At 39.3% G+C, this 72,089-nt stretch overlaps 2 protein-coding genes across 2 annotated transcripts in view; one reads left to right on the top strand and one right to left on the bottom strand.

Annotated features, from left to right (window-relative positions):
• Positions 1 to 21,794, bottom strand: part of DNAH8 (dynein axonemal heavy chain 8) — a 429,487-nt gene extending 407,693 nt beyond the window's left edge. Inside the window, exons 1-4 of the mRNA XM_060190815.1 lie at positions 21,738 to 21,794; positions 10,165 to 10,625; positions 9,919 to 10,053; positions 4,721 to 4,805 (exon numbers count right to left, since the gene is read on the bottom strand). Coding sequence (XP_060046798.1) covers positions 4,721 to 4,805; positions 9,919 to 10,053; positions 10,165 to 10,581 — 637 coding nt within the window. The 5' untranslated portion in view covers positions 10,582 to 10,625; positions 21,738 to 21,794. The remainder of the gene's footprint in view (positions 1 to 4,720; positions 4,806 to 9,918; positions 10,054 to 10,164; positions 10,626 to 21,737) is intronic.
• A 15,880-nt stretch (positions 21,795 to 37,674) lies between these two features.
• GLO1 (glyoxalase I) lies at positions 37,675 to 65,085 on the top strand. Its single transcript, XM_007517808.3, has 6 exons — positions 37,675 to 37,860; positions 50,185 to 50,267; positions 54,646 to 54,786; positions 57,294 to 57,361; positions 59,195 to 59,284; positions 62,976 to 65,085. The coding sequence occupies exons 1-6, from the start codon at positions 37,777 to 37,779 to the stop codon at positions 63,062 to 63,064; spliced, it is 555 nt and encodes a 184-aa protein (XP_007517870.1). The 5' UTR covers positions 37,675 to 37,776; the 3' UTR covers positions 63,065 to 65,085.
• Positions 65,086 to 72,089: the final 7,004 nt, after the last annotated feature.

Raw genomic sequence — 72,089 nt, 5'->3', positions numbered from 1 at the left:
CCATAAGATCAAAGAAACAGGACATTCCCTTCCACCTTCTATGAAGTCAGTATCACCCTGATACCAAAAGCAGATAGAGACACAACAAAAAAGGAAAACTACAGACCAATATCTCTGGTGAACAGAGATGACAAAATATTAAACAAGATCTTGGCCAACTGGATACAGCAGTATATCAAAAAGATTGTTCATCACGACCAAATGGGATTCATCCCAGGAATGCAAGGCTGGTTCAACATATGTAAGTCAATCAATGTTATTCACCACATCAATAAAAGCAAAGCCAAAAACCACATGATTATTTCAACAGATGCAGAGAAAGCCTTTGACAAAATCCAACACCCATTCATGCTCAAAACTCTACAAAAAATGGGAATAGATGGGAAATTCCTCAAGATAGTGGAATCCATATATAGCAAACCTACAGCCAACATCATCTTCAATGGACAGAAGCCAAAAGCATTTCCGATCAGGGACTAGATAGGGCTGTCCACTATCACCATTACTCTTCCACATAGTATTGGAAGTTCTTGCTATAGCGATCAGGCAAGAGAAAGAAATCAAAGGAATACAGATTGGAAGGGAAGAAGTCAAGCTCTCACTATTTGCAGATGATATGATAGTATACATAAAAAACCTAAAGAATCCAGCATAAAACTACTGGAAATTATTAGGCAATATAGCAAGGTGTCAGGCTACAAAATCAATGTACAAAAATCAGTGGCATTTCTCTATGTAAACACTAAATCTGAAGAAGAAGACATCCAGAAATCACTCCCATTCACTGTTGCAACAAAATCTATAAAATACCTAGGAGTAAAGCTGACCAAAGAAGTGAAAGACTTGTATACTGAAAACTATGAGTCACTATTCAAGGAAATAGAAACTGATACCAAGAAATGGAAAGACATCCCATGCTCATGGAGCGGAAGAATAAATATCATCAAAATGATTATTCTCCCCAGAGCCATATACAAATTTAATGTGATACCCATCAAAGTTCCACCAAGCTTCTTTAAGAGAATAGAACAAAAACTACAATCATTTATCTGGAACCAGAAAACACCTAGAATTGCTAAAACCATCTTGAGGAAAAGAAACAGAAATGGAGGCACCACACTCCCAGATCTCAAACTATATTATAAGGCCATCATCATCATCAAAACAGCCTGGTACTAGAACAAAAATAGGCACACAGATCAGTGGAACAGAATTGAAAGCCCAGAACTAAACCCCCACACCTATGGACATCTAATCTTTGATAAGGGGGCCCAAAGTATTAAATGGAAGAAGGAGGCTCTCTTCAATAAATGGTGCTGGGAAAACTGGGTTGTAACATGCAGAAGAATGAAAATGAACCACCATATCTTACCAGAAACAAAAATCAACTCCAAATGGATCAAGGACCTGGATGTTAGACCAAAAACTATCAAATACCTAGAGGAAAACATTGGTGGAACACTTTCCCACCTACACCTCAAGGGCATCTTTGATGAAAAAACCCAATTGCAAGAAAGACTAAAGCAGAAACAAACTAATGGACTACATCAAATTGAAAAGCTTCTGCACAGCCAAAGAAACTATCACACAAACAAAGAGACCCCTCACAGAATGGGAGAATATCTTCACATGTCACACATCAGACAAGATACTACTCACCAAAATATACAAAGAGCTCAGCAAACTTAGCAACAAAAAAGGGATGCATTGGATCGACTTTCTTGTGGTGCATCCCGTGAGTACCCATTCATTGGGGAAACTGATGATCCTTCTTAGCCGACTGAATCCACATGGATCCCAGTCACTTTCAAAGCCAGCAACAAGCAGCTCCTGACAGCTTTCAACCTGACGCTGTTGACTGGCTACGAAGAAGGGCAAACGCTAGAAGAAGCAACAAAAAAGCAAATGACCCCATTCAAACATGGGCAGAGGATATGAACAAAACATTCATTTCAGAGGAGATCCAAAGGGAGCAGTCTGGAGAACTCTCACAAGGCTAGACATGGACCTTCCATATGACCCAGTAATTCCTCTCCTGGGGATATACCCCAAAGATTCCATAACACCCAACCAAAAAGAGGTGTGTACTCCTATGTTCATAGCAGCACAATTCATAATAGCTAAATCCTGGAAGGAACCCAGGTGCCCATCAACAGATGAGTGGCTGAGAAAGCTGTGGTATATATACACAGTGGAATACTATGCAGCTATTAAGAACAATGAACCCACTTTATCTGCCCATCTTGAACAGAGCTAGAAGGAATTATGTTAAGTGAGCTAAGTCAGAAAGACAAAGATGAGTATGGGATGATCCCACTCATCAACAGAAGTTGAGTAAGAACAACAGAAAGGGAAACTAAAACAGGATCTGATTAAATCAAGAGTAGGGCACCAAAGTAAAAACCCTGTGGTGAGGGGGAGGGTAGACATTCAGCTTCCCAGGGCGGCGGGGGGTGGGGGGGGTGGGAGGTGGGCGAGTGAGATGGGATACAGTCTTTTGGTGGTGGGAATGGTGTTTATGTACACTCCTATTAAAGTGTAGTCATATAAACCACTATTCAATTAATATGAGAGGGGAAAAATTGATTGTATGTCTAGAACTTCTTAAAACACAGACTGAGTCTTCTTAATACATAGGCTGAGTCTTTGATATGTTGACTCTCTCAAAAGCCTAGACAAGCGAGAACAGAAGCAACCAGCAGCACCGCTATATACAAGATGCTGGGTATTATACAACAAACCCTAACAAAGGGACTTTTCAAAGTTTACCCAATTACGAAATAATTTGATGATAACAATAACTATCCATTATCTTCTTGAACCCTAAGATAGCAGGAACCTCACTTTCCCACTATAGAGCCATATTTCCCCCAGTTCTGGAACCTTAGGGTGGGTCCCACTTTACTGCATGCTCTCTCAATTCATATCAAATAATATTGCATCCCCTGATCGCAACCTAATCAACGCAAAGAGTGCCACCCCAGCATGCTTCACTTCAGACTGTGTCCAGAGACTTTAGGAGTGGAATGACAACCCTTCAGCTTCATCACTCAGGTGAGACCTTTCCTTTCATAGTATTCTCTAATTCCATTCCAGGTGGTCCACTCCCCAATAAAGTCCCCAAACCTAGATATAGACCAGGTCCCCTGAGAAAGAGCATATGTTCATACATGTCCATAAACCAGGGAAAAACATATACATGAAAGCAGAAGTATACAAGAGTCTGCAGAGATTACCCCCCAAAACTTCATCTGCACTATTCCAGCCTTTAGGTCCATGATTGCTGAACAATTTGTTTGGCTTTGTACGTTAACTCTCTTTTCAGCCACCAGGTCCTGGATGCCAGCATGATGCCGAACAGATTTCCCTGGATTGACGACCCCACCAATATGTCCTGGAGCTCCACTTCCCCAGAGACCCACCCTACTAGGGAAAGAGAGAGGCAGACTGGGAGTATGGATTGACCAGTCAACGCCCATGGTCAGTGGGGAAGCAATTACAGCAGCCAGATCTTCCACCTTCTACAACCCACAACGACCCTGGGTCCATACTCCCAGAGGGATAGAGAATGGGAAAGCTATCAGTGGAGGGGAGAGGATATGGAGATAGGGTGATATTGTGTGGAGTTGTACCCCTCCTATCCTATGGTTTTGTTAATGTCTCCTTTCTTAAATAATAAATAAATAAATAAATAAAGGCAGGTATTATTTATATATCACAAGCAAGTGCATGTTCTTTCTCTCTCTATTCTCTCTACATATACCAAAGAAGTTATAAAGGAATAATTATCAAGGGCTTAATCACATTCCAAGTAAGTGGGGTTAGGAGTAGTTCTCTAACTGTAATTTGCCATTTAAAATTTTCAGCTATTGTCCAATTTTTAATGAGTTATACATGGATCTTATCTTCAGGATAAGAATTGTAAGAGACAGAAAATCTATAGAGCAAAGCTAGTCACAGAATGTGAGTTAGCACATTTTTTGAGCCCAGTCCAGTTAGGAGTAAGATAATAATGGATTTACTTGGCAGGAGTAAGTAGTATGAATTTCTGAGAAAGAATTTGATAATATAAATATTGGTTTTCAATGAAATACTAGAAATGAATGGTCATAACTACAGCAGCTGGGGAAGAAAGTGAGAAAGACAGTGAGAAAGAAAAGTGAGAAAGAAAGTGAGAAAGAAAAGTGAGAAAGAAAGTGAGGAAGAACATACTGAAGCTAAAATCCACAGAACTTAGAATACTTAAGTGCGCTTAAGACAAAAGGATGGTCCATGTGCCTGGTTACTAGGACAAAAGACCAACAACTTGTTTAAGTGTTAGTTAATTCTTTCATGAATAATTCAAACAGCAAAGAAAGCTAAGTATCTCAACTGATAGCAGCAATAGACACGAGGTGCAGCGCCAAAACCACAGAGACCAGTTGCTGAGTTCTCAGGTGGTTTCAAGATTATTACATTAGTCATCTGAAACCTGGTACAAAATGACTCCACCTCTATCAGGGAGCTAGCGATTAAATTCTAGGGACAATGTGTACATTCTCAGGAGAGATCAATGACATTATGGATATTTTTCTCCTTTATTCATTATAGTAGTGCTGTGAACATCTAGTAATTTTCCTTAAAAGTATAGGATTATCCAGGCTAAGAGAAGAGATGTGTTGTACATTAATAGTCATTAACTACTTGTTAACATATTAAACTTGTAAAAAAAAATCCTTACCAATACCAGGTACATCTCCTTCTTGGTACAAAAATTTCAGTGTCTTACAACCGTCTTTCATGAAAAAACGATTAAATGGTTCCAGCTGTTAAGTGAAAGAAAAAATTATCAGTCAAATGATTATGTCACCACAATTATATCAACCAAGTCCTGTGCTAGGCCATTTTATATAACTTAATTTTTTATCATGTGTTAGATAAAGAAAATGAGGCTTAAAACACAGAGGCAGGAGTCAGATCTGAACTAACAACAGCTCCAAAACTGCCAGGTTATGTAGGGTGAAGTATCTATCTGAACCTACATTGATGATAGTCATATCTATATCGTAACAAACACTAACATGTTCTGCCTCACAGAAACTAGGGGGAAAAGAGTGAGTCTAACTGGAGATATGTATAAAGAACTACCTCAAAGAGAAACTAACATCTGAGTAGGCAGGAGAGGGGGGCACAGAAAATATACCTTATAAACTACTTTGATCAAGAATTTAAGTAATTATGCTTTCAGCCTTCGTATTTTGACCTGTAAAGGTCAAACTAATGTGACAAAAATGGATTATAATAGCTTTCATATTCGTGAAAATGAAGTTCTTACTCATTTTTAAGTAAAACCTTTAAAAGTCACATTAAAAAAGACTAACATAGCATCATTTGGGAAATACAGTTATTATGGCACCTTCATCTAATCCCATTGATTCCATATAGAAATCTTACTCTTGGGCTGGCAAAGAGCTCACTTGGATCATGTGCTGCTTTGCCATGTGGGCAACCCAGGTTTGAGCCCAGCCCCCACTGCATTTCAGCAAGTTTCAGTGCTGTGATCTATTTTAAAAAATGAAAATGAAAAATAAACTGTCTTGGGGAATGCTTTTTCTTCTTCAATTACTGACCAGGTAGAGAAGGTCTGGCAAAGCTTTTCTTGAGCACAGTAGATCTTAAACTTTAGTATACATCAGAGAAGCACCTATGGTATTTTTGTTTTAAATATACAACCTGGGTCTGAGAATTTGCAATTCTAAACAATTCCAAGTAATACAGGTGTACTGATTTGGGAACCATATTTGAGAACCACCACTCTAGGTAATGAAACAGAGTCACAGAGATAGACATAATAGTTCTTGATTTTTAACCCTCTCATCTTAAGCATAAGTTTGACTCTTTCACATACTTAAAACCTGAAAGATTAAGGGTTGGGGGAAGAGCCAGCAGTGTGTCTAGCAGGTAGCTCACCTGCTAGAACACATCCATTACCACGAGCAAGAACCCAGGTTCATTGGTGCCCCATGCCACTTACTACATGAGTCCCTGCACAGGGGGAAGTTTCTTAAATTGTGGAGTGTTGCTGTAGCTTTTCTCCTTCTGTCTCTTATTTCTCACTCCCTTTCTGTCTTTTCGCCCTCTATTTACAGGAAAGAAAAAAATAATGGCCGCTGCTAAAAGTGAAAGTGTCCAGGGACCAAACCTTAGGGATAATTTTGGTAAAATAAATAAATAAATAAATAAATAAATAAATAAATAAATAAATAAATAATCTGGGGTCGGGCGGTGGCGCAGTGGGTTAAGTGCACGTGGCGCAAAGCACAAAGACCGGCGTAAGGATCCCGGTTTGAGCCCCAGCTCTCCACCTGCAGGGGAGTCACTTCACAGGCGGTGAAGCAGGTCTGCAGGTGTCTGTCTTTCTCTCCTCCTCTCTGTCTTCCCCTCCTCTCTCCATTTCTCTCTGTCCTATCCAACAACGAACATCAACAGTGGTAATAATAATAACCACAACGAGGCTACAACAACAAGGGCAACAAAAGGGGGAAAAAATGGCCTCCAGGAGCCGTGGATTCCTGGTGCAGGCACCGAGTCCAGCAATAACCCTGGAGGGAAAAAAAAATCTATCAATACAACTTCACAAATACTTTCTTGTAGTATCTGACTTGTATGACCTATACACTGAAAGTATACAAAGTCTTATAAGGCACATGTTCATAATAAAAAAATTTAAAAAACAAAAAAAAATTAAAAACCACAATAGCAGTGCAACAGAGTCTTCTTTTTAAACACAAAAGAGTTTGCAGGTATATGTCACCCCACTCTCTTGGCCAGCAGATTAGCCACTAAAAAAAGGCTTACCCCAAGAAGAAAATACCAATTCAGAAAGTCATTTTGCATATATTTTAAGAGTGTAGTTATCGGGAGTCTGGCGGTAGCTCAGCGGGTTAAGTGCACGTGGCGCAAAGCACAAAGTCCCCCGGCTTAAGGATCCTGGTTTGAGCCCTGGGCTCCCCACCTGCAGGGAAGTCGCTTCACAGGCAGTGAAGCCTGTCTACAGGTGTCTACCTTTCTCTCGCCCTCTCTGTCTTCCCCTCCTCCTCTCTCCATTTCTCTCTGTCCTATCTAACAATGATGACATCAACAACAATTTAAAAAAAGGGTAGTTATCATTTCTGCAGACACCCATTTTTCCCACCCCGTCCTAACAACTACCTCTTCTGATGGCTTAGCCAGGTCCCACATCTATACCTTTAACTTTGAAGAACTGCTGGGATTCCAATTAGAGTTAGCCAACCCATGGCTGCCAATTCTTAGGTGAAATATGGTTAATTGTCCATCTGCTTTACCCCTAGCCAAGTACAAGATAGGTACTATGGACAGGCTTGAATCTGGGTTTTCTGAAAGACACATTTTTAGAAACTGGCCTTTCCTTCATCTCACAGTCATCGACTCAGGGATGTGTACAGGGTTGTCCACTTACTTGCTAAAGAGACAAATAGCTAAGGGGGACTATGTTTCTCTTCAGAGAAGAGCCAAATAGTAGGCAAGAAAAGCCAATTGAGTATGGAAACAAAGTAATAAAAAAATAATCCAAAACAGCTTAGGAATGGCAAAGAGAATCTTCTCACTATTTGAGTGGTGTCATCCACACTTAGGCTACAGAACTTGTCAGTTCCAGAGAAAAATGAAAATGAAGAACCACTTGTTTAAAAAGTATTAAGTATTACAAGATATTAAGAACTTCAAGATGGTAGCAAGAGATCGTTAAAGTAAATTCATATTCATTCAATGATATACATAACCCACATGCCCATGAAGCCAGACTTAGCCACACCTTTACATTCTCACAGGGAGCCATACCCTGCCTTCTAGTTGCTTCTCCACCTTATTTTATGTACATATCTCTATGCATTTTTCTATCCTTTTCTATAAAAATAGTAAAGAGTCAGTGATCTCTCTGCATTGATCATACTACCCATAACACTGTAATAAGCTAAGGGAACGAGGGGGGGGGTGAAGGGCAACCCGTCCTATATAACAAAAACTATGCTGTGAGCCATTAACTCTCCAAATAAAATGATTTTAAAAATTAACATTCCTCTTCATAACATTGGAAGATACCAAGTTCTAAACTTGTACGAAGTCATGAAAGAAATGACGGGCTGACAATTTTCTAGAACAACACACTGCACCAAGCCAGAGAGTTGCTCTTCTACAAATCATTCTATAGAATATTGGCTCCTCAAGCAAGCTAAAAGGTTTTGTTCAAGTGTATTGGTCTCTATAAAATCAAGAGGTAAAGACAAAGATAATGATAATTTCCTCACAAAAATCACTCCACCCAATTTTCTCACCAGTGCATTCAGTGGGACAACTGACTCACCACCAGGAGGAATCTGCTCACTGACCTTACTACAGCTTCAACAAATTCCTACAGCTCATAACAAGCTTGAGAATTTTACTGAATGGTAAATTTATTAAAATTATTTTTTTAATGATATATTGATTGAAAAGTTCAAACTGGGACTAGTAGGAAGGAAGCTATGACACTACTTCTGAGAGCTACTAGGAAAGTCACAGCTTATCATTACTGTTAGGGTGAGCATATAAATTGACCATCCAAAACTGGGCCATTCTTAGAAGTAAGTAAAAGGACTTTCAATGAGTGTGCCTGGAAATAGACATAATTCGGGACTGTCTTTGGCACTCTTAAGACATATGGTTAGTTCTTTGTTCATTTCTGCTATATGTATACAACTGTCACTGAACCCCGACTTACATTTGTGAAGTCTGTTTTTCTATCCAGATGATGTGCATATGTAGTTCATCTAACCTTTATTTTCAAAATTTTAGAGTGGGGGAGCTAGCATAGTAGTTATACAAAAAAAAATTCATGCCTAAGGTTCTGAAGTCCCAGGTTCAATCCCCTACCTCACTATAAGTCAGGGCTCTGGTGAAAATACATATATTTTTTTCAAAATATTACTTTTCCTGTGCTTAACTCTCACTGTAACTTTAGAAATCATCTTGAGCTGCTAGCATTATGCCAACCAGACTTCCCTGGGCAGACAACCCCACCAATATGTCCTGGAGCCCCATTTTCCCAGAGCCCCACTGACTAGGGAAAGAGGCTAGGAGTATGGATCAACCTGTCAATGCCCATGTTCAGTGGGGAAGCAATTACAGAAGCCAGACCTTCCACCTTCTGCATCCCACAATGACCTAGGGTCCATACTCCCAGAGGGATAAAGAATAGGAAAGCTATCAGGGGAGGGGAAGGGATAGTGGTGAGAATCGTGTGGAATTGTACCCCTCTTATCCTATGGTCTTGTCAGTGAGTGTTTACATTTTATAAATTAAAAAAATAGTAATCTATGTAAAATTTTTAAAAATCACCGTAAGCTAGAATTTGTCTAATTCTAATTGTTAATTCTTTTCTTCCCTTCCTTCCCTAAGCAAACCTAACTAGAAGAGTCACTGACTACAACTATGTAAAATAAAATTTCTCCCTTCAGTAAAAGCCCAACCTCTTGGGGGAGGGGGTGCGTGGCTGAGCATTGGCGCAGCGGGTTAAGCGCACATGGCACCAAGCAAGGACCGGAATAAGGCACGGGGTTCGAGGCCCAGGCTCCCTACCTGCAGGGAGGTTGCTTCACAAGAAGTGAAGCAGGTCTGCAGGTGTCTGTCTTCCCCTCCTCTCTCGATTTCTCTCTATCCTATCCAACAACAACAATAGGAATAACAACAACGATAGACAACAAGGGCGACAAAAGGGGGAAAAAATAGCCTCCAGAAGCAATGGATTCATATCGCAGGCGATAACAGACAAAAAAAAAAAAAAAAAAAAAGCCCAACCTCTTCTTCCTAAATGTTGACAACAACTCATGTTTCATCATCATCTCAGAGAGTAATTGTTAAAAACTGATGACTTAAACTTACAGACGGACAATCCAAGATTAATTCTTCCACAGTTGCCAAGTCCAGGCCAAGCTGTTCTGATAGAATCTCAAATATATATTTGTAAGAAGGGTCGATTTTCATTTTGCGGTTTTCTCTTGCATCTCTAAATCTTGCCTGAAGAAAGAAAAATCACACGTAGAAACTGCGACCATAAGGAAAACCTAGCACAACATTTCATTTGAGACAAAAGTGAGGAGTATGGAAAAAAAAAAATTATAACAAAACCTGTTTTTCTTTCAGGGTCTCCTGGAGATTTGGAATGCCACTCATGCTCCGACGATATTTGGACGATTTACGGGAAGACTGAGAAAGGACATCGGAAACTGTTGACTGAGCTAGACGGAGACCAGGTCTGGTCCGAGATTTATGTGATCCATCCTCCTCTGAAACACTCAACTTTTCTTCAGAAGGGAGGAGATTCAGATAATCAGTAATAGAAGCACGAGGGCTCTTTTTAGGGGAATCTTGCGTGTCCCCTGGAGGAGGAGGAGCCCCATCCTCCGAAGAGGTTGGCAATTCAACCTCAGGGCGTGGGACCTCATCTCCAGGAAGCTCAGCCTCAGCTCCCCGAGGAGGGGGAGGGGCCTCTTCGGAAGAAAGAACATCTTTCTCCGAAGCAGTTGTAGTCTCTTCTTGGCTCATGTTATCCACTCTCTCCTGCAACCGACCACCTTACACTGTAAAACCTAGAATTATAAAATGTGTCTTTTAATACTGTACAATAAACTGTTAAAAGTTCATTCACTCCTCCCCTCAAAGCTGGATAAGTGGCTAAGTCTTCTATTTCTACTACACCATATTATCTAAAGAAACTAAGTTTGGGGGCTTTGCCACACATTACACCCTGGGTTCCTTTCCAGGCACCACATGATAACGCCACAGATAAGCACCAAGGGAACTTCATGGATGATGGAGCTGTGCTTTGGTGTCTTTCCCTCTCTATTATGCCACCCCCTAAAAAATACAGGCGAAAAATTGGCCTGGGAGGCAGCTCAGCAGAATTGTGCATGGATGAGGCCCTGGATTCATACTATAGCACCACATTAAAATTAAAATTTTATGGTGCTTTAGAGGGAGTTATTTGTGTTTTATAAGCCACTTTTATTTGTGATTGATAGTGGTTTTACAAGATTGTAACATTGCAGGATATAGTTCCATACCACATCTAGCATCAACAAACACACACACACACACACACACACACACACACACACCACCCTGGGTGCTTTTTCAAATGATTAATGCTCCACCTGATTATAACTGTAGAAGAATGCAGCTTTATGTATGCCCTATCCCATCATAATAACTACTGCAACTAATACCTGCCACATTCAGAAATGCAAAGGCTGGAAAACAGGTTGAGAATCACTGTACTAAAAGTCTGATGATCACTGCCATGATACTGACTCATTCAAGGGACCAAGAAAAGTCCTTTGGGATACCTTACAATTTACCAATCAAACTTGACTATTTCACCATCTCACCTACAAGAACATAACCCTAACCCTGCAAAACCATAAAGACCTGCTTGGCAGCCAAAATGAATATTCCAACTCCAAACTTGTGCTACAATGTGAATGTGATTATTTACTGAAGCAGTGGTAGCATATGAAATATAAAACAATCCAACCTGCCCAATCATAACAGTTCTAATCATAAAGAAGGGTTCTAGTTATCAAGAGCATATAACCATGAAATTAGCTGGCACCGATAGCACAAGATGTCTGCTACAGAAGTCAGAAATAGAAAAAAAAAAAACAAATTGTGAGATAATAATGAAGCCTCCATCAAAAGAAATAAGTTTTCAGGTGACTCAGCCAGTTGAGTACACATCTTACCAGGTTCAAGCCTCAAGGCACCCACCATATGAGAGGACCTTCAGGAGGGAAGCTCCTCAAGTGGTGTAGCAATACTGTGGCATCTCCCCTTCTCTCTGTGTGTATCTCTTTCTCTCACCCTCTATCTAGAATAGAGACAGGGAATTTTTTTCTGCTAAGGGTCATTTAGATATTTATAACATCATTTGGGCCATACAAACTAGCAACTTAAAAAATCAGAACTTATGAAATTTGAGTTCCACTTGCGGTTGCCCTGGCAGTGCCAGACGACATGATTTCATGACCTTTATCTGGCTCATGGGTTGGATGTTCTCTCTTCCCACTCTCCAGCCCCTGATTTAGAGAAAAAGAAAAAAATAAATACATAAAGTCCTCGAGAACAGTGGAGTCATGATGCAGTCACTCAGCCCCAGCAATAACAATGATGACAACAACAACAACAAAAAAAGTTTTTCAGGATATGACTAGATCCAGAAACCAGAATAAGAGCAAATACTTGAAGAACAATAACAACAAAATCTAAGGCAACTAATTTAAAGGAAGGAGAAGAAAAGATTTTCTAGTTAGAAATTCTGAGGACATTCTGGCACATACTGGACCCAAATAACTATTTATTTCTTATGGAGGGACATTAATAGTCCTGCATAAGACAGAGAGACAATTTGTCATCAAAAACTTACAGTTTCCCTAGATAACTGAAATGTTTTTCTTTGATATCCCAAGTTGGCCTAGTAAACAATAAAAATACCAAAGCAAATCTTTTTGTAAAGGTTCCTAATTTCCAAATTAAAGTCAAAAAAATTTTTTTCTACTAGAGCATTGCTCAGCTCTGGCTTATGGTTTTACTGAGGATTGAACCTGTAACCTCTTGAGCCTCAGGCACTAATACCTGTTTGCATAGTCATTATGCTATTTCCCCTACCCTACCAAATCTATTTTTAAACTACCAGCTAACCGGTTTACCCACACACCCTTAAGATGTGCATATAAGAACTACAGTTCCCAAATTGTAGGGAGTTTTTTTTCACTCCCTCTCTTCTCTCCTCTATAAATCCTGTTTTGTTTTTGTTTTGTTGTGTTTCTTCTTGATTCTGGGTCACAATCTATGTCTACCTTCTTCATATGCGAGTAAATCTGCTCAAGAAATAGCTAAAAATCTCCGTTATTACTTGAAATCACAAAGATCTGCGACACCTAGGAGTTGTGTGTGCATCTTGTCTTTTCACTTGAAATTGCACCAGAGGAGTTAATCATGCTATCTGTCAATATAATAACTCAAATACAAGTATGAGGATACATACTACTGAAGTAATTTCTATTGCCTGCTTATCAATCAGCTAAATCTCGTGTTTTGGAATTCTACAAATCAATTCAAGTTACTCGAAGTCAATCTGTATGATTTTTCTCAAAGGATATTAATAGACATGGTTGTCTTGGTTTCTGAAATAAAAGCAAAATTTACTTTAATTTAAAGATAATGGTAAAATACATATACTGGTTCAAGCCCCAGCTCCACACCTGCAGGGGAGTCGCTTCACAGGCGGTGAAGAAGGTCTGCAGGTAGGTCTTTCTCTCCCCCTCTCTGTCTTCCCCCCCTCTCTCCATTTCTCTCTGTCCTATCCAACAATGATGACATCAATAACAATAACTACAACAATAATGAAAACAAGGACAACAAAAGGGAAAATAAATATTTTTTAAAAAAATTTTAAATACATATACTGATTGAGCCCAGTAGGGCTAGAAAGTTTCTCTGTAGGCAACCAGTGCTCTTTTTACAGCTGCAGTTTTTTAAGACACTGAAATATCAGTTATTTATATCAGTAATGAAAGTTGAAAACTGAATCATGATATTTTGCTTAAGAAAACTGGGAATTATGCAATCAACCTTTTTTAAATAGAAATAGCATTCTATACAACAAATCTTAACAAGTTTGCCATAAAAAAAATAGCTATTTCCTGATCCTAATGGTTACTATTTTTTATGTGGTAACACAGATTAAATGTACTGAAAATAGTATTAACCAACACACATCATTCCCTCTAGAGTCCAGATAGTTGAGATTCTTATGGCACATAACTTCAGAAGTAGAAAAACTTAGACATCACTGAGGGCCAGAAAGTAGCTTACCCAGTACAGTATACACTTTACCCTGCATGAGGATGTAGAGTCAAGCTCCGTGCTCAAGGGGAAGCTTCACAAGTAGTGAAGCATTACTATAATATCTCCCTCCTCTATATATCTCATACCCATTCTCCCTCCCTGTTCCTAACTACCTGTGATTGAAAGGAAAAAGAAAAATATGTGAGGAGTCAGGCAAGTGCAGACCCAAACTCTTTCAAAACCCCCAGCATAAAAAAATGAATCCACAGATTATAGGTCTTACTCAATTACACAGATCACACATATTGCTGCCCTACTTTAAACCCTCCTCCAGCACCATGTACAAACTCCTGTGTCCTTCAGGGAATCTCCTGACTGGTTCCAATCTCTTTCTCCATTTTTTGTTTGTTTGTTTGTTTTTTTCTACCACCTATAGTCACAGAAGCTTTAGCAATTAATTTCTGAAACAAGCACTGTTCTATTACAACTGGGAGATACTTTACTGGTTCTCTATGCCCCGGCTTTTGGGAGTGCCATCAGTTACTGGACAGTTTGTGCGACTGCCGACACACTTGTTGAAGTCACAAACTGGCTTCTGTGTTATATAAGATATGTTTCACTTCTACCTAGAGCTATCACTGGGATTACAGTTACTTAAAGTGCTTAGTGCATCAAGTCAGAAGCTAATATAAGTAGGTACTAAGAGCAGACACTTACACTTCCAGAAGCAAGTTCTGTTACTGGAAGTTGCTAGGAATGGAACCCTCTTGGAGTTCCACTATCCAGACATTGACTGTATCCTGAAACTACAACCTCAGAAAGAGAATTTAGAATGGTCTGTAAGAGAGGCAATCTTTCACAGACTAGATCTATAGACCTTGAGAAAATGCCTTGTTCTTATCCTTTTGAGACCTCTATTGAGACTTCAACCTGACTGCAGCCCAAGCTTAAAGTTTTCAGATGTGTGACCTCTTGTCTGCACCTTATAAAAGATTTGGGCTATAGAATCTATAGATAGAGCTGGGCCACAGATGAGGGGTCAGAGATGAGACTTTCAGGGAAAACTTAAGTATGGAACATTCTCAGAACAGAAGGCAACTACTGAAGATCTCCCCCTCAGTTCAAATACCAACAGCCCCTACAGAGGCTCAAATTAGTAGCAGTAAACAATGGTCCTCATGGCCTTGGCCTCTATTCTGCGCTGGCACTACAGTTCTGGTCATCAAAACAGGTGCAGGGAAGTCAGTCTAGAAAAAATCAGACACCAATGTATCATAGATAAGCAATTTAGCATTATGCCCTGCAACTTTCTGTGCAAGGTCTATATATCAAAGTTTTGGGGAAAACTATTTAGTTCAACCCACAAAAATAATTATATTATTTCAAACCAATTGAAGAGGAAGAAAGATATACCACAAACAATGAAACAAAACATAAGTCCAGGGAAAAATTCAAGTGCAACAAAATTAGATAACATACTCGAAGAGTTCAAAACAATAGTTTTGACAATGTTTTCCAAATAAAAATAACCAATAACAAAAAACAATAATCACAAAAGGGGACAGAAATGACCTACAGGGATGTGGAGGTTACACAGGCTCCTACGCTGAATATTGGCCCCAGATCAAATCGATGGGGCTTACAGTCAACAATATTTATATAATTTTCCCATATTTGGGAGCTACTTTCTTCCCTTATCCAGCTTTCTAGCCCTTTTTCCAGCTATGACATCATCTCCCCGAACAATAACTTAGGTCCACATGCATATCAGATATCAGGCTCAGGCAAAAACTAATAAAATCATGGGCCCTTTGGAATATACCTAAAATAGACTTTCTAGCTATTTCCAAAACAGAAACCCCAAATATTCATCTGCAATATTCCAGCCTTTAGGTTCATGATTAATCAACAATTTGTATGGCTTTATATCTTAACTCTTTTTCAGCCACCAGGTTCCAGATGCTACCATGATGCCAACTTGACTTCCCTGAGCAGACAACCCCACCAACATGTCCTGGAGCTCTGCTTCCTCTGAGCCCTGCCGAGAGACAGGCTAGGAGTATGGATCAACCAGTCAATGCCCATGTTCATCAGGGAAACAATTACAGAAACCAGACCTTCTACCTTCTGCACCCATAGTGACCCAGGGTCTACACTTCCCGGGGGTTAAAAATAGGAAAGATATCAAGGGAGGGGATGGGATACGAAGCTCTGGTGGTGGGAATTGTACCCCTCTTATGCTATGGTCTTGTCAGTATTTCCATTTTATAAATAAATACATTTAAAAAAAATAATCACAAAAGGGGATAGAAATGTTAAAAAAAAAAAACTCTCAACAAAATAACACAGCTGGGGCTGGGCAGTGGTACAACCAGTTAAGCACACAAATTACCAAGTACAAGGACCCATGCAAGAATCCAGCCCCCAGCTTCCCACCTGCAGGGGGGATGCTTCACAAGCAGTGAAGCAGATCTGTAAGTGTCTGTCTTTCTATCTCCCTCACCTCTCTCAGTTTCCCTCTATCCTATTCAATAAAATGAAAAAAAAAAATGGCCATAAGAAGCAATGGATTTCTTTTTAATATTTATTTTTTATTTATTCCTTTTTATTGCCCTTGTTGTTTTATTGTTGTAGTTATTATTGTTGTTGTTGATGATGCCATTATTGTTGGATAGGACAGAGAGAAATGGAGAGAGGAGGGAAAGAGAGAGGGGGAGAGAAAGATAGACACCTGCAGACCTGCTTCATGGCTTGTGAAGCGACTCCCCTGCAGGTGGGGAGCCAAGGGCTGGAACCGGGATCCTTACACCACCTTTGCACCACCTGCACTTAACCCACTGCGTTACCGCCCAACTCCCAGAGTAGTGGATTCTTAGTGTCATCTCAGAACCCCATATGATAAGCCTGAAGGCAAAAAAAATTGGTCCATAGTCCCAGAGGGCTAAATGTTATGGAATGATAACCAAAGGGCTCTGAAAAATAAAGTACATAATAGTTCCATAGCTTTAATTGAAAATATAATAATAGAGAAATATAGATATGTAGATATAGATCTATGGTGATAGATATAAAGTTAACCCATTATCTGTAACCTACTGCAGTTTCCAATGGAGGGACTGGGGACACAGAACTCTGGAGATGGGAAATTGTGTGTACTTAAATCCCTATTATAATCTTGTAAATCAGTATTAAATCACTAATATTTTTTAATTTAAAAATAAGCTGTTGGGAGTCGTGCGTAGCACAGCGTGTTAAGCACACCCGGCGCAAAGAGCAAGGATAAACTTAAGGATCCCTGTTCGAGCCCCAGCTCCCCACCTGCAAGGGAGTCGCTTCACAGGCGGTGAAGCAGATCTGCAGGTGTCTCTCTTTCTCTCCCCCTCTCTGTATTCCCCTCCTCTCTCCATTTATCTCTGTACTATCCAACAACAATGATAGCAACAACAATAAACAAGGGCAGCAAAAGGGAAAATAAATAAATATATAAAAAATAATAAGCTGTTAACATAACTATTAAAAAAATCTCCTATGTATATGAATTTTGAGTCTCACCTGCAATTGCCTTGTCAGGGCCAGACCAAATGATTTGTCAACTTATAGGGCTCCTGGGATGGATGCTCCCTAACCCAAGTTAAGAGAAAATTGAAACCTGTATAAGATAGCTCTTACAAAATTATCCTCAAATTTTTCAGCAGAAAATTTGAATAAAGGAATGACATAATATATTTAAATAACTGAAAGAAAAATTCTTTCAACCTAGAGTACTCTACCCTGTCAGCTTAACACTCAGAATTGAAGAAGGGAAAAAGAACTTTATAGGTAAACAAAAAAATAAAGCATTATAATCAAGCTGAATTTTCAAAAAAAATATTAAAGAGAGTCATATAAAATAAAAACTAACCCACCACTTCAAATAAGAAAGACATCAAAAAGATCCAGCATTTAAAAGGAGAAAAGTAAAGATGTTCAAGATAAACACGCAAAGATAAAACTTTACACATAAAGCTCAGGGTATTCTTAAAACAAAAAACTACAGAAGAAAAACATGAAATTGAAACATATCACAAAAAGAAGATGTCATGGCACAAGAAAAATTTAAGGGGAAAAAAAAACTAAGGGGAAGAACTAAGAGAAAACTAAGGGATATAGACTAAAAAAAAAGTCCCTAGTAAAACTGCAGTTAATGTTCATATTTTAGTAATCACCCTAAATGTTAGTGGTCTAAATTCATCTATTAGAAGGTATAAAGTAGGGGCTATGGAGATAGCATAATGATTATGTACAAAGACCTTCATGCGTGAAGCACCAAAGGTCCCAGGTTCAATCCCCAGCACCACCATAGGCCAGAATTGAGAAGAGCACTGGTAAAACAGACAAACAAGATGAAGAAAAAGGCATATAGTTACTCAGTGGATCATAATCCAACATTTTATAGTCTACAGGAAATTAATCTTAGTTCTCAAGACAAAACAGATTCAAAGTTAGGTTGGATAATGATTTTACAAGCAAATAGAAACAAACAAAAAAAGACAAGTGTACCATACTTCTAATCAGATAAGACAGAGTTATAGTAAAAAAAAAAAAGTTAATAGAAATGGATATTATATGATTAAGTGCTTAAAGTAATAAGAAGATATTATACCTATTAATATATGCATACTAAATAATGGAGCACCTAAACACATAAAGCAGTAATTAATAGGATAATAATATAATATGGCCTCATCGATGTGTCCTAGAACCCAGCCTTCCCAGAGCCCTGGGGGCAACTAGGGGGCAGCAGGAAAGACAGCCTGGGACTGTGGATCAGCCTGCCAGCGCCAATGTTCAGCAGAGAGGCAATTGCAGAGGTTGGACCTTCCACCTTCTGCACCCCATAATGATCCTGGGTCCATGCTCCCAAAGGGATGAAGGGGGGGATTTCTGGAAAGGAGGTGGGATACAGAGCTCTGATGGAGGGAAATTGTGTGGAATTGTACCCTTCTTATCCTATAGTCTTGTCAATATTTCCATTTTATAGGTAGATTGATAAAGAACAAAAAGAATAATGATATAACAAGAGCAGGGGATTTTAACACCCCATTCACAACCACAGGTGCCCTAATAACAAATTAAACCACATGGGCTTAGTAGACATTTATAGAAGATTTCATCCAAAAAACAAATAAATTTACTTTTTTTTCCAAATACACATGAAACATTCTCAAAGACAGACCATATATTGAAACATAAACCAATGGTCCATAAACTTGTAAGACTGAAAAATTGATCTATAAGGAAACTGAAGTGCCAACAGTTACTGTGACTGACCTTTTCCAGATATAAAGAGAGATACAGAGCATAGGGGTAGATAGCATAATAGTTATGCAAAGAGACTCTCATGTCTGAGGCTCCCAAGTTCCAGGTTCAATCCCCACACCACCATATGCAAGAGCAGAGTAGTGCTCTGGTGAAAGAAAAAAAAAAAGTGCAGAAAGAAAGACACCACAGCATAGAAGCTTCCTCCAAAGTAAGCACACTATTCAGGTGAGCTAGTTTGCCAATCCTAAAATTCACATTTTAAAATGTTTAGTTAGGGTGCAAGGACATAGCATAATGGTTATGCAGAACTTTCCTATCTGAGGCTCTGAGGTCCCAGGTTTTATCCCTGGCACCACCATAAGCCAGAGTAGTGCACTGGTAAAATAATAAACAAAAATAAAAATGTTTAATAACATTTTCTGATTGTTTCTTATAATATGCAATTACATTTTTTTAAATAATTGTTTTTTTTAAGATATTATTTATTTATTAATGAGAAAGATAGGAGGAGAGAGAGAGAAAGAACCAGACATCACTCTGGTACATGCGCTGCCAGGGATTGAACTCAGGACCTCATGCTTGAGAGTCCGATGCTTTATCCACTGCACCACCTCCTGGACCACAATATGCAATTATATTTAACTGCATAAATTATAATCAATAGTTCAGATTTAATAAAACATGTTTCCCAGAAAAAAATACAATGAACTATTAATAATTATCACCTTGTGTGAGAAAGCCTAGAGAAAGGAAGTAAAGGAAAAATTGTATTTTTCTTTTTTTTAAATTATCTTTATTTATTTTTTGGATAGAAACAGCCAGAAATCAAGAAGAAAGGGGGAGATAGAGAAGGAGAGAGACAGAGAGACACCTGCAGCCCTGCTCCACCACTTGTGAAGCTTTCCCCCTGCAGGTGAGGACTGGGGGCTTGAACCCAGGTCCTTGCCCACTGTAACATGTGCACTCAAACCCGGCCCAGAATTGTATTATTCAATGTTATGATTTTCTGTATAGTTCTTTTAAAATGTAATTATGTATTATGTACATATTGTATTTGTTTTTACATGTGTGTATAAAGTATTGTATTTATATTTTCTCCTTTATTTCTTTTATATGCTATCTATAGTATTCTAATCAGAGAGAGAGAGAAAATACAGAGAAAGAGACCAAAGCACAGCTCAGCTCTACCCTATGACATGCCAAAGACTGAACCTGAGATTTCAAAGCCTTAGGCACGAAAGTCTTTTACATAAACACTGTGTATTTCATCCTCTCCTCTATATCTTAGGATATAAAATTTAGAATTTAAATATGACCCCTACCCCCACTTCTCCACCTCTTGAATTTTAGGATTTAACAAAACTATCTCTTGAACAGTTACTCCAAGAATTTTTCTGGCTATAAAATCTCAGGGTGAATGTGGTATGAACCTTTGTTCATAGGATCTGTAGGGTGACACACCAGGTAGAATGCACACTCTGGTTCAATCTATGTGTCTTCAAATGCAGGGAGAAAGCTCTAGGAGTGGTGAAGTAGTGTTACAGGTCTCTCTCTCTTTCTCCCTCTGTTTTCTCCTCCCTTCATCCTCAAATTGTCCCAAATAAATAAGTGGCCACCTCGAGCAGTAAAGCCTCTGCCATAATATTGGTGGCCCTAGAAATAACTTTTCAAAATCACTTATGCAATACTTCCCTTCTCTCCAATACCATTATCACAACTTGCTGCTGCCTGCAATAATTTTAAATAAGCACACATACCTTCTCCTTAAATTCATTTTTGCAGGTTCATTGGACAGCTCACAAAGTCAATCCTAGTCATTTTCAAAAGCAATAGGCCCTAACTCTTCTCCGTGTGTATAAATCCCAAAGTGTGCAAATTGCATACCTATGTGCTAAGCATACAACCACTTCATTCACACCGCTTCTTCTTGTGCCCATTCAGGTAGCCTGACGCTACATGGATGTACTAGTTCATTCATGATGACATGTTTGGCCTCTGTGGATTCTTATACAAATAAGTTCCTCTAATTAACACGTACAGATGGGAAGAAACAGACTGTTAAAATACACAGTATTGTACATCCTCCATTCTTTCCGTACCCCGTAAGTGAATTAATAGAGAGTTAAAAGTAACCTGAAGAAAGAGGTGCTTATGGAAAAAAAAAACTGACAGAGAAAATGCATTTGAATGGGAGTGAAGAAAAGTTGCGGGATGGAAGGAGAGAGGAGCAATCTTGACAGAAGGTAGGAGAGTGGGATACAAAGTAGAGAGTGCTTGAATAAAAATGGTGAAGTCCATGCTTGAGACTTCCTGAGTGTTTTACTTGTAATTTTTTTTTAAAGTGAGTGTGGGGTACAAAATTACAGGTTGCCCCAGTGAAAAGACTGGGAATACTAAGAGCTGAGTTTTTGTAGCCGGTTGCCAGGATGAGTTGATGATATCTGAATACTGGCACCTACTCAAGTCCTCCCCCCCCAAAAAAAGAAAGGAAAACGGGCTCTGGGGCTGGAGCCAGAGGCCTGGTGCCCCCAATTTGTCCTTGACCGCGCACTCACCCAGCGGGGGCGGCAGCTCACCCTGCCCGGCTCTGAGCTGCTGCTGCCAGCAGAGCTGCTCAGGGTCTCTGCGGTCACCGAGGCTCGGCCGTTGGGGGGTCGGAGGGTTAGCTCTGGATGCCCCGCGCGGATGCTCTGGACGCTGGTCCCCGAAGGGTGTGGGCTGCAAACTGCGGGGTGCGAGGTTTCTGCTGGAGGTGTTTGGGCCTGTAGCCCGGCCCCACCTCACCCCACCCAAAATCCCCACCCAGCCCAAGATCAGGGCATCTAGGGGTCACAGGGTTACAAGGACCTAAGAAGTTTAAGTATTGGGGTCAACTGAAGGCAAATCTCTCTCTCTCCACCATCTCTCTCTCTCTCTCCCTCTCTCTCTCTCTCTCTCTCCCTCTCTCTCTCTCCCTCTCCCCTTCCCCTTCTTTATCTCCCCCCCTCCAATCTTATTGAAGGGCTAATGGTATATACGTTTACACATGGTTATGATTTCTCATTTCCCATAAGCAGGTGTCTGTAAAACACTTTTACCTCCAGTTAGGTCCTTGTCCATCATCATATGCCAGGGCAGTTTTCTAGAGAAGGAAGGGCATTTTAAAAGGACATTTAAAAGGATTGGGTGGTTGGGAAGATTCTAAAGTATGTTTTAGGGGAATGTGTAAATATCTAAAATAACATTTTCTGTGGCATTTGCAACCTGAAAATAGTGTTTCACTTAAGAACATAAAAAATGCTTTCTGTTTACTTAAAAAGCTGTGTTCAGTTAGGGATCAACCTGCCAATGCCCATATCCAGTGGAGAAGCAATTACAGAAACCAAATCCCCCACCTTCTGCACCCCAAAAATAATTGTGATCCATACTCCCAGTGGGGGAGAAGAGATAGGAGGAAGATGGCCAGAGGAGTCTGAACTCCAACTCCATCAGGACCCAGAGAGAGAAGAGGAAAAAGAGAGGGACATTTGGAGGTAGTAATAGGTTTATGTGTGACTTGGAAAGGAAAAGAAAATAAGAACTTTAAAGGGGGGGGGATTATATACAAATATAGACAGATAGTTGTAATAATAGTTAACCCATATCTGCAACCTTAGGAGAACTGCTGCAGCTTACAATGGAGGGATTGGGGATTCAGAACTCTGGCGGTGGAAACACTGTGGAATTATACCCCTGTTGTCTTGTAATTTTGTAAATCATTATTAAATCACTAATAAAGAATAAGAAAGTAATAATAAATCTTAAACAAAAAAACTGTGGAGCTGGGTGGTGGTGCACCTGGTTGAATACACATTACAGAGCACAGGTTCAAGTCCCAGCTCCCCACCTGCAGGGGGTAAGCTTCCCAAGTGGTGAAGCAGTGTTGCAGGTGTCTCTCTGTCTCTCTCCCTCTCTATCACACCCTTCCCTCTTGATTTCTGGCTGTCTATCCAATTGATAAATAAAGGTAATAAAAATTAAAAATATTTTTAAAACTGTTTGCTTAGAAACCTAGTATTCAAAAATACCCTGAAATAGTATGTATAGACATATGTTTATGTCTCTAAATACATACTATGAAGAAAACTGACTTCTTTTTCAACTCCACCTTCTTCCCCTTTTCAGTTATTTCTGTGTTTCCAGTAATTCCCTGGTATGATGTGATGGCTGTCTGATTTAATTCAATATTAAACTTCCTTAAACACCCCAAAAAGAATTTTGGTCCATTCTCCCAGAGGGAGGGCATGGTAGGGGAATATGACCAGAGGGCTCTGAATTCCAGCTCCACCAGAACCTGAAACATCTGTCACCAGAAATTTTTTTATTTATTTATTTAAAAAAGGAGACAATAACAAAACCATAGGATAAGAAGGGCACAACTCCACAAAATTCCCACCACCAGATCTCTGTATCCTAGCCCCTCCCCTGATAAGCTTTCCTATTCTTTATCCCTCTGGGAGTATGGAGCCAAGGTCACTGTGGGATGCAGAAGGTGGAAGGTCTGGCCGTTGTAATTGCTTCCCTGCTGAACATGGGCATTGACTGGTTGATCCATTACTCCCAGCCTGCCTCTCTCTTTCCCTAGTGGGGTGGGTCTCTGGGGAATCGGTGCTCCAGGACACATTAGTGGGGTTGTCTGTCCAGGGAAGTCTGGTCGGCATCATGCTAGCATCTGAAACCTGGTAGCTGAAAAGAGAGTTAACATACAAAGCCAAACAAACTGTTGAACAATCATGGATCTAGAGGCTGGAATAGTGCAGATGAAGTGTTGGAGGGGGTCCTCCATTTTGTAGATAGCTAGTAGGCATATTTTAGTTATATTTCAAAGGGCCTGTAGCTATACTAGTTTCTTCTCTGAGCCTGAAATCTGATATGCAGGTGGATCCAAGTTATTATTTGGGGAGGTGATGTCACGGCTGGAAAAGGGACAGAAAGCTGGGTCAGGGAAGAGAGTAGCTCCCTAATATGGGGAAGGGGTATAAATATTGTTGAATGCAAACCCCATCAATTTGATGTGGTCTGGGGCCCATATTCAGCTTAGGAGCCTATGTGTGTCAGGCAGCCCCCCTGCTCCATCCTCCATTGCTGACACTATGGTCTATTAACATGGTCTATTAACATGGTCTATTAACTATGGTCTATTGTCATTAACATTGTCATTGTTTTGCCTGAAAGATCTCCACCATGTTATCCACTCAGGGTATTGCTAATTCCCACCAGTTAAAACCATCACAACAGTTGCTAAGGAAGCTTCCACCTTCCCAGCATACCTTTTGCCTAGCTCCACCCCCTTTCCTAGCCATTTCCATTCCTGACTTGCCACTTCCGGTTTTTATCCCATAAAACCCACTTCTGTTCCTGGTTTCGTTCTCTTTTTCTCTCCAGCATCCTGACCTGGAGAAGGGCAGGCGTGCAGAGTGGGAGGTGGCCATTGCAGTCCACATGGCTTAATCCCCTGCACTCACACCCGAATCTGGGGCTCCTGCATCAATAAAGAATTGTATTACCACACTGCCACGAGTTCCTGGATCCTCTCTCCTGCCCGCAATGCTAGCCCAGCATTCATGACCTCTGCATCCCTGTAGATCTGAATTCACATTCTGTGGTCATTGTTAAAGAGCGAAATCAAACCACCATCCACTGCAAGGAAGCAAAAGATGTTTATTCACGAATTGCAATCCAGGCTGAGATGGTGACTGGTGTTAGTCTACCAAGCTCGACCCTGAACAAAGCTCAAGCCATACAATTTATAGGAATTCAGACTCCACTCAGGGAGGGGGAACACATCACCTTATCTGCCTATATCCAATCATTTCAAACTTAGCAAAAGCCTGATCTATTCAGAGCAAAGCATGGGCTAGTTTTAGACATCATACCAGACCAATAGGTCCCAGCCAAAGTGGGGGTCACCACATTTTTTTTGTTCTTTATTGGGACCACCGACCATCTGTTTGCAATCTATCAGGTCATCATTTGTCAGGCCATTTTTAACTGTCTGGTAACAGTATTCTGTTGCAGAGGTCATGATGAGTCCTGCTCGCTGCAGGGTCTGTCAAAATAATTGATGGCCTCTTAGGTTCTGTCGTGGGGAAAAGGGCAAGGAATTTTCCACCTCACTGGGCAGGAGGGCAAAAAGCAACTATATTTAAACTATTCTTAAAACTCAAACTCAAAAAGCAACTATACTTATAACTATTCTAGAGTTACTGCCTCTCACAGTCATGAGTAGGAACATTCCAAGCTGCACCAGTATTGAACCCATCTTCCACAGGTGTAGCATAGAGTACGTTGTCCATCCTCCTTTCAGTGGATGGAACATTCTCTACCGTGGTTGATCCAAGTTGAGGGCAAGTTCATATGGGGAATCCACAAAGGGGTCTATTGTGTTGTTCCTGATGGAGATGACTGGTAACAATGGAGAGAGGAATTTATTTGAGATCTAGGCCCATATGTCTGTTTGGGAATCTCAGGACTCCCCGAATAGGGCCCTAGCTGATGGGCAGCCTGATATTAACTAAACAGTCATCATTAAAGTATGCCAGTCTCTTGCCCTTATTCAGGTTTTGCAGTCCTTGCTTTGCTAAGGTTAGCTTTGGAGTGAGTGAGAGAACTGTAATAGGAAGTAGATCAGGAGGGTATCTAAGTCTAATTAGATACTATTTCATTAGGAACTTTATACTGACTCACTGCAGACTATTGTGTACTTTTGCTTCCAGGTATATATTTTGCCCTAGTTTATATACATGCCCTAGTTTAGATACATGTGAACATATGCTGTATCTTACAGGACCTGGTCGATATCTAGGCTTTAGTACTCGATTAGGAAGTGAGCCGCCTGGAAGGAATTACAGAATCCTATGAAAGGAAAGGTCTCACCCGAGTAATGAAGCTGAAGGGCTGTCATTCCACACTTGAAGTCTATGGACACAGTCTGAAGTGAAGTATGCTGAGGTGGTACTCATTGCATTGATTAGGCTGGGATCGGCAGATGAAATATTATTTGGTATGAACTGAGAGAAGCATGCAGGAAAGTGAGCCCCACACTAGAGGTTCCAGGACTGGGGGAAATATAGGCTCTATAGAGGAAGCAGGAGGTTCCTGCTGTCTTAGGGTTCAAGAAGACAATAGATAGTTGTTGTTATAATCACATTATTTGGTAATTGGGTTAACTTTGAAAAATCCCTTTGTTAGGATTTGCTGTATAATACCCAACATCACCATAACTTATGTCCTTTGATATTATTTGTATATAGCTGTGCCACTGGTTGCTTTTGTTCTCCCTGGTCTAGGCTTTTGAGAGAGTCAACATATCAAAGACTTAGCCTATGTAATGAAAGGCCTCAGCCTGTGCTTTAAAAAGTTTGAGACATATAATCAATTTTCCCCTCTCATATTAATTAAATACTGATTTATGTGACTACGAATTAATAGGAGTGTAAATAAACACCATTCCCACCACCAAAAGACTGTTTTCCATCCCACCTACCCCTCACCCCCCGCTGCCCCAGGAAGCCGAATATCCACCCTCACCCCAGGGTTTTTACTTTGGTGCCCTACTCCAGAAATTTTTGTTTTTATACCATCACTGGAAGGAAAGAAAATCTGGGAAACAGCAGAGGAAGTCAAGCACTGTTTTTCTTATTAGAGAGTAGAGAAAAAAGGAAGGATACTCATGAGTACTAACAGGTGTGGGTGTGACTTAGAAAGAAAGTAAAGGCAGGACCACCAAAGTGAATAAAAATGGACAAAAAGTAGAGACAGAGATAAATAGATTGATACAGATATGTAGTCAGCCCATATCTGTGACCTACAGCAGTTTCCTCTGGAGGGGGATGGGTACACCGAACTCTGATGGAGGGAACGTGAAATTATATCCCTATTATCTTACAATTTTTTAAATCACTATTAAATCAACAATAATAATAATACAAATAATAATTAAAATAGTTAAGTATTAAAGTAAATCTTGGGCCAGTGAAATATCTAACTTAAATAGTATACTACTTTGCCAGATGCACAACCCAGGTTCAAGCCTGACCCCCACAGCATTGAAGGAAGTTTTACAGTGCTGTGGTCTGTCTCTCTCTCTGCCTCTCTACCTCTCTGTCTCTATTTAAAATAATAAATAAATAAACAACCTTTGCCAGGTCAGTAGAGAGCACACCCAGTAGTAGCTCTCTACTTTGCTCACCCAGAAGAGAGCCAGATATGGATTCAAAGGCTCAACCCCCACATAAAGGGGGGAGCTTCACAAGTTTCTGGGTCTCTCTGGTTTTTTTCTTTTGTGAGAGAGAGAGAGGCCAAAGTACCACTAATCTCTGGCTTCTTTTTTATGTTTATTTATTTATTTTATCTTTTGTTGCCCTTGTTTTTTATTGTTATTGTAGTTATTATTGTTGTTGTTAATGATGTCATCATTGTTAGGACAGAAAGAAATTGAGAGAGGAGGGGAAGACAGAGATGGAGAGAGAAAGATAGACACCTGCAGACCTGCTTCACCGCCTGTGAAGTGACTCCCCTGCAGGTGGGAAGCCAGGGGCTCAAACCAGCGTCCTTACTTTGGTCCTTGCACTTCACACCATGTGTACTTAACCTGCTGCACTACAACACAACTCCCCATCTCTGCCTTCTGGTGGTGCTGGAAACTTGGACCTTGGAGCCTCAGGAAAAAGCCCTTTGCGTAACCACTATGCTGTCTCCCCAGCAATGTTTCTTTCTATCTGAAGAAAGTTAGCTCAGAGTGGTGAAGTCTCAATGACAATAGGAAAAAAAAAAGTCAAAAACTTTGAAAAATAAGTCTTGGAGGGCCAAATGGTGGTGCAGCTGGTTGAGTGCACATGTTATTGTGTGCAAAGACCCAGATTCAAGCCACAATCCTCACCTACAAGGGGGAAGCTTTGCAAGGAGTGAAGCAGTGCTGCAGGTGTCTCTCTCCCTCTCCATCTTCTCTTTCTCTCTTGATTTCTGGCTATCTCTATCCAATAAATAAAGATAATTCAAAAAATGTTAATGAGTCTTATCTCAAGGATATGTTTTCTGAGAGTTTTGGGGAGCAGAAAAGGCAAACATACATTCCAAGTACAAGTGAGGGAGCAAGGAGCTCCAAATTGCCCAGATCCAGCTCAGGGGTCAATAAGCAATTAGTTCTCTTGACTGTTTTCCTCCACATTATGCAATGGTTTCATTAACTCCAACAGAGAACTCAGTTCATGGAATACAGCCAAATGACAACACTCCTGAGGATGCCTGAGATATGGGAAAACTACTCCTTCCATAGAGTTCTCTTGAGGTCTAATAAAAAGAAAACAACATGCAGCATCTATAAAACTTTAAGTAGTTAGACTGCTCAAGAGGAGTCTGAAAATTAAATGTACCTGAAAATACAACTAGGGAATGTATGTACAAACACTTAGCACAGTGAGTGGTATGTGGTAATGACTTGATCAATACTAATTGTCATTAACTGCACAAGTATTAGTGTATACAGTAAATGGGGAAAACTAAACTGGTGATCAGGGGACCTGAGTTTTGGTCCTAACTGCTAATTCAACAACCAATTGGCTCTGACACTCAGTGAAACTGTTCTGGTCCTAGGGTGTCTTCATTTGTAAAAGGAAGTGTGAAGTATGAGATGATCTCTAAGCTCTTTTGCTGTTTAAAAAAATCTATAATACCATAATGTTTGATTTCAAACCTCATCAACTCAGAGAAAGATGACACTATTGACAGAAATAAAAATTCAAGACAGTCAACTGGAAATTTCTAGATGTTGTTGGAAACATGCAATTAAAGTATACAGATCATCAATATTTGTTATATCTGTCCTAACAGAGCCACATGATTATATTGTCAAGTAACAATTTAAATAGCCAGTCATTTCAGTAAACATATTGATTAACTATCCACAGTCCATTCTCTTACAGCTTTTCTTCAGGACTATTAACAGCACAGCTGCTCCCTATTTAGTTGTGTATTAGTCTTGATAATAGAAAGAAAAAGAAAAAACAGGACAGAATAGAAAAACAACTTCAAATGCAGTTATCTAAAACACCTGGCAACAAGGAAAACTAGGAAGTGAATAAAATAGATGGATGTTAAGGAAAATTAAATAAAAATAGTAAGGAAAATGCAATGACTACCCATTTACCCAACATCTAACTTGAGTTATAAAACAATAAACAATATCAAAGTAGATTATCACTCAACATAACCCTTCCTTATTGCTTCCTTCACCACTCCTTAGAGGAAACTATTCCTGAGTTTGGACTTGCATATTCTCAGGCACTTCCTGATAGCTATTATAAGATATGTATTTCCTCCTAAGCAATACAATATATTGTTGCACAATATAAAACTTTGCAAAAATGGTAATGTGTCATATAGATTCTCCTGAAACTTCTACTTAATTTTTGTTTATAATGTTCATCCATGTTGAAATATGTACCTCTGATTCATTTATTTTCATTTATATGATATTCTACTGGATAGAAATAATGTAATCTATGTTTTTGCTGTTGCATACTTAATCTTTTTAAATTATCTTTATTTATTTGATAGAGACAGACAGAAATTGAGAGGAGAGGGGAGATAAAGAGGAAGAGAGACAAAGAGACACCTGCAGCCCAGCTTCACCACTTGTGAAGCTTTCCCCTTGTAGGTGGGGACTGAGGGCTTGAACCTGGGTCCTTGCACATTGTAACATATGATCTCAACTAGGTGTACCACCACCTGGCCCCACATTTAATCTTTTAAAAAAATTTTTTGTAAATATTTATTTATTTATAAGAGGTAAGGAAGAGAATCAGAGCATCACCCTGGTGCATGTCATGCCTGGACTCAAACTCAGAATCTCATGCTTGAGAATCAGTGCCCCATCTACCACACCACCTCCTGGGCCATGATATTTAAGTTTTATACAAATTTAATTTTGTTATTTTTTAAATATTTCACTTTAAAAATGTTTTGATGAATGAGAGACAGAGAGATTAAGAGAGAAAGATAAAGAAACAAAAACCAGAGCAATGCTCAGCTCTGATTTATGGTGGTGTTGAAGATTGATCCTGGGACCTCATAGCCTCAGGTATGAAAGTCTTTTGTATGCAATCAGTGTCACCATGCCACATTATGCTGCCACTACCTTTTTGCTTCAGATTATATCCAGAGAGGCCAAGCCTGAGATGTCAGCCTTCCAGCTCCAATAATTTGGTGAGAACTTTTCTAGCATATGTGACTACCTAGTTCCATTTCAGACGGCACGCTCTCTAACAAGTTACAGAACCTAGATATAGGCTAGGGCCTAGGGCACTGGGTACATGTATACACATATCCATAAGTTAGAGGCAACTATATATCCCAAAGTAAACGTGCTTAATAGTCCTCTGTGATTAGACTTAGACCTAATAAACTGGGCAATCTGGTAGAAAGACCTAAAGAAAGCACCATGAATTTTCTAATAAAATATTTATTATTTAGACCTAGACACCCTCCTCTTCTACCTTATATTTTTCACTTCCCTCAATCACTTTATCTACTCAACTAATTACCAAAAGAAAGGGGAGTCGGGCAGTAGCACAGCAGGTTAAGCACACATGGCACAAATCACAAGGACTGGCATAAGGATCCCGGTTCGGTCCCCAGGCTCCCCACCTGCAGGGGAGTCACTTCACGAGTGATGAAGCAGGTCTGCAGGACCCCTCTATCTTTCTCTCACCTTCTCTGTCTTCCCCTCCTCTCTCCATTTCTCTCTGGCTTATCTAACAATGATGACCTCATCAATAACAACAGTAATAATAACTATAACAATGAAAAACAGCAAGGGCAACAAAAAAAGGGAAAATAAATAAATATTTTTTAAAAAAGAAAGTAAGCAGGATACATTTCCTAATCTCTTCTGATAGCATCAACATTATTGTCATCCCTTGATAAACTTTAGAAGAAACACGGTATACAATTGACCAAGAGATATACTGATTAATATATATATTAAAGGATAATTATTGTCCTTAGGGCAACCTTTATTAGTATCTTCAGCTAGTAAACACAGTAAAACTTGAGGTTAACTTAGACCCCAGGAAAATCCTAGGTGTATTTCTTCCCCAACTGTCAGGAAATTGTGAGGATGTGGTTGAGTTTGGCAGGGCTTGAACCTGAGGAGTGCATCTATCCTGTTTGTCTCTCTCTGTACCAAGAGGTTGAGCAAGGAGGAAGAACAGTAGTAACCCCAAAGGTATGCTTTATCCTATCAGACTCCCTACCTCACAACGCACCTCATAATCCTGATATTATGGCCTCTAGATAAAAAGAAAGGGGGAGATGTTGGACATTAAGCCAGCTCCCCCTGCTCCACCCTGCATTGCTGATAGTATGGCCTATTTACATAGTCACTGTTTTGCCTGAAAGATCCCCACCCATTCCATTCCTTTGATCTGTCTTCTTCAAGACCCACCCTGCCTGCAGGGTAACATTAATCCCACCAGTTAAAACCATCGCAACAGTTGCTAAGGAAGTTTATACCTTCCCAGCCCACTTTTGCCTTTCTCCACCCCCTTTCCTAGCCATTTCCATTTCCGACTTGCCACTTCAGGTTCTATCCTATAAAATCATTGTCTCTCTAATAAATAAAGAACATTGCATTACCTCATACCACATGTTTGGTTCCTGAGTTATCTATCTCCTGTGTCGCTGAGTGAGTAGCAGCCCAGGCTGCTCCGGTCCAGTTCTCTCCAACCCAGAGAGGACACACCCAGGAAGAAGCACCTCCACGCTAGCCCAGCAGTGTGGGCCTCTCCAGAACCTTTCCCTCACTATAAAGTAGCAGTAGTAGGAACTGCCCCACTCTCTGAAGGGAGGCTGGTTCATCGTACTCTGCACTGGAGGAAGACTGATCCTGAAATGAGTCAGCCTAGAATGTTCCCAGCCATAACCATGGACTGCAAGCTCAGACTGAAAGGAACTCAAAGATTATATGGGCTCCTGTGCTAAATATGAATATATATGGGTCTTGGGTCAGATTGATGTGGTAAGCAGTTAATTATATTTATATATTCTCTTCAAGTTTGGGAGTTACTCTCTGCCATAATCCAGTTTTTAAATTCTATTATTAATCTAATTACATCTCCCCAGACAATATTGTTACTCCACCTCCACGTTAACTGTCAAGTTCAAGCAAAAATTACTGAAGTCATGGAGCCCTGATAATATACCTAAAATAGATTTCCTAGCTTCTTTTCACCCTAATATCCATATTCTCACCTGCTCTAGTCCTAGTTTCTGGTTCCTGTTTGTTAAACATTTTGTCCTGCTCCATATCTTTATTTTTATATTTACTTATTTATTTTCCCTTTTATTGCTCTTGTTTTTTTTATTATTGTTGTTGTAGTTATTATTGATGCTGTTGTTGTTAGGTAGGACAGAGAGAAATGGAGAGAAGAGGGGAAGATGGGGAGAGAAAGATAGACACCTGCAACCTGCTTCACCACCTGTGAAGTGACTCCCTTGCTGCTTCATATCTTAACTGCCTTTCAGACACCAAGTTGCAGGTGCCACTATGACTCCATCCTGAACTCTCTGGGTAGATAGATGACTTTACCAATGTGTTCCAGAACCTCACCTCTCCAGAGCCCTACCCCATTAGGGAAAGACAAAAACAAACTGAGGGTATGGATGAACCTACTAATGCCCATGTGCAGCAGAAAAGCAATTACAGAAGCCAGGACTCCTACCTTCTACATCCCCAAAAAGAATTTTGGTCCATACTCCCAGAGAGAGAAATAGAAATGTTAGAGGAAGATGGCTGGGAGCTCTGGAACCCAATTTCATCAGGACATGAAGAGAGAAGAGTTAAAAAAAAAAAAAAGAAAAAGAAGAAGAAGGAGGAGGAGGACAAGGAGAAGAAGAAGAAGAAGGAGAAGAAGAAAGAGGAGGAGAAGAAGAAGAAGAAGAAGAAGAAGAAGAAGAAGAAGAAGAAGAAGAAGAAGAAGAAGAAGAAGAAGAAGAAGAAGAAAAGAAGAAGAAGGAGAAGAAGGAGAAGAAGAAGAAGAAGGAGAAGGAGAAGGAGAAGGAGAAGGAGAAGGAGAAGAAGAAGAAGTAGAAGAAGAAGGAGAAGAAGAAGAAGAAGAAGGAGGAGGAGGAGGAGGAGGACAAGGAGAAGAAGAAGAAGAAGGAGAAGAAGGAGGAGAAGAAGAAGAAGAAGAAGAAGAAGAAGAAGTAGAAGGAGAAGAAGAAGAAGTAGAAGAAGAAGGAGAAGAAGAAGAAGAAGAAGGAGGAGGAGGAGGAGGAGGACAAGGAGAAGAAGAAGAAGAAGGAGAAGAAGAAGGAGGAGGAGGAGAAGAAGAAGAAGAAGAAGAAGAAGAAGAAGAAGAAGAAGAAGAAGGAGAAGGAGAAGGAGAAGGAGAAGGAGAAGAAGAAGAAGAAGGAGAAGAAGAAGAAGAGGAGGAGACATTTGGAAGTAGTAATAGGTGTAGGCATGACTCAGAAGGAGAAGACAGGATTATAGAAAAATGGGCAAAAATATAGAAAGATAGTTATGGAAAAATAGTCAACCCATATCTATGACCTTGAAAGAACCACTGCAATTTACAGTAGGAAAAGAAGGAATGGGGGCATAGAACTCTGGTGGTCCCAACAGTGTAGAGTTGTAGCCCTGTTATCTTGTAATTTTGTGAACCAATATTAAATCACTAATAAAAAAATCTTTTGAATAATCATTATGCTACTTCTCTAATCTTATTTTACTATTGAAACCAAGTTCCTTACACCCACTATCTAGTGTATAGGTACATTAATATTCTAAAGTACATACCTAGAAGTAGCTCTGAGGGCTGGGTGGTGGCACACCTAGTTGAATGCACATGTTACAATGCACAAGGACTTGAGGTCCTGGTCCCCACATGTGGGGGGAAAGCTTTGAAAGGGGTGAAGCAGTGTTGCAGGTGTCTTTCTGCCTCTCTCTATATCACGTTTCCTCTGGCATTTCTGACATTCTCTTTTCTTTTCTTCTTTTTTTTTTTTTTGCCTCCAGTTATTTCTGGGGCTCAGTGCCTGCACTATTAATCCACTGCTCCTGGAGGCTATTTTTTCCCTTTTTTGTTGCCCTTGTTGTTTATCGTTGTTATTATTGTTGTTGTTACTGCTGTCATTGTTGTTGGACAGGACAGAGAGAAATTGAGAGAGGAAGGGAAGACAGAGAAGGGGAAAGCTAGACACCTGCAGACCTGTTTCACCACTTATGAAGCGACCCCCCTGTAGGTGGGGAGCCAGGGACTCGAAACTGGATTTTTATGCCAGTCCTTGTGCTTATGCCCATGTACGCTTAAGCCGCTATGCTACCACCCGGCCCCCATTGATTTCTGGCATTCTCTATCCAATAAATAAATAAAGATAATAAAAAAGAAAAGAAGTAGCTCCTAGGATATGCTATCTTTAATTTCACTAGGTATCAATTTTTGCCCATAACATTTATGATTACGGTTTCCACAAGCAAGTGGATATGAATTTCACTTGCTCTATGTCTGCATTAACACTTGATTTTTAATTTTTTTTTTTTTTGCCAATCTGAAGGTCATGGAAAATATTGGAGGGCCTCAGGTCCTCACTGGTTATTGACTAAGGAGACCAATTCTCTGTCACAAGTACCTCTCTAGCTTGCTTACCCTGGGTAAAACTGTAGAAAAAGAAAGTATGATTGTGTGTCCAAGAATCAGTCTCTATATAATCTAACCTCAAAAGTGACTTCTCATTACTTTTAACATGTTCTGTTCCTTAGAAGATGGCTGCCACTGTTCCCGTCTGTTGTTCTGTACCAATGCCATTACCACATTGTGTTACTGCCACTTTGTAATCTGGAAGAATATGCTCCCATTTTTAATTCATCAAATGTGTCTTGCTTATTGGGGGTTCTAAAAATAGAAATCTAGGTGGGCTAAGTAGAGTCCTTAATGGTTAGGCAAAAAGACTTTCATGCCTGAGGCTCTGAGGTGTCAAATTCATTCCCCAGCAGCACCTTAAACCCGAGCTAAGCAGTGTTCTGCTTTTTCTCCCTATATCTCTCATTAATAGAAATAAATAAAATATTTTTTAAAACATAGAAATATAGAATCAGCTTGTTTATTTCAATAAAAAATCAGACTTCTATTGGCATTGTACTATTATTAATGGACTAATCATAAATAAATCAGTATGTATTAAACTGTATTGTATTGTATTTTCCTATGTACATGATTTAACTCACACATTTTCTGGGAAGTTCACCAGAGGAATTAAAAGAAAGATAGCTTGGGACACCTTTTCAATAAAATGTCCCCTATCCATTTTTTAAATGTTTTGTTTATTTTTTAATGAGAGATACACAGGGAAATATACAGAGTGAAAAAAATAGCACTGCTCAGCTCTGGTTTATGGTGGCGCTGGAAATTGAAGCTGGGGTTTTGGAGCCTTAGGCATGAAAGTCTTTTACATAACCATTATGCTGTCTCCCTAGGCCCCTACAACAATTTCTTTTGTTTGAGTTTCTTATGCAAAATTCAGTGCTAATACACAGTATGTGAAGGGTTTGTGCACTGCCTCAGTTCCTGGGTTTTGCAGCCTTAAGGTTATCTCCATGTCCACATTCTGTAGTTTGGGAACATGGCATTTTGATAAAATACTGTGTGACTGACACACTCTCTCTATTCAGAGTCTATCTGTGGTTCAGTTTGATCAGTAACTCTACTTCTTTTTTTTTTTTTTTTTTTAATTTATTAATGAGAAACCTAGGAAGAGAGAGAAAGAGCCAGACATCACTCTGATACATGTGCTGCCGGGGACTGAACTCAGGACCTCATGCTTGAGAGTCCACTGCTTTATCCACTGCGCCACCTCCCGGACCACCAGTAACTCTACTTCTAAAAGTAGAACTACTTGACTTTTGTTTTCTTCTTCTTCTTTTACACAGAGAAAGGCAGAGGCAGAGAGAAGGAAAGACACAACAGCACAGCCCCTAAGATTTCTCCTATGTGGAGGAAACTAAGCTTGAATTTGAGTGGAGTGTACGGAGAAACAGGCACACTATCCAAGTGAGCTATCTTGCCAGCCTTATTCCTCTTCATTTGTGAAAGGTTATTTTAATTCAGGCTTTCAATCACTGTGCCTTTACTACAGAAATAAGCATAGATTTTAGGTGAGACTTATCATAACTACTTCCCTAGACTTTAAAAATCAAATTGGAATTCAGGGAAGTTGTCCCCTATTTCTCTGGTAAGCCTGAAAGCTGCAAGCATCTAGACTTTTGGAGCAAATGTATATGACAAAATGAAGCTGAGATGCAAAAAGCAGCTGTCGTGACTGATGGGAACATCATTGTGGTGGCCAGGTGATTAGTGCCAGATGCACGTCTCCCTTACGTCAGTTTAAGTGATCCAGTAAATTCTCTCTTTCCCCATCCCTTTCTGAGTAACATTTCCAATATCTATTTTTTGACAATTTACATCAATTGTCTCATTTACTTAGCAATTGTAAATTCTTGCCTCATTAATATATTGATTTGAATCCTTTCCTAAATTATGTTTATTCCAATCATTACCACTTAAGTCTTTAAATAACAGGAAATGTTTAATGAGCATTCACTAAATGCCAGTCATCAAAGAACACATAGATAACTAAATTTTTTTCTGTATATGTGTTTCCCATTCCATTCTTCTTGCTCAATTCTGTTTATAAGTGGGATCATCCCATACTTGTGAGATGACTAAATTTTTTTAAATTTTCCTTTTTGTTGCCATTATTCTTCTTCTTATTGTTGTGGTTGTTATTATTGTTATTGATGTTGTCGTTGTTAGATAGGACAGAAAGAAATGGAGAGAGGAGGGGAAGACAGAGAGGGGGAGAGAAAGACACCTGTAGACCTGCTTCACCGCCTGTGAAGCGACTCCCCTGCAGGTGGGGAGCCGGGGGCTCGAACCGGGATCCTTATGCGGGTCCTTGTGCTTCGCGCCATGTGCGCTTAACCCGCTGCGCAACCGCCCGACTCCCAAGATGACTAAAATTTTAAATAAACAGTTAAAATAGCCTGAGCAAAATTAACACAATATACACTATAAGTTATGGACATTTGGGTTCTAAATAGTAAAATTACTAATTAGATCGCATATACTTCTCTCACCGAAATCCTTAAAAGAAGTTCAGAGAATAACTCATAATTCTTTTTCCATCAGATTAAAATTCCCTCCCAGTGTGCAGACCTGAGGTAACACTTGCTGCTGAACTTTCACACTTAAAACAGAAACAAAAGCAAGTCATCAAGCAACGCATTCAATCGTTCCAGTCCACAGGCCCCATCTTCCCTCTCTGGCGCGCCTCTGCTGTTGGCAAGGCACTTTGGGAGTTGTAGTCTCTGAACCCAGAGTCCTGTAGCCGGAGGCGCTGACCCATCCGGACCCAATCAACTTGTTCTCCGGGCTGTGATTGGCTAAAAGTCAGAGACTGCCCGCCCCGCGACGCCGTAGTGCTCTCGCCTAGTCTACTGGATCCGGACTGCAACGAGTGTATTGAGTTGCCTTGTTCGCGGGGTCAGTCGTCCATCCGTGATACGGCAGTGCAGTCATGGCAGAACCTAAGCCCGCATCTAGCGGCCTCACGGACGAGTCCGCCCTCGCTTGCTGCTCTGACCCGGACCCCAGCACCAAGGTGGGCCTGGAATCTACTTCTCCCGTGGCGGGCCCCCGCGTAGTGTTGTTACGGGCCCTTGGAGGTAGCAGACATCTGGCTCTTCCAAGCCGGGCTCAGGCTGCATTCGAACTGCTGCAGCTCTGTCCTCTGTGGGCAGACCAGGGCGGCCGGGGAAAGAGGGCTCTTCATGTGCAACGGGGAATTGCGGAGAGGCTGCCGATTCGGGTTGTTTCAAAATCACAACTTGCATTGACTTATTGGGGGACTGTGGACTCTCTAGAAGCCAGGGTCACCCCAGGGTCCCAGCGCTCGTCCGAGGGTGCACGTGTTGCCCCAGTGAATAGCCATGGCGGGTCGGAGCGATTTCAGAACTCCCAGTCCGGGTTCGAAGGTCCATGTCCTGGCCCACCACTACCCGCCTGCTTCATTTTACTGTAACTGCCCTGGCTCCAGGCTGAACACCTCCTAACTAATTACTTCTCCATGAGTTTAACCGCACCCAGAATTTCGCTTATGTTTGACTTTTAAGGTTGCTCACGGTGATTTCTGCCCTCCCTGTGCGCTTTAGTCCCCAGGAGAGATTAGAGTCGTGAAGCTTAGATGCGAAGGGGATCTTAGAAATTCTTGCGCAGACTCTCTCATTGCAGCCAAGACCCAGTTTAAAGGAATGAATGATGTGTCACATATGAACATAAAAGGTTTTAGCCCTCCATCTCGCTTAACGTGCCTGTACCTTGCGTAATGTGTCAGTGTACTAGTCATTCAGGTGTGGTGTCTCTGTGCTTTGTCAGGATTGGATACTACAGTCTCTTAGGAGATTCTATTGTGATCATGTGTATGTGCCTTCATTAGACTAGAGGTTACTTAAATTCCTTGTTTGACTTGTCCTTTCTGAGACCTCTCTAAGAAGTTTCAGTGACTTTTATCTCTGTTTGCCCTTTCAGAACTAAGAGTCAGCTACCTCTTTTTGCTAAACCTAGCCTAATGATTAGTACTCAACTTTGGGAAAATGTTATTCACTGCAAAATTAAAGATATATATATATATATATATCCCTCTCTTTTTATTGTTTATATTTATTTATTGGACAGAGACAGCCAGAATTTGAGAAGGAAGGTAGTGATAGAGAGGAAGAGACAGAGAGACATCTGCAACACTGCTTCACCACTCACAAAGCTTTTCCCCTGCAGGTGGGGACCAGGAGCTTGAACCCTGTTCCTTGAGCATTATAACATGTGTGCTCAACCAGGTGCACCAGCACCTAGCCCTGATATTTTTCTCTCACACACTCATTTGTATCCCTCCAATAATAAAGCATCCTAGTTTCACAAACTATAAATTGACTAATTAAGCATAAACCAGTTTCCCAGGTGATTTGGAGTTTTTTTTTTTAATTTATTAATACTTACTTCCTCTTGTTGCCCTTTTTTATTGTTGTAGTTATTATTATGGTTGTTACTGATGTCGTTTTTGGACAGGACAAAGAGAAATGGAGAGAGGAGGGGAAGACAGAGAGGGGGAGAGAAAGACAGACACCTGCAGACCTGCTTCACCGCCTGTGAAGCGACTCCCCTGCAGGTGGGGAGCCCGGGCTGAACCCGGGTCCTTCCGCAGGTCGTGGCGCTTAACCCGCTGTGCTACCGTCCGACTCCCTGGAGTTTTTAATATACTGGACTAGTAGAAAGATTTCAGGGAAGTATTTGTAAAATGTATTGAGTGATATCCTTACGTTCTCTCCTTTTTAATTTTAAAAATATTTATTTATTTATTTATTTATTGGATAGAGAGAGAAATCGAGAGAAAGGAAAAACAGGAAGAGAAAGAGACACATGTAGCACTGCTTCACCAGTGAAGCTTCCCCTCTGCAGGTAGATACCAGGAGGCTTGCATCCCTGTCCTTTCGCATGGTAATGTGTGCCTTCAACCAGGTTCACCACCCACCTGTCCCCCTACCCCCTAGTTCTTAACATACATATGTCACATAATCTGTTTTTCTTTTTTGTCTCCAGAGTTATCTATGGGGCTCTGTGCCAAGTACTACGAGAATCCATTGCTCTTAGTCATTTTTTTACATTTTATTGGATAGGACAGAGAGAAATTGAGAGGAAAGGGGGAGAGAAAGATAGAGACCTACAGACCTCCTTCACAACTTGGGGAGCAAACCCCCCCCCCGGAAGTGGAGAGCTGGGGGTTTGATGTGCTTCATGCTATGTATACTATACCCATGCGCTAAGCCCAGCCAGCCCCCATAATCTAAATTTTTCTTGATTTGTAGTTATTATTTTTTGAGTTTAGTAATTTTTGGCCCTTGAAGTATCATTTGTAGGACATAAAATGGAGTATGTAACAGCAGGTGGTATACACTGAATGCATGAGGCCCTGAGTTATTTTAAGTATTTAATATAACAGCAAGCCATGAGAAAAGCATAATTTTTATCTCTATTGAATAAATAAGGAGAATCTAGCACAAGTTTTGAGTAACTGACCCAGGAAGGAGCCCATATTCATACTCTCTATCCAACTCTGCTTCTGGAAGACTGACTCTTAGAACATGAAATGAAGGAAAGTAGAAAATCTAAATGAATTAAGTTTTTCCCTGGGTCAGGGAGGTGGCTCATCTCCTAGAGCACACTCCTTCCAAGCTTGAGACTCAGGGTTTGGGTTATCAAACCCTGATAACCCAGCAGCATACAGACCAGAGCAGTGCTCTGATCACTTTCATTTAAATAAATTAAATAAATAAATATATCTTAATTTTTGCCTGATTGTTGATTGGCTGATGTATACAAAGAACACAACATATTTAGGAGAGTGGAACCTGCAAGGTGAGGTTCCTTCATCAAAATATCACTTCTAAAATGAGGTTGAAACTAGAAATTACATGCTATTGAAATCATAATGCATTGTATAAGGCATGTAACCTGGGACCTGGAGCACCCAGGAGATGGAAATTGGCAGAGATTTCTCTGTGACTTTGTGTATTCACAGGGCATTTTTAAACTTTGAAGACTTCCATTTATTATTTATTTATTGCAATAAGAAGTCTGCATTTTTGGTGGAAGCAAACATAATTTTATTTATTTCTTACATATTTATTCCCTTTTGTTGGCCTTGTTTTTTTATTGTTGTAGTTATTGTTATTGATGTTATTATATGTTGTTTGATAGGACAGAGAGAAATGGAGAGAGGAGGGGAGACAGAGAGGGAGAGAGAAAGACACCTGTAGACCTGCTTCACCGCCTGTGAATGGACGCCCCTGCAGATGGGGAGCCAGGGGCCCGAACCAGGATCCTTACTCCGGTCCTTGCGCTTTGCACCACCTTCGCTTAACTAGCTGCGCTACCGCCCGACTCCCCACTTTATTTATTTTAAGGTTTACTTTTTATTGATTTAGCTTTAGCAAGTAAATATACTTTGCACCACCATAAGCTAGAGCTGAACAGTGCTCTGGTAAAATAAAATAAAAAATTAATATATATATATATGTGCTCACATTGTGTTCATTTGTTTTTCTCACCCTGTAAGGATTTTTTATTTGGCAAATGGAATTTATATATGCTTTATTAAACTTGTACATATATATAATAAAGTATATTATTAAAGTATAATATATGCTTTATTGAGCTTGTACGTATATATAATAAAATAGATACATATTTATTGAGGTACATATTCTTTCTTTACTGATAAGATTATGAAATAAAAAACATTTGAGGGGCCTGGCAGTGCCTCATCCGGTTGAGCACATTCATTACCATATGCAGGGACCTGGGTTCAAGTCCCCAGAACCTACCTGTGGATGGGGTGGGAGGAGCTTCACTAGTGGTGAAGTAATCCTATAGGTGACTTTCTTTCTCTCTCCCACTCTACCTCCACCCCCCTCAATTTCTCAATATCCTATCAAATAAATAAATAAATAAATAAATAGCAATCGAGATGATAGGTTTAAGGAAATGGTGGGGAAAAAAGATGAATTCAAAGAAGTATGTAGCAACTAATTATATGTACTTAGCTTCAGAAATGTTTCCTAAGAACTGTGAAATGCCACTGAAGAAGTGATTTTTAACCCAAAAATGAAATAATTTGATTTTTATTATAGAAAGATTACTCTGGTAGTAGTATAGGAAGATCATTCTGGATTGTATTGAGTAAGCAAGAAGCAAAAGAGATCCCCCAGGCTAAGATGGCTATCCAGGCAGGAAGTAGTGATGACAGAAGGAAGGTGATTATCATCAAAAAGGCAAGGAGAAAGATTATAGGATTTTAGCAACCATACTGATACAACACTGAGTGAAGAAGTGAAGAAGGAGGGATCTGGTAGTACGCAGGTGTCTCACTTGGGCTAACAAGGAATTGCTGTTGGGAAAATAGCAAGGAGTGTTTATTTTGAATGGGCTGTGATGGACTTGATTATTTGACCCTGGTGGAAATCATAAGTAAACTGATGGGAACTTATGTTCAGGGTTAAGATAGCAGTGTGGGCCAGAGAATGCAGATTTGGGGATCAAAGGCAATTGTTGGTAGTGGAAACTCTAGGTATATTTTTATAAGAGTAATAACAAGAATAATAGTGAATGAAGTTGTTTGCTAAGCACCTTCAGATATGATCCTGTTTGCATTGGACTTCAACCCTGGGAGCTCAGAACTATAATTATTCCCATTCCAAAGGTGTGAAAACCAAGGTTTAAGAAAAGTAATGATTCACTTAAGGTAGCAGTCAACATTTGTACCATACTGCCTCTGAAGAGTTATTTTTCTTGACACTGTGTTTATTCTCTCTCTGCATGAGATTTAAAAGGCTTTGTCACATTGAGATTTCTAGGATTTTTCTGTTCCCTTTACCTATCAATATTGTAATAGTAGTACAGCGGGTATCCTTGGTAATATCACAGATAATGTTGAAATTGCAGCAATTTTCTTTCATGTCTCCTAGTTATTTTTATCTACAGGGTAAGTATACTTGAAGTAAGCTGTTGGCTGTTCAGTTATATAGCAAGAAGGAACTACATGAAACCAATTTAGATAAGAGAGAATGAATGTAAAGAGAGTGACTGAATTATTTTCTGAAACAATTTGTCACACTGTCATATAGGTTGATCCTGGAAAGTACCACTAGAAGGAGAAAGATAAAGAAAGAATATGTTGAACAATATTGTACTTCAACATTCCTCCAGCTGTCACACAGTATAACTTGTTTCCCTCATATAGGCTTGTAATTCATTGAAGGGATTTGTGTTGTTTTTTTTTAAAGTCAAGAATATATATATAATTATATATATATAATTAGTCTTCCTCCACAGTCTTAGAAACAGTTCACAGTTTGATGGCTTTTTGCAAGTTTATGTGCTTCGGTTCTCTATATTCAACATATCAGTAAAACCCATCTGGTAGCATAATCACCTAGTTCTACTCATCAGAAGGACACATCTTTTTTTTTTTTCTTTTAATTGCAGAGTAGTGTTCCATTGAGTATATACCCCATAACTTCTTTATCCAGTTATCTGTTGATGGGCATTTAGGTTGCTTTTACTTCATAGAGACCAAGGAAATTTAAAAAGAGGTAAACAACTCTAGATATTAGATGTAAAAGATAGGAAGACTCTGAAAGTTGTAGAGAAGGTGGTGAACTGATTAAAAACCTTGAAACCCTAAGGATATGCTGGTAGATGTTTCCTGGGTTTTTTTGTTTTGTTTTGTTTTTGCCTCAGAAAGTCTAGACATACAACTAGAAACTTGGAAATGTCAGTGATTAAAAAAAAATTTTTTTTTGGATAATGTGCTGCTTTGCCATGTGTGTGACCCTGGCCTCTACCACATTGAAGGAAGCTTTGGTGCTGTGGCCTCTCTCTCTCTCTCCCTCTCCCTCTCTCCCTCTCCCTCTCCCTCTCCCCCTCCCCCTCCCCCTCCCCCTTCCCCTCTCCCTCTCCCTCTACTGCGTTGTCAAAAGGTCATGATGCATTTTTCCTGTATTATTATTTTTTTTACCGGAGCTTCTTATTCAGCTCTGGCTTATGGTAGATGTGAACCTGGAACACCAGTGCCTCAGGCATGACAGTCTGTTTGCATAACCATTATGCTATCCGCCCATCCTTTTCTATGTTATTCTATGCAAAGATGTACCATGACTTTTCCAACACCCACCCCCCAAAAAAAGAAAAAGAAAAGAAAAAAAAACCATAAAAGACTGTTGTTAGTCACAAGTCCAGGAAATAGGCAATATTTCCTGATAAGATAGAAGGCCATAATAAACCAGAGCTGAGCAGTGCTCTGGTTAAAAAAAGGGGGGGGGGCATCAGATGATATTTTTATGGGGTTACGAGGTGGCTTATCTGGTAGAGTACAGACTTTACCATGTACAAGGAGCCAAGTTCAAGCCCCTAGCTACCACATGGGGTGCTTGCATGGAGAAGCTTCATAAGCAGTAGAATGCTGCAGTATATCCTCTCTCCTTTTGTCTTTCTTTCCCTCTCTAAATCTGTCTCTTACTTTCTATCTTTAAAAAAAAAAAAAAAAGCTGCTGGAGTGGTGGGGTTATGTTGCATGGAGCCCTAGTGCTAACCCTAGTGGCAGGGGGGAAAAAAGTTACTTTATAATTCTGAGCACCCTAGAGCAAAAAAAAAAAAATTGTTGTGGGGAAACACATATAAAGATAAAAGGACCAGAATATATAAAGAACTTGCAAATCTCAACAACAAGAAAACAAATAACCCCATCTAAAAATGGGGGGAGGACATGGACAGAATATTCACCACAGAAGAGATCCAAAAAGCCGAGAAACACATGAAAAAATGCTCCAAGTCTCTGTCAGAGAAATGCAAATAAAGACAACAATGAGATACCACTTCACTCCTGTGAGAATGTCATACATCAGAAAAGGTAACAGCAGCAAATGCTGGAGAGGGTGTGGGGTCAAAGGAACCCTCCTACACTGCTGGTGGGAATGTAAATTGGTCCACCTCTGTGGAGAACAGTCTGGAGAACTCTCAGAAGGCTAGAAATGGACCTACCCTATGATCCTGCAATTCCTCTCCTGGGGATATAGCCTAAGGAACCCATCCAAAAAGATCTGTGTATACATATGTTCTTGGCAGCACAATTTGTAATAGCCAAAACCTGGAAGCAACTCAGGTATCCAACAACAGATGAGTGGCTGAGCAAGTTGTGGTATATATATATATGAATACTACTCAGCTATAAAAAATGGTGACTTCACCGTTTTCAGCTGATCTTGGATGGACCTTGAAAAATTCATGTTTAGTGAAATAAGTCAGAAAGAGAAGGATGAATATGGGATGATCTCACTCAGACAGAAGTTGAAAAACAAGATCAGAAAAGAAAACACAACCTGAACTGAACTGAACCTAGAACCTGAACTGGAATCGGTGTATTGCACCAAAGTAAAAGACTCTGGGGTGGGTGGGGAGAATACAGATTCAAGAAGGATGACAGAGGACCTAGTGGGGGTTGTACTGTTATATGGAAAACTGAGAAGTGTTATGCATGTACAAACTATTGTATTTATTGTCAAATGTAAAACATTAATTCCCCAATAAAGAAATAATAATTAAAAAAAGATAAAAGGACAAAGTTTTGGTTGGTCGAAAAGACATAGCAAGTTTTTTTGTTTGTTTGTTTTTTTAACCAGAGCACTGATCAGCCCTGGTTTATGGTGGTGCTGGGAATTGAACCTGAGACTTTGGGGCCTCAGGCATGAGAGGCTATTTATATAACCACTTTGCTATATACCCCCACCCAAGATATAGCAATTCTAAATGTATACACACCAAACAACAGAACTTCAAAAGCATATCGCTTGAAAGCTGATGTTATGGAGAAGAGAAGTAGAAGGACAAAATTCTAATTGGAGACCTCAGTGTTTTTCCTTCAAAGAGTAAGAGATTGCACATCCAGTAGAATGCTCATTTTACCATGCCAGAGACCCTGGGTTCAAGCTCCAGCAACACATGAAAGCACATGACACTGGAGAAAGCTGCATAGATAGTAGTATTGTCATTCCTCTCTCTCTACCCCCCTTTTTTTTAAGAATTAAAAAATAAATAAAACTAGGCTGAAGATAAGCAAAGATATATAGACACAACACAACTGGCAAACAAGATCTAGTGGACATTGACAGAATACTCCACCCAATAATAGCAGAATACACTATTTCCCCAGTGATCATAGAACATATACATAGACCATGTTATGGAACCTTCAACAACTTTAAAGTAAGTGAAATTATACAGAACATGTTCTTTAAGTATAGTAGAATCAAAATAGAAATCAGCAGCAGAAACAAAAGGAAAAAAGCAATCTCCAAATACTTGAACACCAAATAACATGTTTTTAAATAATGCATGGGTAAAGAGAAAGTCTCTAGGATCTGAAGCATTTGTCATCAGACTGGCCAAAATCAAAGTCTCAAGGAATTAAAAAAAAGAAAAAAAAAACCCAGCTCATTAAAAATAAAAAGGAGTATAAACTAAAGCAGTGCCTAGAGAGACATTTGTAGCACTGACTGTACATATTAAAAAAGGAAAAATCTTAATAATTAGTGCCCCTTCTCAAGAACCAAATAAAAGGTGAGCAAAATAACCCTTAGTAAGCTGACAGAAAGAAGTAATAGAGTAGAAATCAATGACATTGAAAAGAGAAAATGGAGAAGAATCAATGAAATCAAACTAGTTCTTTGGATAAAATATTCATATATGTGTATGTATATATTTGACAAATGGATAGTAAGACTGACATGAAAGAGGACACAAATGATCACTATAAAAAAAACCAAATAGGTGGTCCGGGAGGTAGCACAGTGGATAAAGCATTGGGCTTTCAAGCGTGAGGTCCTGAGTTTAATCCCTGGCAGCACATGTACCAAAGTGATGTCTGATTCTTTCTCTCTCTCTTTCTCCTTTCTCTTTAAAAAAAAAAAGAACCTAAGTAGGGAGTCAGGCGGAAGTGCAGTGGGTTAAGCTTCGGTGTAGATTACTGGTTTGAGCCCCCGGCTCCCCACCTGCAGGAGAGTCGCTTCACAAACTGTGAAGCAGGTCTGCAGCTGTCTATCTTTCTCTCCCCCTCTTTCTTCCCCATCTCTCTCCATTTCTCTCTGTTCTATCCAGCAACGACATCAGTAACAACAACAATAATAACTACAACAATAAAACAAGGGCAACAAAAGGGAATAAATAAATAATTTTTTAAAAAAGATATTCTTGGGGCTTATTTAAAAAAAAAACAACCTAAATAGAAGATACCACTACATATAATGCAGTCATCAGAAAGATAGCTATGAACTGAAAACAACTCCATACATAAATTTGACAATTTCAATGAAGTAGATCAGTTCCATGAAAAAAACAATCAACCATAATTTACCCAATATGAAAAATAATTTAAATAGCCCTGTAATGTATTATAATCAAATTCATAATTTAAATATTTTTCATAATTAATATATTTTTCACAAATGATATCCAGACTCAAATGGTTTTGTTAGAGAATTCTTCCAAACATTAAAGAACTAACATCAGTTATTCACAATACCTCTAAGAAAATTCAAAAGGAAAAAACATATACTAATTCATTTTATAAACTAGTATTACTGTGACACCAAAACCAGCTGAAGACAGTACAAAGTAAATACAGACTAGTACCCTTTATGAATATAGATATAAAAAAACTTTGAAGTGGTCTAGGAGATGGCACAGTGGATAAAGCTTTGGATTCTCAACCATGAGGTCCTGAGTTCAATCCCTGGCAGCACATGTAGCAGAGTGATGTCTGGTTCTTTCTCTCTCGCCTATCTTTCTCATGAATAAACAAATTCTTAAAAAATGAATAAAAAACTTTGAATAAAATATAAGTAAATAGAATTCATATCATGGCAAAATGGGCTCAATCCCAGGCTGGTTCAGTTTTCAAAAATCAAAGTAAGTTTGTAAGACTTATGAGAACTATGTTGGTTATCTTTAGGAGGTGGAATGGTGGGGATAGAGAACCTTGGTGGTGAGTGTGGTGAACTATAAATTGTAATCTTACAATCTTGTAACAAGCTATTAATAACAAATACAAATGAAAAAATATCAAAGAAGCTAAAAAATAATTACAGATCATATCAATAAGTGCAGAAAAAAATTTCACAAACATGTAATGTGCTCAACTAGTAGAGTAAATGTTTGTGTCAGATGCTGGATTTGATCCCCAGAACCCAATAATGGAATAGTACTCTAATTTTCTTTCTCTCACAGAGAGTAAATGAATAATAATAATAATAGTAATAATAATTTAAGCATTTGACAGCATTCAACACCATGATTAAAATTAAAATTTTTGTTCAGAAGAAATAAGGATGGAGAGCAACTTATTCAGTGAATTTAAATAAATTAACTGGAGGCTATATGTCCATGAAAGGAGAGTTTTATTGGTAGAAATAATTGGTCACACCAAATATCGGATACTACTATGATTCCATCCTGACTTCCCTAGGCACATGACTACTGCCTGTGTGTCCTAGAATCTCAGCTTTGGATTCTCAAGCATAAGGTCCCAAGTTAAGATCCCAGCATCTCTATGCCAACGTGGTACTCTGGTTGGTTTGTTCTCTTCTCTCCCCTTCCCCCCATCTTTCTCTCATAAATAAATAAATGCATTTTTAAAAGATACATTTATTTATGAGAGAGAACCAGGTCGTCACTCTGACATGCATGATGCTAGAGATCAAACTCAGGACTCCCATGTATGCTACTTACTGTCCCACCTCCTGACCTTTACCACATCTCAAAATAATAATTGTGTTGGGGGCTCAGCAGTCGAGCACCAGGTTAAGCGCACATAGTACAGAAGTCCAAGGACAATAATAACTACAACTGCAATAAAAAAGGACAACACAAAGGAAATAAATAAATATTTAAAAAAAAAAAGCAAAAAAAAAAAAAGAAGTCCAAGGACCTACGTAAGGGTCCTGGTTCGAACCCCCAGCTCCCCACCTGTAGGGAGGTCGCTTCACAAGCATTGAAGCAGGTGTCTATTTTTCTCTTCCCTCTTCTCTCTTAATTTCTCTATCCTATCCAAAAAAAAAAAGGAGAAAAAAATGTGGCTCTAGGAGCACTGGATTTGTAGTGCCTGCACCAAGCCCCAGTGATAACCCTGGAGGCAAAAAAATAATCATCGTGTTTATAGAAATATTATTAATTCATCAAATCAAGTTGTTCTGTGTATTTTTAAGGTATATTAGTATATAGCTGAGGTTTTTTTGTATGTTGTAGAAACTCTTTTTTTCCTAGTACCACTTTATTAAGGAAATAATGATTTATAGGGTTGCTGTTGTCACCAGGATTTATTTCCATATTTTTTTTCACTTTTTTTATTGGGGAATTAATGTTTTACATTCAACAGTAAGTATAATAGTTTGTATATGGATAACATTCCCCAGTTTCCCATATAACAATACAACCCCCACTAGGTCCTCTGAATCCTTCCTGGACCTATATTCTCCCCACCCACCCACCCCAGAGTCTTTTACTTTGGTGTGATATGCCAATTCCATTTCAAGTTCTACTTCTGTTTTCTTTTCTGATCTTATTTTCAACTTCTGCCTGAGAGTGAGATCATCCCATGTTCATCCTTCTGTTTCTGACTTATTTCACTCAACATGATTTTTTCAAGGTCCATCCAAGATCGGCCGAAAACGGTGAAGTCACAATTTTTTACAGCTGAGTAGTATTCCATTGTGTATAGAGACCACAACTTGCTCAGCCACTCATCTGTTGTTGGACACCTGGGTTGCTTCCAGGTTATGGCTATTACAAATTGTGCTGCCAAGAACATATGTGTACACAGATCTTTTTGGATGGATGTGTTGTGTTCCTTAGGCTATATCCCCAGGAGAGGAATTGCAGGATCATAGGGTAGGTCCATTTCTAGCCTTCTGAGAGTTCTCCAGACTGTTCTCCACAGAGGTGGACCAATTTACATTCCCACCAGCAGTGTAGGAGGGTTCCTTTGACCCCACACCCTCTCCAGCATTTGCTGCTGTTACCTTTTCTGATGTATGACATTCTCACAGGAGTGAAGTGGTACCTCATTGTTGTCTTTATTTGCATTTCTCTGATATTTCCATATTTTTTCCAAGATAGGTATCAGAATATCTTACTCTTAATTAAGTAGTCGTTCTGTTCAGCTCAGGGACTTAGGTCTCCAACTTCCCATTACTGCTCCTCTCTCTTTTTGAGACCACATGGAGTTATAGTGGTGGATTCTTTGTATCTCGTTATAGAAAGTTCAGTTTAATGTTGGTAAAAGTGGTGAAACTAAATGTGCTTACTATATACTGTTTCTCTTAAGGATTTTCTGTTGCAGCAAACCATGCTTCGAATTAAAGATCCTAAGAAGTCATTGGATTTTTATACTAGAATTCTTGGAATGACGTAAGTAAAGTATTTATTGACACTTGTAGTGTGTAAATACATTGTTGGGCAAGTAAAGGAAATGTTTTTAGGTCCATAAAAAATGACACAGTACTCTCTCCTGTTATTAAATGAGTAACTCTTCTTAAGGAGTTAATGTGAGCCAGGAGGTGGCACTGTGGTAAGAGTATAGGACTTGTAAACTTGAGGTCCTAAGTTTGATTCTCAGCATCATGTATTCCAAAATGATGCTCTTCTCTCTCTCTCTCTCTCTCTTTCTCTCTTTAACAAGTTTCCAAAACTAGATTAGATCTTGCTTCAGAAGTCATGAAAACTCCTTTAGCCTGAAGTTTGAGGATAGACTTCACTGACCAGAGCTTCTGTCAGGCTTCTCCTCTTCTTTTCTCGGCCAAACTCTCAGAGCAACAAAGTGTCAGTACTTGACAGTTTAACTTTCATTTTTCTGAGAGCTGCCACTTAAATTTATAATCTTTTCAAATCCTTTTGATATAGTCACGTGTTTGCCTCTGAAAGATAAAACTTTATCTCTGTACTTTAGAAATAATCACTTAGACATGTTACTTAGAAAATAAATGCATTTACTAAAAGTGCCATCTGTCTCTTTTTTAAGGATATTCTCTATGCTGGACAGGTAATATCCACAGATTAGATTTAGATTTAGAGCTTTTTTTTTTTCTTGATTAGTTTCCCTAAATAATATGAAACTTTTGCTTTTTTTTTTTTTTTTTTGTAATATAGAGACATAGAGACTAAAAAATTAATTGAGGAACAGGGTAGACAGGGAGATAGCTCACCTGGTAGAACACACACTTGACCACACATAAAGGCTCATATTCAAGACTTCCACCACCACATAAAAGCACGGGGGGTTGGGGAGGAGTCAGGCGGTAGCGCAGCAGGTTAAGCGCAGTGGGTTAAGCGCATGTGGTGCAAGGCGCAAGGATCAGCATAAGGATCCCGGTTCCAGCCCCCAGCTCCCCACCTGCAAGGGTGTCCCTTCATAGGCGATGAAGCAGGTCTGCAGGTGTCTATCTTTCTCTCCCCCTCTCTGCCTTTCCCTCCTCTCTCCATTTCTTTCTGTCCTATCCAACAACAATAACAGCAACAATAATTACAACAACAATTTTTAAAAAGGGGCAACAAAAGGGAAAATTAAAAAAAAATTTTAAAAAGCACCAAGGGAAGTTTCATAAGTAGTAGAAGTCTCTCCCTTTCTCCCTCCCTCTTTCCCTCCTCTTATTCTTTCACCCTTTATCTGGGGGAAAAAATAATGAGTCGGCTAGGAGTGGTACAATCACACCACCAGGTGTGAAGTACCAGCAAAACCATAGTGAAGCCCTGGTGTGTAAATTAATTAAGAAATCTTTAATTTACTTGATAACATAAGAATCCAAGTAATATAGAATATGTGTGTGTTCCGAAAATCTGATCTGTTCAGAAAAATACAAAATGAAAAGTGAAAAAGGACTTTTCCCAGTCCTTCTTTTCATTCATCTATAACTGCTGATAAGTTTCTTATTAGGGGTTGAGCAGTGGCACACTTGGTTGAGCACACACATTACCATGCTCAAGGACCTGGGTTCAAGCCTCTGGTCCCCACTTACAGAGGATACACTTCACCAGTGGTAAAGTAGTTCTATAGGTGTCTCTCTTTTCCTCTCTATCCCAATTACCCTTTCAATTTCTCTCTGTCCTATCAATTATAAGAAAAATAAAATAAAGCAAAAAATATATATTATTGTTAATTCTTTCCAAAAAGAGTAGTTTTTGGTTTTATTTATGATATTTTAAAGGACACACACACAAACATGTATTGAATAATTGCCATTTGCCAGGCACTATATGTTATTGCTTTCTGTCTTTTTTTTTTTTTAAGACTTATTTTATATAATGAATGAGAGAGAGAAAGAGAAAGAGAGAACATGGCATATGTGGTGCTGGGGATTGAATTTAGGGCCTCATGTTTACACATCCAGTGCTCTACCCGTTGTGCCACCTCCTGGATCATATCATTCAGTCTTCATAGTAGGCTTTGATTGTATATCCTCATCTTACTAATGAAGAAAGAAAAGAAGCCAGAGACTAAAGACCATTCGGTTACTTTCTCCAGTTTACACACTGAGCCTGTGACAGCACTGGAATTTACATTCAGGTCTGACTGTCTCCAATCTTGACCTTATTTTTATTTTCATTTTATTTTATTTATATTTATTTATTTACTTGATAGAAACAGCCAGATATCAAGATGGAAGGCAGAGATAGGAAGGGAGAGAAAAAGATACCTGCAGACCTGCTTCAACACTTATGAAGCTTTCTCCTTGTAGGTGGTTACTGGGGGCTTGCACCCAGGCCCTTGAGCATTGTAATGTGTGCACTAACCAGGTGCAGGACCACCCAGCCCCTACTTTTATCTTTATAAAAGGTATATATTTCGCTAGGGAGAGGAAGCAGGTACCACTCTGACATACTCAGTGCTGGGGATAGAATTTTGGACTTCACAGTAAGCCTGGTACTCTACCACTGAGCAACCTTCCCACCACATGACCTTGTTTTTAGATTATTTATTTATTTATGAGAAAGATAGGAGGAGAGAGAAAGAACTAGACATTACTCTGGGACATGTGCTGCCGGGGATCAAACTCAGGAGCTCATGCTTGAGAGTCCAAAGCCCTATCACTGTGCCACCTCCCAGACCACATGTGATCTTGTTTTTAAAGAGCACCCAGGTAGGATGTTACTTGACATGATGCTGAAAGAAGTTCTCCAATTCCCATTTGACTGTTCTGTAAGGGCTATGCAGTCTGTTTTAATGTGTGCAGAGAGCTTTTCATGGTTGGGTCATTTAAGGTGATTGACAGACACTTCACTATAAATACATTAGACTAAGTCTTATTTGTGATAAGTTGGTACATGAATAATAGTGGGCCAGACAGTCTGTGGATTAGAGCAGAATTCTAAAAAAATAGAAACAAGCAAACAAACAAAAATACCCTTTGTTTATAACCTAAAGAAAATTGTATTATAGGTACCCTCACTGTCCCCTACTTCTGGCAGAATAATACTATACTATTTGAGTTAATTTTATAAACTATAATTTCATATTTTTTCAAAGCCTCAAGACTAGTAATTAAATTTTCTCTCCTATCAGTCTTGTATATTGACTTGTTTTTCTCAACCTACACCTGGTTGGAGCACAGATGTTACAGTGTACAAGGACCCGGGTTTGAGCACCCTGGTCCCCACCTGCAGGGGAAAAGCTTTGCAAATGGTGAAGCAGTGTTGCAGGTATCTTTCTGTTTCTATCACCTCCTTCCCTCTAGGTTTCTGGCTGTCTATTCAATAAACAAAATAAAGATAATAAAATAGATAAACTCTTTTAAAAAATGTTACAAGAAAGTGTAAGTCTTCTCTCTCCTAGAATAAGTCTTGTCTCTTACCCTTCTGCCCAGCCTCATGGAGAATCTGTAGCATGCTTGCTGTTTGCTTGCTCACTGCCATTCCAATCCTGATAGTCTAGCTTGTCCTGCTCCATGCTGCTAAAACTGCACTCAGCTTGCCCTTCCATATCTAGTGGCCTGTTCTCAGACTTAATCCTATCTGACCTTTCTGCAGCATTTGATACTGTTAACCATTTGTTGTTGACACTCGCATCTCCTGTGATATGAATGCCCTTCCTTCTCTCTTGCCACCTAATCTTAATTCCACCCCTCCCACTCAGAGTTTTAGCATAGTTAGAGCTCAGTAAGTTTATTTGTCTGAACTGGATGCCAAAGATCTGAAAAACTATAAGTCAATGCATAATATTTTTGCTAAAAAAAAAAAGCCCAGTCTTCTAGGAAGATACCTTTTTACCACTTATAGACAAGCACCATAATTCTAACTGAATTTCATTATATTTGCATTGATGAATTGTCAAGTTTGTCCTTTTTGAAATCATGTGTCACTGATATTTACAGATAAACAGCATTTTATATATGTGTGTATATATCATATATATATATATATATATATATATATATATATATATATATATGTTTAAATGGGACTGAGAGAAAGTGAGAGGGAGAAAAACAGAGAGACACCTCCAGCACTGCTTCATTACTTGTGAAGCTTCTCCCCCATAGGTGGGGACCACAGGCTCCAACCTGGGTTCCTTGCACATGGTGATGTGTGTACCCAGTGTGCCACTCAGCCCCAGGTAATAGTGTTTTTAATAAGATGATTTTTTTAAAATTACTTTTTGTCTGCTTTTTGTGTTAAAATAGTCTTACTACATGCAGCTCTTATTCTAAGTAGAATTTGGATATTGTGTGTTGATTTTTGCATGACTCTACTGCTTCCTGTTGTTAGCTGATTCAATCTTAATGTTTAATTTTAGGCTACTCCAAAAATTTGATTTTCCCACTATGAAATTTTCTCTCTATTTCTTGGCTTATGAGGAAAAAAATGATATCCCAAAGGAAAAAGATGAAAAAGTAGCCTGGGTATTCTCCAGAAAAGCTGCACTTGAGCTGACACAGTAAGTATAAGTTTTAAACTAAGTATATTTTTGAAGCTTGTTTTTGTTTTTTAATACTAACTTGATTCAAACCAGATCTACCTAATGACTTTGCATTTGTAGTAGTATGTTTCATTGTTTTCCCATGGATCTTTTTATCTTTGTATTGTGCTTGTGTAGGCAAGAAAGATTATCATCATATAGAGAAAGAATATAAGACCAAAATGATAAGATGTTTGTCAAACTAATGATTGTTTAAGAACTACAACTAAGTAAAGTTTTCATACTTTCAACATTTCAGATGGTAGAAGTGTTTGTAGAGTATGTGATTTAGTTAGTTCCCTCATTTAAACAGCTCTGTAATCGAATAGCTCTAGACATGAGTCTTGACTCTGACAGTAACTCTGTGACCATGAACAAGTTTGATCACCCCCTAAGTGGAAGTCTCATTTATAAAGTGAAGATGCTTAAATCCGGCAGAACTGTTTTGAGGATTTAATAAAATTTAAAGTGCTTAGCACAACAAATGACAGTTGCTAATATTATTCATTCTTATTCAGATGCTTGGTTTTACTACCTCTTTAGTTAAAGTCATGTTTTACCTATTTGCCCCCCCACATAAGTTGAAAACTTACTATTTAAAGTAGAGATTAAATCATACATTAAGTAGGAAGTTTTTAAAGAAAACTTACTTTTCATGAAAGTTTACATGGTAAGTTTATTGTTTTTTGTTTGTTTGTTTGTTTTTGTCTCCAGGGCTATCACTGGGGCTTGGTACCTGCACCACGAATCCTCTGCTCCTGAAGGCTATTTTTTCCCTTTTGTTGCCCTTGTTGTTTATCATTGTTCTTCTTATTGTTGTTGTCACTGCTGTTGTTGTTGTTGTTTGGATAGGACAGAGAGAAAGAAGAGGAAGACAGAGAGGGATAAAGAAAGATAGACACCTGCAGACCTGCTTCACCACTTGTGAAGTGACCCCCCTGCAGGTGGAGAGCCTGGGCCTTGAAACGTGATCCTTATGCCAGTGCGTGCTCTTTGTGCCATGTGCGCTTAACCTGCAGCTCTACCACCTGGCCCCCTATTGTTCTTTTTAAATTATTACCAGGATTATCACTGGGGCTCTGTGCCTGCACTATGAACACACCACACCTGAGGGGGCATTTTTCCTCCCCCACCCCCTTTATTTGATAGGACAGAGAGAAGAGGGAGGGAGGGAGAGAGAGAGAGAGAGAGAGGCCTGCAGACCTGCTTCACCACCCATGAAGCTTCCCCCCTTGTAGGTGGGGACATGGTAAATTATTAGGTACAGATTATTGAAACTTTCAGAATGTCCATTTTTTTGTTTGTTTTTATTTATAAAAAGGAAACATTGACTAAACCATTGGATAAGAGGGATACAACTCCACACAATTCCCACCACCAGAACGCCATATCCCATCCCCTCCCCTGATAGCTTTCCTATTCTTTAACCCTCTGGGAGTATGGGCCCAAGGTCATTGTGGGACGCGGAAGGTGGAAGGTCTGGCTTCTGTAATTGCTTCCCCGCTGAACATGGGTGTTGAAAGGTCGATCCGTATTCCCAGCCTGTTTCTTTCTTTCCCTAATAGGGGAGGGCTCTGGGGAATCAGAGCTCAAGGACACATTGGTGGGGTTGTGTCTCCAGGGAAGTCTGGTTGGCATCTTGCTAGCATCTGGAACCTGGTGGTTGAAAAGAAAGGTAACATACAAAGCCAAACAAATGGTTGACCAATCATGAACCTAAAGGCTGGAATAGTGCAGATGCAGGAAATTGTGCCCCACCCTAGAGGTTCCAGGACTGGGGGAAATATAGGCTCTATAGAGGAAGCGGGAGGTTCCTGCTGTCTTAGGGTTCAAGAAGACAATAGATAGTTATTGCTATAATCACATTATTTGGCAATTTAACTTTGAAAAATCTGTTTGTTAGGATTTGCTGTATCATACTCAACATCACCATAATTTATGTCCTTTGACATTATTTGCATATAGCTGTGCCACTGGTTGCTTCTGTTCTCCCTGGTCTAAGCTTTTAAGAGAGTCAACATATCAAAGACTTAGCCTATTAAAAAGACTCAGTCTGTGCTTTAACAAGTTTGAGACATTCAATCAATTTTTCCCCTCTCATATTAATTAAATAGTGATTTATGTGACTACAAATTAATAGGCGTGTACATAAACACCATTCCCACCACCAAAAGACTATGTCCCATCCCATCCCCACCCAACCCCCAGCCCCTTGAAGCCAAATATCCACCCTCACCCTAGGGTTTTTACTTTGGTGCCCTACTCCAAATTTAGTTGAATCCTGCTTTTAGTTTCTCTTTCTCTTATTCTTTCTCAACTTCTGTTTATGAGTGGGATCATCCCATACTCATCTTTATCTTTCTGACTTAGCTCACGCTCAATGCAAGATGGGTCAGAGAAGGTGGGTTCATTGTTCTTAATAGCTGTGTAGCACAGAATGTCCATTCTATAGGCCATTTGTAATTATATTTTCCCTCCTTTTGTAGCAATTGGGGTACTGAAGATGATGATACCCAGAGTTATCATAGTGGCAATTCAGACCCTCGAGGATTTGGTATGTTTACCTATTTGTGTGTAATATATATGTGGTCTTAGTAGAGTTGTATGATTTTGCATTGTATGGTTATAATGAATCTAAAACATTAACTATAATCAATTTATTCAGAGTACAGTTATTTTTAATGTCCTTATCTTACTCTAAACTTTAAATTTACACTCTTAAAATTATCTTATTTGTCAGTCTCAATATTTTATATCTAGTAGGCTTTTTTAAATTTTATTTAAAAAATGATAGGAGAGAGAGAAAGAATCAGACATCACTCTGGTACATGTGCTGCTGGGGATTGAACTCAGGACCTCATGCTTGAGAGTCCAATTCCTCATCCCCTGTGCCACCTACCAGACCACTCTAGTAGAATTTTTAATTTAAAAAACTATCCCCCAGGGGCCAGGTGGTGGCACACGTGGTTGAACACACTTATTACAATATGCATAGACCCAGATTCGAGCCCCCAGTCCTCAATAGCAGGGGAAAGCTTTGTGAGTGGTGAAGCAGTGCTACAGGTGTCTCTCTATTTCTTGCCCTCTCTATCATCACTTTCCATCTTCATTCCTGGCTGTCTATCCAATAAATAAATAAATAAGTAAAGATTTAAGAATATATATAAAAATCTATCCCCCAAACCATGCTATTAACAATCCCAATTTTAACTAGCATATATATATACTTCTGCCTACATTTAAATTCTTCTTAGCCAGAATGACAGGGTGATAGGTCTAAGTTGACTGCTATATAGTCAGTGTCCATAACAAGTCTATTTTCTATCAATAAATGATTTTTCTTTCTTTTTTTTTTTTTGCTGTAGGTGATTCTTTTAACAAATTGAACTGCATATGTGCTAATATAGGGCTTATTTTAAATTATCATTTTGAGCACTGAATAAAATTATTATACTCATCCAGTTATACTCTTGTTCTTTTTGTTTAATTTTTTATTCAATTGTTTTTTTAAATATCCCCTTTTGTTGTCCTTGGTTTTTTTATTGGTGTAGTTATTATTGTTGTCATTGTTGGATAGGACAGACAGAGATGGAGAGAGGAGGGAAAACGGGGAGAGAAAGATAGACTCCTGGAGATCTGCTTTACTACCTGCGAAGCAACTTCCCTGCAGGTGGGGAACCAGGGATTCGAACCTGGATCCTTATGTCATCGGTCCTTGCGCTTTGCGCCATCTGCGTTTAACCCACTGCACTACTGCCCGACTCCCACTCTTGTTCTTTAATATAAGTTTTTTTTCCCTTTTGTTGCCCATGTTCCTTGTTCTTGTTATTGGTATTGTTGTTATCATTGTTATTGCTGTTGGATAAGACAGAGAGAAATCGAGAGAGGACGGGGAGAGAAAGATAGACACCTACAGACCTGCTTCACTGCCTGTGAAGCGACCCCCCTGCAGGTAGGAAGCCAGGGCCCTAACCAGGATTCTTACGCCAGTCCTTGAGCTTCAAGCCATGTGTACTTAACCCACTGTGCTACTGCCTGGCCCCCTGTATTATAAGTTTTAAACTGTTGATTAAATCTGTTTTCAGGTGCCTTGTGCTTTGAAATGAACTAGTTTAAAAGTGAAGAACTAAGGAGATAGCATAATGCTTATGCAAAATACCTTCATGTGTGAAGCTCTGAGGTCCTAGGTTCCATTCCCAGCACCACTATAACCCAGAGCTGAGCAGTGCTCTGGTGTGTTCATTCTCTGTCTCTATCTCTTACTAAATAAGCGTGTGTGTGTGTGTGTGTGTGTGTGTGTGTGTGTGTTTAAGCCACTTGTGGTACTCACATGCCCTGTCATAATTTGTTCCTTCTTTTTGCCATGTTTTGGGGATGTTGACCTAAGGCCACATTGGAATTGCTGTTCCTGATGTAAACAGTGCTTGTAAAAGATTTGAAGAACTGGGAGTCAAATTTGTGAAGAAACCTGATGATGGTAAGTCTGCTATTCATTTATCTTCAGGCCTCTCATTAGTTATAGAGTATCTGTTAAGTAGTCACAGAGGGTACTGGTGTAGTAAAACGCTTTTGATTCCAAGTTTAACACTGAAAGAAGTCTACATTAACCAGCTTAAAGAAAGAAGGGAAGTTATTGGGGATAATACTTGGATATTTTAGGCAACTGCAAGACAGAAACTAGGGTAGGTTCATAAATGGTTAGACACAGAATCTGGAGAAGCACCAAAGACCTAGACTTTCTCTCCCACCCTTTTAATTCTACCATATCCTCTCATTGATGAGTAATTTTCATGATCTTGAGTGTATCTAGTTACCCAAAAATAGATTCTTTAATGTCAATGCTATCTGATATTGATAAAATGACAGCAAATCTGAATTAACAATTGCCTGATATTTTCATCTCTTTATAACCTTTGCATTTCTTTATATTTTACATATAGCTCTTGAAATAGTATATTTTGAGTTTTGTTGGGTTTCTATGTATTGCAGTTATTTCACTTAGATCTGTTTCTGCCATAATAAATTACTATTACTTTTTCTTTTTCTATTAATGAGGTGCCAGATAATTTATTGTCCAGGGCCTCACACATGCACATTGTCACTGAGCAACCTCTGCAATGATTTTTTTTTTCCAAATTCAGTATCACTTTATTGAGGAAAACTGATTTACAGGGGGTTTTGTTTGCTTGTTTTTGTCACAAGGATACACTTCCACATTTCCCCAAGGTAGGTATCAGTACATTTTACCAGGGGCTCGAACCGGGATCCTTGAGCCAGTCCTTATGCTTTGCGCCACGTGCGCTTAACCCACTGCGCTACCGCCCGACCCCCTAAGCTTTCCTACTCTTTATCCCTCTGGGAGTGTGGACCCAAGGTCATTGTGGGATGCAGAAGGTGGAAGGTCTGGCTTCTGTAATTGTTTCCCCGCTGAACATGGGCATTGACAGGTCGATCCTACTCCCAGCCTGCCTCTCTCTCTCTTTCAGTAGGGTGGGGCTCTGGAGAAGCAGAGCTCCAGGACACATTGATGGGGTTGTCTGTCCAGGAAAGTCTGGTTGGCATCATGCTAGCATCTGGAACCTGTTTTTTTGTTTGTTTGTTTGTTTTCTTATTTATAAAAAGCAAACACTGACAAAACCATAGGATAAGAGGGGGTACAACTCCACACAATACCCACTACCAGAATTCCGTATCCCATCCCCTCCCCTGATAGCTTTCCTATTCTTTTTTTTTTTTTCTTTAATTTTATTTACTTATTCATGAAGGTAGGAGAGAGAAAGAACCAGACATCACTCTGGTACATGTGCTACTGGGGATTGAACTCTGAACCTAATGCTTGAGAATCCAGCTATCCAGATTTATCCACTATGCCACCTCCCGGACCGGACCACAGCTTTCCTATTCTTTAACCCTCTGGGAGTATAGACCCAGGGTCATTATGGGGTGCAGAAAGTAGAAGGTCTGCCTTCTGTAATTGCTTCCCTGCTGAACATGGGCATTGGCAAGTCGATCCATACTCCCAGACTGTCTCTCTCTTTCACTAGTGGGATAGGGTTCTGGGGAAATGGAGCTCCAGGACACATTGGTGGGAAGTCTGGTTGGCATCATGGTAGCATGTGGAACCTGGTGGCTGAGAAAAGAGTTAACATATAGAGCCAAACAAATTGTTGGCTACATTTTTATATGTTTCAAAAGTTATTGGTCCAGTATATGTTCTTCTCTTTGAATCTATATCCTCTTTTTAAAAAATTTAAAAAATATATTTAGTTATTTATTCCCTTTTGTTGCCCTTGTTGTTTTATTGTTGTAGTTATTATTGTTGTTGTGATTGGATAGGACAGAGAGAGATGGGGAAGTAGAGAGGGGGAGAGAAAGATAAGACACCTGCAGACCTGCTTTACCGCTTGTGAAGCAACTCCCCTGCAGGTAGGGAGCCGGGGGCTCGAACCAAGATCCTTACATTGGTCCTTGGGCTTTGCGCCACGTGCACTTAACCTGCTGTGCTACCGCTCAACTCCCCTCTTTTTTTTTTTTTCCTAGTTATAGTTCTCAAATTCTTATTTTGGTCTGAAGTTTTGTGTTTGTGTGTGTGTGTGTGTATGTGTGTGTGTGTGTGTGTTGGTTTCTTTTACTTCAACTATTAGTTGAACACTTCACATCCCACAAAACAGCTCCTCACATCAGGTCCTCTTACCCCTTGTCCCTCCAGAGGAAGCAGTCTTATCAGTAGGCAACATTTCCAAGATTAACTTTTCTTTCTTTTTTTTTTTTTTTAAAGATTTTATTTTATTAATGAGAAAGATAGGAAGAGAGAGAGAAAGAGCCAGACATCACTATGGTACATGTGCTGCCAGGAATTGAACTCAGGACCTCATGCTTGACAGTCTGTTTCCTTAGCCTCTGCGCCACCTCCAGATCCAGACCACCAATATTACCTTTTATTTTTTTTTAAAAATATATTTATTTATTTATTTATTCCCTTTTGTTGCCCTTGTTGTTTTATTGTTGTAGTTATTGTTGTTGTTATTAATGTCATCATTGTTAGATAGGACAGAGAAATGGAAAGAGGAGGGGAAGATAGAGATGGGGAGAGAAAGACATCTACAGACCTACTTAACCACTTGTGAAGCGACTCCCCTGAAGGTGGGGAGCCAGGGGCTCGAACCCGGATCCTTATGCAAGTCCTTGCGCCACAGGCACTTAACCCACCCGACTCCCGAGATTACCTTTTCTTATCCACTTTGCCACCTCCCAGACCACATGAAATTACCTTTTCTTAACTGTGATTGTGTGTAAAGTGACGGCTGTGGGAGATGAATTGGTTCCCATCTGTTTTGCTCATTTCCTCACAGGCACAAAACTTCTGTATTATTTTTATTTACTGCTAAGGAGAGCTGAAGCAGTCATTTGAACCCCACACAGAGTGAGAGTAGGTGCTAATTCCCAAGGTCCTGAAAAAAGCAAGCTAAAACAACAACAACAAATTTCTGTCTGTTCTTCCACAGCTGTGATAGATTGCCATCTGGATATGACCAAAAGCACACACACACACCCACCCCTGCTTCCTTCCACATAGACCTAGTTAATATAGTGACCCCTCTTCAATCACTATTCCTCTGCCTTAATCATCCCTGCACAAGTGATCTCTTATCTTCCCCTTTACTCTCCCAAACCCCATTTTCTATCTCTCTCTAGTGTAGATCTTGGGGAAAGCTGGCAGAGATACTCTAATTAATTAAAAGTTTCCCATTTAAGCAAACAACTCTACTAGTATACTTACTACTACAGTCTAACTTTTCAATCCCAGTTACAAATTCCTAGGAAGAAGAATCTTACTGGTAGAGCTTGGTCAGCCTAGAACAAGAGTGTCTAAAGTGTTTATATGACCCAAGCATCTAAGTCTTTTGGCTCTGAGGTAAACCATTCTACCTATTCCATCAGTACCTATCTATTTTCTTTCTCCTCTTGAAAATAAGAGCAATGGCTTCCTGTTATGTGTAGAAGATAAAATGGCAGTCATTCCAAAAAATCTTAACTTTGGCCAACACTAACAAATTTTTTTTGAAGAGAAAGCTTTAAGCAAACTAATGTGTTTGATTAAAAGTGTAAAATTAAATTAAAAGTTTTCTTAAGTCATTTTAATGATAAAAATTATTTTTATTTTACAGGTAAAATGAAAGGCCTGGCATTTATTCAAGATCCTGATGGCTACTGGATTGAAATTTTGAATCCTAACAAAATGGCAACTATTATTTAATTCTGTGAGAATACTGCTTTGAGATTTCAGGGAAGATATATGGGAGGCAAAAAAAGAAGCAATGTCATCCAAGATATTCAAATAAAAGGAACATTTAGGATTATTGAATTACCTCCCAATTCAAATTTGTTTTAAGTTCATTTCCTTTTCCTATTTTAGCTGTTTTTCACCTAACCATTCTGTCATTCTAGTTTTAAAGATTCTTTGTCTTATGCCCTTGGATGTAATTATAGAACTTCAATTTTTCAAGTAATAATTAGAGCAGTTCCCTTCAGAGGCTATATATTCCTTCTAACTGTGAAATATGACTTCCCTACAATTCTTTTGATTCATCACTTTGATATTTAGTATGTTTTTGTTATGGCTACCTTTTGGGGTTTCAGTTCCTCAGAAATAACTTTTCACAGTGGAAAGTAAAAAGCACTGAAGAAAAAAAGAAAAAACCTCTCCTGGTACTTCAAATGGTATAAAGTGTTTATTTTACAAAAGACGAGGCACACATGGGAGCAATTCAGAATCATGCTGACAAGGATGTTGAGAGAAAAATTAATTCTTCTTATTTATAAAGTACTTGTAAAGTTCAAGGACTTATCTCTTTATTTGGGGATAGTAAGTTGAGAGTTATATTTAGTGGGTATTCATACATTGGACTAGGCCATCACATATTTTATTTCATTTAATCAACCTTCCCAATTATCTTCTAGGAATGAAAGCAAGCTAGACTTGCAAAACAACTTTTAGTGAACTGAAAGCAATATTTAAAATACTCAAGATAACATTTTTAGTGTTTAAATTATACCTTAACAATTAGTACCTGACTGGAGATCTGGATCAGCTGGTAAACTGCATACTTTGCAAACCTGATGCCCCAGGTTTTGGCCTAAGAGGTATTCTGATCTCTTTCTTTAAGTAACTTTTTTTTTTCCTCCAGGGTTATCACTGGGGCTTGGTACCTGCACTACAAACCTACTGCTCGTGGAGGCCATTTTTCCCATTTTTGTTGCCTTAGGTGCCCTTGTTGTTACTGCTGTGTTGAATGAGACAGAAATCGAAGGGGGTGGGAGAGAGCAGAGAGAAAGATAGACACCTGCAGACCTGTTTCACTGTGAATTGGGGCTCAAACCAGGATTTTTGCAAAGGTCTTTGTGCTTTGTGCCCTGTATCTTAACCTGCTGCGCTACTGCCCAGCACCCTATTAAGTAAATCTCTAAGAAATATTGGTACTTTGCAGTATTTTCTTCATCAAGATCGTAAAACAAAAACAAAAAAAAACAACCTTCTAGGAGTAGAACAACAAAAAAAACAACCTCCTAGCTTCTAGGATAGCGCAGCAGGTTAAGTGCAGGTGGCACAAAGCGCAAGGACTGGCATGATTATCCGGTTCAAGTCCCCAGCTCCCCACCTGCAGGGGAGTTGCTTCACAAGCAGTGAAGCAGGTCTGCAGGAGTCTGTCTTTCTCTCCCCCTCTGTCTTCCCTTCCTTCTCCATTTTTCTGTCCTATCTAACAACGACAACATCAATAATAACTACAACAATAAAACAAGGGCAACAAACGGGAACAAATAAATTAATAATAATAATTTTTTAAAAACCCTTCAGTGAGTTTTGAGCATTGTCCTTTCAATTCTTGGACCTGAGCACCATTCTGAGGGAAAAAGCCATGGAGAAAGTCTGTAGCACATGATCACTCTGAAAACACTTCTGCAGGTGGTGCTTATACTACCTGTGCGGAGACCCTGTCCTAAGGTCTTCCTGATACCAATAATCATTTAGGATAAACTGTTCAATGACAAGATAACTTACTTGTCAAATCAGTCAAATAGTCTTCCCTGCCTTAGTTGATGTTTGTTGGACTTTAGAAAACCAAATTGATTTTAAAATCTTTTTATCTAATTTTTTGTAGGCTCTAGTGAAGACCTTTGGGTAAATCATGTCAATTATACTTGCACTGACAGAAACATTTTACATTTCCTAATTGTGGATACATAGATTTACATGAGAAATTTACACAAATAGGAGTACTAATAGGCTAAAATAAAATCTAAATAAGACCATTTAATGTGTAAACTATCTAGCAAGTTCTTTCTTTCGGGGGGAGGGGTAAAAGGCTGCTTTGCAGACCCATTCAGTAATTATTGTAAAATACAGGAGAGCTAGGGAGAGGAAAGTAAATAGTGAGTAAAGGATTATGGTAGATAAAAGTATGGAGAAAAAGAAAAGCCAAATATCAAAAGGTGAATCATGGAAAACTGAAGACTACTTTCATATACTAAATATTATTATTATCAAATGGGTTGCTGTATTAAATTCAGTTATTTAAACTTTTTTTCCTCAGAGAAAGAAGTATTTTTTTATCAAGATAGAACTCTTGTTCATTCCCTAAATTCATTCCTGTATGCATTAGTATATATATATTTATACATATAGGTTATCAACATACTTTGCTAGGGACTAGGTTAGTTCACTAATTTCCAAATTAACTTACTTGATATGAAGGGTCTTTATTTTTTTCCATGACTGGACAGCAGTACTATGTATCTTACTTACAAGGGAAAATAAACTAGTCTCCCATAAGTCCTATATTGTTAAGCATGGAACACAAAATATAAGTAGTTTGAATAAGGAGCTGGTGTCTGAGGGAGACTTCTCTACACAGCATTTTTACCAGAATTATGTAGAGAGTAAATAAATATTCCTTAGCTGCACAACTGCTTGTGAAGCAGATTATATCTCTAAGGATGCTTGCTGCTGGCAATAAGAAAAGATTCAATTTCAATGTAACAAACACTTCAGAGATTTTGGAATGGACTGATAAAGAGGATTCAGGGATGTCAAGAACGTTGGTTTCATTCCATTTTTCTCAGCCTATTTTTTTTTTGAGAGTTTTACCTTTAGACTAATAATACCTTATGATCAAAAATACCATAATTCATCCAAGGTGTCATGTATAAGCTTGCAATGTCTATGAAAGAAAATAACCTCTTGTTGCTGATAATATTTTTTATGAGAAGCAAACCTTTTCCAAAGCTCCTCAGCAGAATTACCCTCATGTCTAGACTAGATTTGGGTCACTTGCCTTTCTGTAATCATTGGCAAATGGAATGAGACCACTCTGATTTTGCTGAATTGTGTGTCAAGTTTCCTATATTAGGATTGACACTACATCAAAACTTTTGACTACCAAAATGGAGGTGCAAGTAAGGACCTCTGAGTGGCATGAACAGAAACTGCATCAGGGTGAAATCAAACACTGAGGACTTGGGTGATGTAATACAGACTAAGAAATCATATTTCGGGAGTCGGGCGGTAGTGCAGCGGATTAAGCACAGATGACACAAAGCACAAAGACCCCGGCTCCCCACCTGCAGGGGAGTTGTTTCACAAGCGGTGAATCAGGTCTGCAGGTCTCTCCCCCCCCTCTGTCTTCCCCTTCTCTCCATTTCTGCCCTGTCCAACAATGACAACATCAATAACAACAACAATAAAACAAAGGCAACAAAAGGGAATAAATAAATCATATTTCCTGCCATCAAAGTACTTGGTCAAAAATTATGTTCTCAGGTATATCAGATAGAGCAAATTCTTTTTATTATAACATGCACAACTTCATAAACATCTACCACAACAACTACCTTAAAAATGAAGTTCAAACATAAATACTCATTCTCAAAAGGATCAGTCCAGTGACTATTGTAATGCAAAGGGTAGATGAAATAAATTTGTAATATTAAGCATTTTAGTATGTAAATACCCAGATATTACTATACTAGGAAACAGTGAGACAGTGAAGTGCTTGTTCTTAAGTATGGAAGAAGCAAAACTTCAGTCACGTACTGTTAACACCTAATATTTTTAAATAAATATTGAATTCATGAAGAGCTGTAATAATACAGATTTGTCTATTTTATTTTGTTTTTGCTAGAGCACTGCTCAGCTTTTGCTTCCAGTGGTGCTGGGAACTGAATCTGGGGCTTCAGAGCCTCATGCATGAAAGTCTCTTGCATAGCGATCATGCTGTCTCTCCCCAGCCCAGTGTTACAAATTTAAATACATATTGATAATGTGTTTTATTAGCCATTCAAATAAAATGAGTACTGTTACTATTGGAAGTGTTTTTCAAAATTATGGCCAATTCTTGCTAAAGTCTTGAATAAAATAATATTTTTTCTATCTACAGCATAGTTTATCCTAGTGAATATTATACAAACAAGTAAAGACAAGTTCTAGGCTCTGATAATGAAGCTTTATTTGTAAGTTAAGCTGTAATATGTTGACATTTATAGGACAGAGAAATGGAGAGGGGAGAGAAAGATAACTACAGCCCTGCTTCACTACTCATAAAGCTTCCCCACTGCAAGTGGGGAGCAGGGGCTGAAACTGGGACTTGATGCATGGTAATGTGTGCACTCGTGCACCACTGCCCAGACCCTACTAGGACTTATTTTTTAATAATAAGAAAATGTATTGTCGCATAGAACAAAGAGGTCCAGAGATGACAGGGTTCTAGCAAGTTACCAGGTTCCATTTTATTTCTGGATAATTCTATCTCAGCTCAGTCTTCCATGCTTGATTTCATCTTCCCACTGGTGATAACGTGCTTCCAGGAGTACATTGCAACATAGCCACGTATCAAGGGAGAAGTGAAGGCTTTTTCTTTTCTTTTTGCCACCAGCGTTATCACTGGGGCTCAGTGCCTGCACTAAGAATCGGCCACTCACAGCAACCATTTTTCTTTTCCTTCCCTCCAACCCCTTCTATTTTATTTGATAGAACAGAGAGAAATTGAGATGAGAGGGGGAGGTAGGGAGAGAGAAAGATCTGCAGACCCACGTTGATGCTTGTAAAGCTAAGCAAATGAAGAATGGAGCCTTGAACCTAGGTCCTTGTGCAAGGTGACGTGCACTCAGTAGGTGTTCTACCACTTGGCCTCTCATAAATATCTCTTGTATCTTTCATAGAAGAAATTCCTTTCCAGGGACTCTTCCCCCAACCCCAAGTCTCTTCCTAAGACAACACTAGCCAGTGGGGTAGACAGTTCATGATTGACTTAGACTAAACAACACCCATCAAATTGGAATTCTTTTAACAAAGAGGAAACTAGGCATTGAGAAAGAAATCAATAAGGCATGTTAGAAATTAGAATGAGCTTATGAATTTTTAAACAGTTCTTATTGATTTGTAACTGTGAAATCACAGACGAGAGAAGCACTAGATATAAAATCCAATTGCAACTAGAAATATTTAGTGAAAAATAAACTTAAAGCTATCTGTACTCATAGTAAGGTAAAGTTTAAGATTTGTTTCTTTTGTGCATATTTACAGAACTTGAATGATTCAATCCAGTGAAACAGACTATGCAGATTGTTACAAGAATATGTTTAAAGGAAGCAACTTTGAGAGTAAAATTTGTAGAGTTGACTATAACTTTTCATGAAAGCCAGCTGCCATAATTCATTGATAGGAAGATGCCAGGAGTCAATATTTTCTTGGAGTACAAGAGAAGGAAGGAGGCAAAACTAAACCATTTATTATATTTATTCATTTTGTCATTGTTCTGGGCCAACATTTTTCCACAAAAAAAGGGGGGAGAGATACCACAGCTCTGGGATTGAGGAACTATTATCTAGGTGAGGCATTATGACAAAGCAGGTAAACTGGGAAGGAGACCACTTTGGGGGGTACAAGTAGCCACAGATCAATCAAGAATTTTTACATCTTCTACTCTTAGAGCTCTAGAAAACTTCTCTCTACACAGGGAGCTCTACCCACTGAGCTATCTTCTGTATTATTAAGTGAAGTCTATATTCTTATTTCATAAGTCTTCACTGACTTTCCTTTTTCTATTATAGGATCTTATCCAGAATACCATATTACATTTAGTTTTCATATCTCCTTAGGCTCCTCTAGGATGTGACTTTTCCCCTGTTTTGAGGAGTAACTGTCAAATATTTTAGAGACTTTCTCATTTGAGTTTTTTTGTTTGGTTTACTTTTTCCTTATAATGAAGTTGAGGTCATGAGTATATACATATAAAGTAACATCCTCATAACATTTTTAAAGAGAATTCTTTTTTTAATATTCCCTTTTGTTGCCCTTGTTTTATTGTTGTAGTTATTATTGTTGTGGATGTTGTTGTTGGATAGTACAGAGAGAAATGGAGAGAGAAGGGGAAGACAGAGAGGGGTAGAAAAAGATAGACACCTGCAGACCTGCTTCACCACCTGTGAAGCAACTCCCCTGCAGGTGGGGAGCCAGGAGCTCGAACCGAGATCCTTGAGCCGGTCCTTGCACTTGGTGCAATGTGTGTTTAACCCGCTGCACTACCGCCCAACTCCCTTGTTTTGTTTTTAAGAGAGAAAACAAATCATTGCACCATCACCTATGAAGTTACCATGGTACTCCCACATGGTGCCAAGAACCAGAACCCAGGCAGGCTACAGGCATGGTAAAGTGTATTTTATCTGCTAAGTCATTGACCAGTCTCATCTTATTACAAGTTGTCAATAACATTGGTATATCACTGATAAGAATAGCCTTGATTTTTCTGGCTTCAAGTGGTGTTTGTCAATTTTCTCCCTAACCCAATTCTCACACATGGCAAAGCAGCACACTATCCAAGTGAGCTACTGGACCCATTTCATTTTCTATTTTGCCATCAGAACAATTCTACCACCCTCTAGAGGCTTGGGGAATTTTTTTTTTTTTCCCTAGGTGAGAGAGGAAAGGCACCACAGCAACACTGCACCTTTTGTGAAGCTTTCCCTTTGAACATTGCTTCCATGTTCTGGCCAGGGATCAAACCCAGGTTCTTGCACATAGCAAACTGAGTTTTCTGTGGTGAGCTATTTCCCAGCCCCATTCTTAAATTATTATCCATTAAGGTACTCTTTAAAAAGAAGGCTCTAAAAAAAAAAAAAGCTCTATTTGTAGCTCTCACTTAATCTGTGGGGAGTTATGCCCCACATCTTTGAGGGCAAAAGGAGAAATTTACCCATATAACACTCAGTGACTTTCTTTTTAAAATATATTTTTATTTGTTTTGGGTTTTATGGGAGAGAAAGAGAGACCAGAAGAGCACTGCTCAGCTCTGGGTTATGGTGGGGCAGGGAATTGAATTTACAACTTTGGAGCCTCAGGCATGAAAGTCTTTTGCATAACCATTATGCTATCTCCCTAACCCTTTTAGCTGGACTTGCTAAAGCCTTGCAGACCATTACATAAAGTGGCTGTCCCTTAAACTCCATCAGTAAAACCCAATAAAAAATACCCCAATGATTGATTTCATGAAATAATCCCTAGGGGTTGGTACAGCACCACTGAGAATTAGTGGTCTAAGATTTATCTTCAAGTGTGGTGTGCATAGGACTACCTAGTTTAACTTCAGATGGTGCTTTCTCAAGCAAAGTTACAGATTATAGATATAAACTAGGGCCTAGGGGACTGGGTACATGTATACATGTATCCATAAATTAGGTAGAACTGTATATATAGTTCAAAATAAAAGTGTTTAACAGTCCTCTGTGATTAGGTTTAGAACTATTTAGCTCAGCAATCTAGTAAAAAGGCCTAAAGAAGGCACCATAAATTTTTTAACAAAATATTTATTACTTACGCTTAGACACTCTCCTCTCCTATCCCCGACTTCACTTCCCTCAATCACTTTATCTACTCTATTAATTACACAAAAGAAAGTTAAGATACCTCTCTTAATCTCTTTTGACTGCATCAGCATTATTATCAACCCCTGATAATCTTTAGAAGAAACACTGTGTATGGTTGGCCAAAAGATATACTGGCAAAAAATATTTATCAACTAAAGGATACTTGTCTCTATGACAATCTTTATTACAATCACCAAACAAGTAAATGCAATAAAACTCAAGGTTAGTTTAGACAGCACTAAAATCCTAGGTGTATTCCTAATAAGTCCAGACCCCATAAACCTAACACTAATTTGAATACAATAAATGACATTCAGCACTTTAACAACTGGGAGAAAGCCCAAATTTGTCAGGTAAAAATGGGGCTACAAAAGCCGGAAAAGATCAATATACTGGCTCACTTTATGATGGCCTTTTTGGTCACTGCCCCGCCACCTCATTACCTGGAACCCTAGTCAGGGAATTCTTAGATTCCCGCCACCACCACCACCCCCACCCCAATAGATTCAATGGACCTAGATCTCTAGTAATCCCTTTCCACTGTCACTGGTCACTTCCATAATATCATTATAAGCCCTTTTGTAGGATTCTTCAGGACTGTACTCTCACTATGAACTACCAATGGTAAGGATAGCCCCACTTTCTGGGTCATCCTACTTTGCCACTTATGGAAAACTGGTACTAAAATCAGTGCAGGCTAGAATGTTCCCAGCTGTGACCATGGACTGTGAAAACAGACTGATGGGACTCAGAGGTTATACAGGTTCCTGTGCTAAATTTGAAAATACATGGGTCCTAGGTCAGATCAATGTGGTAAACTGTTGATTGTATTTATATATATATTTTCAAGTCTGGGAGCTATTCTCTGCCCTGATCCAGCTTTCTAGTCCTATTCTCAACTCTGACACCATCTTCCCAGAAAATATTTTTAGTTCACCTGCAGGTTAGCTATCAAGCTCTGGCAAAAATTACCCATCATGGGCTCCTAGGAAGATATTTAATACAGACTCCCTGGCTTCTATCTACCCTAAAATTTCTATTCCCTTCTGTCCTATTTCTACTTTATGGTTCCTGTTCATTAAATATTTTGCCCTGATTTATATCTCAATGCATTTCAGCTGCCAAGTTGCAGATGCTGCTACAATTTCATCCTAACTCCCTGGGCAGATGACCTTACCAGTGTGTCCTGGAACCTCACCTTTCCAGAGCCCTACCCTGCTAGGGAAAGACAGAAACAGGCTGGGGGTATGGATCAACCTGCCAATGTCCATGTCCAGTGGAGAACCAGTTACAGAAGTCAGACATTCCACCTTTTGCATCCCATGAAGAACTTTTGTCCATACGCCCAGTGGGGTAAATGTTAG

Source organism: Erinaceus europaeus, chromosome 4, assembly GCF_950295315.1.
Source record: "Erinaceus europaeus chromosome 4, mEriEur2.1, whole genome shotgun sequence".
In the NCBI taxonomy this organism is placed as follows: Eukaryota; Metazoa; Chordata; class Mammalia; order Eulipotyphla; family Erinaceidae; genus Erinaceus; species Erinaceus europaeus.
Note: the sequence above shows the minus strand (reverse complement) of the source record. Positions and strands in the feature narration are given on the sequence as shown.

Coding starts and splice junctions, on each gene's coding strand:
- GLO1 (XM_007517808.3), top strand. CDS start 37,777: ATGGCAGAACCTAAGCCCGCATCTAGCGGCCTCACGGACGAGTCCGCC. Junction 50,268..54,645: donor ACTAGAATTCTTGGAATGAC/GTAAGTAAAGTA, acceptor GTTTAATTTTAG/GCTACTCCAAAAATTTGATT. Junction 59,285..62,975: donor TGTGAAGAAACCTGATGATG/GTAAGTCTGCTA, acceptor TTTATTTTACAG/GTAAAATGAAAGGCCTGGCA.